The sequence below is a fragment of the Condylostylus longicornis genome, unplaced genomic scaffold, assembly GCF_029603195.1.
Source record: "Condylostylus longicornis isolate FDR11 unplaced genomic scaffold, ASM2960319v2 ptg000107l, whole genome shotgun sequence".
NCBI classification, from domain to species: Eukaryota; Metazoa; Arthropoda; class Insecta; order Diptera; family Dolichopodidae; genus Condylostylus; species Condylostylus longicornis.
Window position 1 is genome coordinate 1,931,454 of NW_026578075.1, and position 72,089 is coordinate 2,003,542.

Sequence of the window (72,089 nt, forward strand, 5' to 3'; positions counted from 1 at the left end):
ATCTAAAAATTTTCTGAACAATAATCAAACCTTCAGTCCTAGTTAATCATCATTGTTATATGAACATGCTATATTGTACTACGTATATATTTTTTTGGTTTTCAATCTAATTTTATAGGTGATTGCTGTTTAAAAAGGTAAAAATATAAGCTGTTTGCAAAAATTAACCTAATAGTGAACATAAGCTCTTCATAATACCCTTCATATATAATATGCATATATATACGTACATATGTACTTTTTATGTAAACACATCTTTTTATACGAATATGCATGCTATAATCTATGCAATATAAATTTAAAAGCGTAGCATAATAAATTCCCGTCAAAGTATAAAAAAAAGAACTTGTAATCTAATGAGAGAAAAAGTCCTTTATTTTTCTATAGAAATACACAGTTCATGTAAATCTGCGAGAATTTATAGATGTTGACAAGATATAGCTGTTATTATGCAGGAACCATACCCAACTAAAACTACTATCGTATGATCACGATATCTCCTCATCCAAATAATAAACAGAAATCGTATTATATTTTCATTAATAAAGTTTTTTTATGTTTTCCATAAACCTAAAAAGGAACAAGGATATTACAACTTCAGACTTCAGGCAACTTTAAGCTCAATTTGTTTTTATTAAATTAGAAAACGTAAATTTTGAATTTCTGTACAAGATCTTTGCAATTAGGCGCGGTATATTTACTTATATGTTTTAAAGCGAACAGCTATACAGAAATAATCAATTTCTTAACGATAACCAGTTTTAAATAAGTTGCATGATAGCTTAGTTTTTGAGTAGTTTAAATTAAAAATGGTTCGTACTTCAAAAATTTCAGGAGAAAGAAGTTCTCAAAAGAAGAAAGAATGCATGCTTTTAAAAAACTGAAATTAAAGTCAAAAGTAGCGCGTTATTGAAAATGTTGAATTAAAATAGCCGCATTTTGAAAACAAGTAAGTATTTTTGGAAATTTTATAAAATCTACTAAAATTTGAAAATTATAAGTTTTAATAAGTTTCTTCTTATCAAAATCTATTTTAGAAAACTTAAAATGGGAATACTTTTATACAAGAGTATTGAAAACATTGTTAAGGCTTAGAACTACATTTTTGAAAACAACTTATTTTAAGATCTATAAAAGTATATTGTCAAACTCTCCTACTGCAAAAACCTTTTCTACTGCATAAGCCCTGAAAATTATAAGTCAAACCAAATCGTTTATTTTAATTTTACGTAAGAAACGCATTATGGGCACTGCTTGAAACTTTTATAACTCGACTGGCTTTCTACATCTCGAACTTATTTCTGACATTTATAGTAATTCTCGTAAGTAATGTTAAAATTTTACTCCTACGGTAATACTCTGCTAGTAATAATTTTTTGATTTGTGCTATGAATGCCGAAATTTTAAATTTTATTCCAAATAATTTCTACTTTTAATCTTCAATATTTTAGTCCAATTCACTTCTATTCTGTATTTAGTTCAACGAACTAAATTATGTAGGTATTATGATTGGAAAAAAAATATTATTGGTAATTTTCAAAAATGTTCTTTATAAAAATTGTTATTTTTATTTTTTATATACCTGCGTATGTTTTGATAATGGAAATTGGTTCTTTTTTTCAATTTTCGTTATACATAATATGACAGCCTCGGGGCATAATTGAAATGAACCGGTTGGTTGGTTGATTCTTTTCAGTTTTCTTTTTTTCCTTTTGCTTTTTAGTTTTTCTATATGTACAGGATACTTCCATTTTTTTTTTATTTTTCACTTTTATGTATGTTGTGTGAAAATATGCACGTGTTCTGAGCATCTTTTGTGAACCTTTATCAGCGTCAGAGTTTAATTATTATACACAATTCTTCCTTTTTTTTCAATTTTCTGCTTGAAGTTTGAAATTAACTTCGCTTATTTTTTTGCATTAGTGTTTCTAGATCACAGAGATTCCCGGTTTTTTTTTTGTTGATAAATTATGGCCATGCTTCTAATCACAAAAGAATTTGAATATGCTTTTAAATTTGTGTTATTGTAAATCTTTGTTATTTTTATATACATATGTATATGTAGAATAGAAGTTGTCCTTAGTTTTTTAACAAATGAATTTTAAGATTAAAAAATAAAATTTATTCTGTTTTTGTTTTTTATATGTATACAAAATACTATAAACAATTTTCTTCAATTTTATTATTGAACTAAATAGGAAACTTGAAGCTTACGGCCACAATTTAAATTTAGTTTTGTTTTCGTCACAGCTTAAAAATTCATGAAAATGAGAGGATCAAAACTTAAAATGTGTAAAAGATAGAAAATTATTAAAACAGATGAAAAATTACGCAAAGCTTTCTTAAATGTAAAATTTCTACAACCATAGAAAAAGGAAAACATTAAAAATTTTAAGTTCGTTATTAAATTTGGCTCATAAAATCAAGCAAATTATATTGAAAAAAACTGATTCTACAATATAATTTTTTCTTGTTCAAATCAACGCTAATATTAGCCATGAACTGTCTTCCATATTAAACCACAATTTTACGAATTTTAAACCTTATATGTTTTTATTAATTTTTCATTTCGCACGCGCGGAAGTCCTCTGAAAAGCTTTTGTTAATATTATATTTTTAATACTTTTTTTCACTAAACACTTAAATAAAACAAAAAATTTGCACTAAAATCACATAACTAATTGGAAGTACTAAAATTTATATTAATAATAACTACCCACGGCCAACCACCCCTCCCCAACTGCACGCGCAGAAGTCCTTTTTAAACTTTAGTTATTATTATTATTTTCATAGTTTTTTCACTAAACACGTAAATAACACAAAATATTTGCACTAAAATCACATAACTAATAAGAAATACTAAAATTAATAATAATAATAACTACCCACGGCCAACCACCCCTCCCCATCATCACGAGGGGGGAGTCCTTTTTAAACTTTTGTTATTATCATTATTTTCATATTTTTTTTCACTGAACACGTAAATAACACAAAAAATTTGCACTAAAATCACATAACTAATTAGAAATACTAAAATTAATAATAATAATAACTACCCACGGCCAACCACCCCTCCCCATCCGCACGCGGGGGAGTCCTTTTTAAACTTTTGTTATTATTATTATTTTCATATTTTTTTTCATTAAACTCGTAAATAACACAAAAAATTTGCACTAAAATCACATAACTAATTAGAAATACTAAAATTGATAATAATAATAACTACCCACGGCCAACCACCCCTCCCCATCCGCACGAGGGGGAGTCCTTTTTAAACTTTTGTTATTATTATTATTATCATATTTTTTTTACTAAACACGTAAATAACACAAAAAATTTGCACTAAAATCACATAACTAATTAGAAATACTAAAATTAATAATAATAATAACTACCCACGGCCAACCACCCCTCCCCATCCGCACGCGGGGGAGTCCTTTTTAAACTTTTGTTATTATTATTATTTTCATATTTTTTTTCACTAAACACGTAAATAACACAAAAAATTTGCACTAAAATCACATAACTAATTAGAAATACTAAAATTAATAATAATAATAACTACCCACGGCCAAGCACCCCTCCCCATCCGCACGCGGGGGAGTCCTTTTTAAACTTTTGTTATTATTATTATTTTCATATTTTTTTCATTAAACACGTAAAAAACGCAAAAAATTTGCACTAAAATCACATAACTAATTAGAAAAACTAAAATTAATAATAATAATAACTACCCACGGCCAACCACCCCTCCCCATCCGCACGCGGGGGAGTCCTTTTTAAACTTTTGTTATTATTATTATTATCATATTTTTTTTACTAAACACGTAAATAACACAAAAAATTTGCACTAAAATCACATAACTAATTAGAAATACTAAAATTAATAATAATAATAACTACCCACGGCCAACCACCCCTCCCCATCCGCACGCGGGGGAGTCCTTTTTAAACTTTTGTTATTATTATTATTTTCATATTTTTTTCACTAAACACGTAAAAAACGCAAAAAATTTGCACTAAAATCACATAACTAATTAGAAAAACTAAAATTAATAATAATAATAACTACCCACGGCCAACCACCCCTCCCCATCCGCACGCGGGGGAGTCCTTTTTAAACTTTTGTTATTATTATTATTATCATATTTTTTTTACTAAACACGTAAATAACACAAAAAATTTGCACTAAAATCACATAACTAATTAGAAATACTAAAATTAATAATAATAACAACTACCCACGGCCAACCACCCCTCCCCATCCGCACGCGGGGGAGTCCTTTTTAAACTTTTGTTATTATTATTATTTTCATATTTTTTTCACTAAACACGTAAATAACACAAAAAATTTGCACTAAAATCACATAACTAATTAGAAATACTAAAATTAATAATAATAATAACTACCCACGGCCAACCACCCCTCCCCATCCGCACGCGGGGGAGTCCTTTTTAAACTTTTGTTATTATTATTATTTTCATATTTTTTTCACTAAACGCGTAAATAACACAAAAAATTTGCACTAAAAACACATCACCTAATCAACGAGAAATAAAACCGAACCAAAATTAAACATTTTTTTGTTTGTTTTTTTTTTTTGTTGTTTTTTTTTTTAGTTTAATCACAACACGTAAAAATGAAAATAGAGCGTTTTTTTTTCTTTTTTTTTTTTTTAAACTTTTTTTTTTAAAATTTTTGTTTTTATTAAACACAACACTTAAAATTTGAAACGACACTTGCACCAAAAACACAGAACTAAAGAAATACGTTTAAATTTATTAAAAGAAATTACTCTTTTTTTAAAAGAGAAAACAAGAAACAAACACAAAAGAAAAGGAATGCACAAAAAAAATTAATTAAACAAACAATCCATCCTTGAGACAACGAGAAGAAATTGTCAGCGGTACATTCCTGGCAACGTTTTCGTTTTTCTGTACAAAATGTGCTTTGGTCTGACCCGGGATCAATAATGTAAACCTGCAAATTCGCACAATCCATATCAATGGAAGGTTCTTTGACAAATCTATAGACTGATCTCCCCGATTCCTGTGTGCACTTATAGTTTGAACCTTCCTTCAAACTATAAGTGTCAGTTTGGGCCTTTTCATCTTTTAAGGAGAAAGTCGAACAGCTGATTAAATCCTCCATATTACTTCTTGGAAATGGTGAGCGGTAATTGAAAGTCTGACCATCCTTGAAATCAATATTATTTGACCCGCTCAGAGCTGTGTTACCGACAGGGTGTAAAGTGTGGTCTTCTTTTTGCAAAAGCGAGCACGAATAATTTACCGAATCCTTAATACATGGTTCCGGAAATAAAGGGGGATAGTCAATTGGGTCATAGTTTTCGAACGAAAAATAGTTACCGCGTCTAATAGCCAAGAATGGATTTTCATTATTTTGAGTCATATAGATATATGGCTCCTCTACGTCCCCGTTTTCAAGTAAGGGTATCTCGTCTATACGTCGGCCAGATAAGAATTTACGCACACGTTTATAAAATAAGTAAAATAAAACAAAAATAAATAATAAAATAAAAATGCTTACCAAAAAAAATGGTCCCATTTTCTATAAAAAAAAAAAAACAAAAATTTAGTTTATGGGAGCAATTTGAATTAAAAATTTCAATTAACAAAAATTTAAAAAAAAAATCTATCAAGTCATGAAAAAAATATTGTGTCAAAAAAAATTAATTTTGTATTTTTGTTCAATTCAATTGAACAATTTTCAATTCAATTAAAAAAAAACACATACGTAATGCGTAACAACAAAAAATGCATAAGTAATTTGCTGTTACACATACACGTGTATTATTATTATTATTTTTTATATTTTTAAAATTATTTTAATTTTTTTCTTTAAAATTGTTAAAGAAAAATAATTTTTTTCCAAGAAAAATTCTTGTATTCAAAGGATTTTACAAAAACAATATTAAATCCTTCAAATACACAAATTTTTCTAAACACAAATATTTGTTTTTACGATTTGTGCAATTACAAATCGTAAAAATAATTTTTAAAATTTTTTTTTGCATTAAAAATGAAAAACGATAAGAGAAAATTTTTACCTTCTGAATTCTTCAAAATATTTTCTCATAATAATTGAAGAGCAAATTCGAATTTATATTTATAGATATTTTGCTGTGAAAGACGTTCGAAAATTACCTATGATGGCTATGATCAAAAAATTTTTCTTACAAAAAAATTTTTTGTTTTTTCAATCAAAATTTGAAATTTGTAAAAAAATCATGTATTTTCAAAATTTTCAACAAATATTTTCATATTTTTTTACCAAAATGGCGTTCACATTTACTGAGCATAATATTTTTTAAAATTGCTAAATAATAATTTATTGTAATTGAATTTTTTTACTATTTTAGTGAATATGGGTTGGATTAATAGTTTTGAAAGCAGCAATAGAAAGAAAAAAGACGGAAACCATTAAACATTTTACTAAGATGTCACTAAGAATTTATTAATTAACATCAATAAAGAATTATAATAATCGAAATGGAAACAAATTGTATTTTTTAAATCAACTAAATCAAAGACTTTAATTCTATAAACTCGACTACAACCAATTTGCACAATACTTCAACAAAGCTTCTCGTATAATTCAATGAACATATATATGTATGTATGTATGTATGTACAGGAAAATTCTGGATTTTACTAAAATCTTAAGCAGTTTGGCTATTACGAAAAAACAATTTTAGTGACAAATTCAATTAATAAATTGGATACTTCAATTCAATATAGCAAATTTTTATCAGCTATAATTATCTAAAACAAGTTTAGAGTTCTGCAATCTCCTGTCCACTTGCTAAATTGAACAATGTAATATTATGGAACCGGCACAAAAGTGAAAATTCAAATGCATGTTCATTTATAAGCCCTAAAATCACTATTTAATTTTATCTAAAATCACTATCTAATTTTAATTTGCACTAAAATCACATAACTAATAAGAAATACTAAAATTAATAATAATAATAACTACCTTAATAATAATAATAACCTCCCCATAGGCACGCGGGGGAGTCCTATTAAAAGCTTTTGTTATTATTATTTTAATAATTTTTTTCACTAAACGCGTAAATAACACAAAAAATTTGCACTAAAATCACATAACTAATAAGAAATACTAAAATTAATAATAATAATAACTACCCACGGCCAACCACCCGTCCACATCCGCACGCGGGGGAATCCTTTTTAAACTTTTGTTATTATTATTATTTCAATAATTTTTTCACTAAACGAATAAATAACACAAAAAACTTGCACTAAAATCACATAACTCATCAGAAATACTAAAATTAATAATAATAATAACTACCCACGGCCAACCACGACTCCTCATCCGCACTCGGGCGAATTCTTTTTAAACTTTTGTTATTATTATTATTTTAATAATTTTTTCACTAAACGCGTAAATAACACAAAAAATTTGCACTAAAATCACATAACTAATTAGAAATACTAAAATTAAAAATAATAATAACTACCCACGGCCAACCACCCCTCCCCATCCGCTCGCGAGGGAGTCCTTTTTAAACTTTTGTTATTATTACTATTTTCATATTTTTTTCACTAAACGCGTAAATAACACAAAAAATTTTCACTAAAACCACATAACTAATTAGAAATACTAAAATTAATAATAATAATAATAACTACTTACGGCCAACCACGACTCTCCATCCGCACGCGGGGATCCTTTTAAAAATTTTATTATTATTATTATTTTAATAATTTTTTCACTAAACGCGTAAATAACACAAAAAATTGTGACTAAAATCACATAACTAATAAGAAATACTAAAACTAATAATAATAATAAATACCCACGGCCAACCACCCCTCCCCATCCGCACGCGGGGGAGTCCATTTTAAACTTTTGTTATTATTATTATTATTTTAATAATTTTTTTTCACTAAACGAATAAATAACACAAAAACTTGCACTAAAATCACATAACTAATTAGAAATACTAAAATTAAAAATAATAATAACTACCCACGGCCAACCACCCCTCCCCATCCGCACGCGGGGGAGTCCTTTTTAAACTTTTGTTATTATTATTATTTTCATATTTTTTTTCACTAAACGCGTAAATAACACAAAAAATTTGCACTAAGATCACATAACTAATTAGAAATACTAAAATTAATAATAATAATAACTACCCACGGCCAACCACCCCTCCCCATCCGCACGCGGGGGAGTCCTTTTTAAACTCTTGTTATTATTATTATTATCATATTTTTTTTACTAAACACGTAAATAACACAAAAAATTTGCACTAAAATCACATAACTAATTAGAAATACTAAAATTAATAATAATAATAACTACCCACGGCCAACCACCCCTCCCCATCCGCACGCGGGGGAGTCCTTTTTAAACTTTTGTTATTATTATTATTTTCATATTTTTTTTACTAAACACGTAAATAACACAAAAAATTTGCACTAAAATCACATAACTAATTAGAAATACTAAAATTAATAATAATAATAACTACCCACGGCCAACCACCCCTCCCCATCCGCACGCGGGGGAGTCCTTTTTAAACTCTTGTTATTATTATTATTATCATATTTTTTTTACTAAACACGTAAATAACACAAAAAATTTGCACTAAAATCACATAACTAATTAGAAATACTAAAATTAATAATAATAATAACTACCCACGGCCAACCACCCCTCCCCATCCGCACGCGGGGGAGTCCTTTTTAAACTTTTGTTATTATTATTATTTTCATATTTTTTTCACTAAACACGTAAATAACACAAAAAATTTGCACTAAAATCACATAACTCATCAGAAATACTAAAATTAATAATAATAATAACTACCCACGGCCAACCACGACTCCTCATCCGCACTCGGGCGAATTCTTTTTAAACTTTTGTTATTATTATTATTTTAATAATTTTTTCACTAAACGCGTAAATAACACAAAAAATTTGCACTAAAATCACATAACTAATTAGAAATACTAAAATTAAAAATAATAATAACTACCCACGGCCAACCACCCCTCCCCATCCGCTCGCGGGGGAGTCCTTTTTAAACTTTTGTTATTATTACTATTTTCATATTTTTTTCACTAAACGCGTAAATAACACAAAAAATTTTCACTAAAACCACATAACTAATTAGAAATACTAAAATTAATAATAATAATAATAATAATAACTACTTACGGCCAACCACGACTCTCCATCCGCACGCGGGGATCCTTTTAAAAATTTTATTATTATTATTATTTTAATAATTTTTTCACTAAACACGTAAATAACACAAAAAATTGTGACTAAAATCACATAACTAATAAGAAATACTAAAACTAATAATAATAATAAATACCCACGGCCAACCACCCCTCCCCATCCGCACGCGGGGGAGTCCTTTTTAAACTTTTGTTATTATTATTATTTTCATATTTTTTTCACTAAACGCGTAAATAACACAAAAAATTTGCACTAAGATCACATAACTATTTAGAAATACTAAAATTAATAATAATAATAACTACCCACGGCCAACCACCCCTCCCCATCCGCACGCGGGGGAGTCCTTTTTAAACTCTTGTTATTATTATTATTATCATATTTTTTTTACTAAACACGTAAATAACACAAAAAATTTGCACTAAAATCACATAACTAATTAGAAATACTAAAATTAATAATAATAATAACTACCCACGGCCAACCACCCCTCCCCATCCGCACGCGGGGGAGTCCTTTTTAAACTTTTGTTATTATTATTATTTTCATATTTTTTTCACTAAACACGTAAATAACACAAAAAATTTGCACTAAAATCACATAACTAATTAGAAATACTAAAATTAATAATAATAATAACTACCCACGGCCAACCACCCCTCCCCATCCGCACGCGGTGGAGTCCTTTTTAAACTTTTGTTATTATTATTATTTTCATATTTTTTTTTACTAAACACGTAAATAACACAAAAAATTTGCACTAAAATCACATAACTAATTAGAAATACTAAAATAATAATAATAATAACTACCCACGGCCAACCACCCCTCCCCATCCGCACGCGGGGGAGTCCTTTTTAAACTTTTGTTATTATTATTATTTTCATATTTTTTTTCACTAAACACGTAAATAACACAAAAAATTTGCACTAAAATCACATAACTAATTAGAAATACTAAAATTAATAATAATAATAACTACCCACGGCCAACCATCCGTCCCCATCCGCACGCGGGGGAATCCTTTCTAAACTTTTGTTATTAATATTATTTTAATAATTTTTTTCACTAAACGCGTAAATAACACAAAAAATTTGCACTAAGATCACATAACTAATTAGAAATACTAAAATTAATAATAATAATAACTACCCACGGCCAACCACCCCTCCCCATCCGCACGCGGGGGAGTCCTTTTTAAACTTTTGTTATTATTATTATTTTCATATTTTTTTTACTAAACACGTAAATAACACAAAAAATTTGCACTAAAATCACATAACTAATTAGAAATACTAAAATTAATAATAATAATAACTACCCACGGCCAACCACCCCTCCCCATCCGCACGCGGGGGAGTCCTTTTTAAACTTTTGTTATTATTATTATTTTGATATTTTTTTTCACTAAACACGTAAATAACACAAAAAATTTGCACTAAAATCACATAACTAATTAGAAATACTAAAATTAATAATAATAATAACTACCCACGGCCAACCACCCCTCCCAATCCGCACGCGGGGGAGTCCTTTTTAAACTTTTGTTATTATTATTATTTTCATATTTTTTTCACTAAACACGTAAAAAACACAAAAAATTTGCACTAAAATCACATAACTAAATAGAAAAACTAAAATTAATAATAATAATAACTACCCACGGCCAACCACCCCTCCCCATCCGCACGCGGGGGAGTCCTTTTTAAACTTTTGTTATTATTATTATTATCATATTTTTTTTACTAAACACGTAAATAACACAAAAAATTTGCACTAAAATCACATAACTAATTAGAAATACTAAAATTAATAATAATAATAATAACTACCCACGGCCAACCACCCCTCCCCATCCGCACGCGGGGGAGTCCTTTTTAAACTTTTGTTATTATTATTATTTTCATATTTTTTTCACTAAACACGTAAATAACACAAAAAATTTGCACTAAAATCACATAACTAATTAGAAATACTAAAATTAATAATAATAATAACTACCCACGGCCAACCACCCCTCCCCATCCGCACGCGGGGGAGTCCTTTTTAAACTTTTGTTATTATTATTATTTTCATATTTTTTTCACTAAACGCGTAAATAACACAAAAAATTTGCACTAAAATCACATAACTAATTAGAAATACTAAAATAATAATAATAATAACTACCCACGGCCAACCACCCCTCCCCATCCGCACGCAGGGGAGTCCTTTTTAAACTTTTGTTATTATTATTATTTTCATTTTTTTTTTCACTAAACACGTAAATAACACAAAAAATTTGCACTAAAATCACATAACTAATTAGAAATACTAAAATTAATAATAATAATAACTACCCACGGCCAACCATCCGTCCCCATCCGCACGCGGGGGAATCCTTTCTAAACTTTTGTTATTAATATTATTTTAATAATTTTTTTCACTAAACGCGTAAATAACACAAAAAATTTGCACTAAGATCACATAACTAATTAGAAATACTAAAATTAATAATAATAATAACTACCCACGGCCAACCACCCCTCCCCATCCGCACGCGGGGGAGTCCTTTTTAAGCTTTTGTTATTATTATTATTTTCATATTTTTTTTACTAAACACGTAAATAACACAAAAAATTTGCACTAAAATCACATAACTAATTAGAAATACTAAAATTAATAATAATAATAACTACCCACGGCCAACCACCCCTCCCCATCCGCACGCGGGGGAGTCCTTTTTAAACTTTTGTTATTATTATTATTTTGATATTTTTTTTCACTAAACACGTAAATAACACAAAAAATTTGCACTAAAATCACATAACTAATTAGAAATACTAAAATTAATAATAATAATAACTACCCACGGCCAACCACCCCTCCCAATCCGCACGCGGGGGAGTCCTTTTTAAACTTTTGTTATTATTATTATTATCATATTTTTTTTACTAAACACGTAAATAACACAAAAAATTTGCACTAAAATCACATAACTAATTAGAAATACTAAAATTAATAATAATAATAACTACCCACGGCCAACCACCCCTCCCCATCCGCACGCGGGGGAGTCCTTTTTAAACTTTTGTTATTATTATAATTTTCATATTATTTTTCACTAAACACGTAAATAACACAAAAAATTTGCACTAAAATCACATAACTAATTAGAAATACTAAAATTAATAATAATAATAACTATCCACGGCCAACCACCCCTCCCAATCCGCACGCGGGGGAGTCCTTTTTAAACTTTTGTTATTATTATTATTATCATATTTTTTTTACTAAACACGTAAATAACACAAAAAATTTGCACTAAAATCACATAACTAATTAGAAATACTAAAATTAATAATAATAATAACTACCCACGGCCAACCACCCCTCCCCATCCGCACGCGGGGGAGTCCTTTTTAAACTTTTGTTATTATTATTATTTTTATATTTTTTTCACTAAACACGTAAATAACACAAAAAATTTGCACTAAAATCACATAACTAATTAGAAATACTAAAATTAATAATAATAATAACTACCCACGGCCAACCATCCGTCCCCATCCGCACGCGGGGGAATCCTTTCTAAACTTTTGTTATTAATATTATTTTAATAATTTTTTCACTAAACGCGTAAATAACACAAAAAATTTGCACTAAGATCACATAACTAATTAGAAATACTAAAATTAATAATAATAATAACTACCCACGGCCAACCACCCCTCCCCATCCGCACGCGGGGGAGTCCTTTTTAAACTTTTGTTATTATTATTATTTTCATATTTTTTTTACTAAACACGTAAATAACACAAAAAATTTGCACTAAAATCACATAACTAATTAGAAATACTAAAATTAATAATAATAATAACTACCCACGGCCAACCACCCCTCCCCATCCGCACGCGGGGGAGTCCTTTTTAAACTTTTGTTATTATTATTATTTTCATATTTTTTTTCACTAAACGCGTAAATAACACAAAAAATTTGCACTAAGATCACATAACTAATTAGAAATACTAAAATTAATAATAATAATAACTACCCACGGCCAACCACCCCTCCCCATCCGCACGCGGGGGAGTCCTTTTTAAACTTTTGTTATTATTATTATTTTCATATTTTTTTTACTAAACACGTAAATAACACAAAAAATTTGCACTAAAATCACATAACTAATTAGAAATACTAAAATTAATAATAATAATAACTACCCACGGCCAACCATCCGTCCCCATCCGCACGCGGGGGAATCCTTTCTAAACTTTTGTTATTAATATTATTTTAATAATTTTTTTCACTAAACGCGTAAATAACACAAAAAATTTGCACTAAGATCACATAACTAATTAGAAATACTAAAATTAATAATAATAATAACTACCCACGGCCAACCACCCCTCCCCATCCGCACGCGGGGGAGTCCTTTTTAAGCTTTTGTTATTATTATTATTTTCATATTTTTTTTACTAAACACGTAAATAACACAAAAAATTTGCACTAAAATCACATAACTAATTAGAAATACTAAAATTAATAATAATAATAACTACCCACGGCCAACCACCCCTCCCCATCCGCACGCGGGGGAGTCCTTTTTAAACTTTTGTTATTATTATTATTTTGATATTTTTTTTCACTAAACACGTAAATAACACAAAAAATTTGCACTAAAATCATATAACTAATTAGAAATACTAAAATTAATAATAATAATAACTACCCACGGCCAACCACCCCTCCCAATCCGCACGCGGGGGAGTCCTTTTTAAACTTTTGTTATTATTATTATTATCATATTTTTTTTACTAAACACGTAAATAACACAAAAAATTTGCACTAAAATCACATAACTAATTAGAAATACTAAAATTAATAATAATAATAACTACCCACGGCCAACCACCCCTCCCCATCCGCACGCGGGGGAGTCCTTTTTAAACTTTTGTTATTATTATAATTTTCATATTTTTTTTCACTAAACACGTAAATAACACAAAAAATTTGCACTAAAATCACATAACTAATTAGAAATACTAAAATTAATAATAATAATAACTATCCACGGCCAACCACCCCTCCCAATCCGCACGCGGGGGAGTCCTTTTTAAACTTTTGTTATTATTATTATTATCATATTTTTTTTACTAAACACGTAAATAACACAAAAAATTTGCACTAAAATCACATAACTAATTAGAAATACTAAAATTAATAATAATAATAACTACCCACGGCCAACCACCCCTCCCCATCCGCACGCGGGGGAGTCCTTTTTAAACTTTTGTTATTATTATTATTTTCATATTTTTTTCACTAAACACGTAAATAACACAAAAAATTTGCACTAAAATCACATAACTAATTAGAAATACTAAAATTAATAATAATAATAACTACCCACGGCCAACCATCCGTCCCCATCCGCACGCGGGGGAATCCTTTCTAAACTTTTGTTATTAATATTATTTTAATAATTTTTTCACTAAACGCGTAAATAACACAAAAAATTTGCACTAAGATCACATAACTAATTAGAAATACTAAAATTAATAATAATAATAACTACCCACGGCCAACCACCCCTCCCCATCCGCACGCGGGGGAGTCCTTTTTAAACTTTTGTTATTATTATTATTTTCATATTTTTTTTACTAAACACGTAAATAACACAAAAAATTTGCACTAAAATCACATAACTAATTAGAAATACTAAAATTAATAATAATAATAACTACCCACGACCAACCACCCCTCCCCATCCGCACGCGGGGGAGTCCTTTTTAAACTTTTGTTATTATTATTATTTTCATATTTTTTTTCACTAAACGCGTAAATAACACAAAAAATTTGCACTAAAATCACATAACTAATTAGAAATACTAAAATTAATAATAATAATAACTACCCACGGCCAACCACCCCTCCCCATCCGCACGCGGGGGAGTCCTTTTTAAACTTTTGTTATTATTATAATTTTCATATTTTTTTTCACTAAACACGTAAATAACACAAAAAATTTGCACTAAAAACACATCACCTAATCAACGAGAAATAAAACCGAACCAAAATTAAACATTTTTTTGTTTGTTTTTTTTTTTTGTTGTTTTTTTTTTTAGTTTAATCACAACACGTAAAAATGAAAATAGAGCGTTTTTTTTTTTTTTTTTTTTTTTTAAACTTTTTTTTTTTAACTTTTTGTTTTTATTAAACACAACACTTAAAATTTGAAACGACAATTGCACCAAAAACACAGAACTAAAGAAATACGTTTAAATTTATTAAAAGAAATTACTCTTTTTTTAAAAGAGAAAACAAGAAACAAACACAAAAGAAAAGGAATGCACAAAAAAAATTAATTAAACAAACAATCCATCCTTGAGACAACGAGAAGAAATTGTCAGCGGTACGTTCCTGGCAACGTTTTCGTTTTTCTGTACAAAATGTGCTTTGGTCTGACCCGGGATCAATAATGTAAACCTGCAAATTCGCACAATCCATATTAATGGAAGGTTCTTTGACAAATCTATAGACTGATCTCCCCGATTCCTGTGTGCACTTATAGTTTGAACCTTCCTTCAAACTATAAGTGTCAGTTTGGGCCTTTTCATCTTTTAAGGAGAAAGTCGAACAGCTGATTAAATCCTCCATATTACTTCTTGGAAATGGTGAGCGGTAATTGAAAGTCTGACCATCCTTGAAATCAATATTATTTGACCCGCTCAGAGCTGTGTTACCGACAGGGTGTAAAGTGTGGTCTTCTTTTTGCAAAAGCGAGCACGAATAATTTACCGAATCTTTAATACATGGTTCCGGAAATAAAGGGGGATAGTCAATTGGGTCATAGTTTTCGAACGAAAAATAGTTACCGCGTCTAATAGCCAAGAATGGATTTTCATTATTTTGAGTCATATAGATATATGGCTCCTCTACGTCCCCGTTTTCAAGTAAGGGTATCTCGTCTATACGTCGGCAAGATAAGAATTTACGCGCACGTTTATAAAATAAGTAAAATAAAACAAAAATAAATAATAAAATAAAAATGCTTACCAAAAATAATGCTCCCATTTTCTATAAAAAAAAAAAAAACAAAAATTTAGTTTATGGGAGCAATTTGAATTAACAAAAATTTAAAAAAAAAATCTATCAAGTCATGAAAAAAAAATTTTGTGTCAAAAAAAAATTAATTTTGTATTTTTGTTCAATTCAATTGAACAATTTTCAATTCAATTAAAAAAAAACACATACGTAATGCGTAACAACAAAAAATGCATAAGTAATTTGCTGTTACACATACACGTGTATTATTATTATTATTTTTTATATTTTTAAAATTATTTTAATTTTTTTCTTTAAAATTGTTAAAGAAAAATAATTTTTTTCCAAGAAAAATTCTTGTATTCAAAGGATTTTACAAAAACAATATTAAATCCTTCAAATACACAAATTTTTCTAAACACAAATATTTGTTTTTACGATTTGTGCAATTACAAATCGTAAAAATAATTTTTAAAATTTTTTTTTGCATTAAAAATGGAAAACGATAAGAGAAAATTTTTACCTTCTGAATTCTTCAAAATATTTTCTCATAATAATTGAAGAGCAAATTCGAATTTATATTTATAGATATTTTGCTGTGAAAGACGTTCGAAAATTACCTATGATGGCTATGATCAAAAAATTTTTCTTACAAAAAAATTTTTTGTTTTTTCAATCAAAATTTGAAATTTGTAAAAAAATCATGTATTTTCAAAATTTTCAACAAATATTTTCATATTTTTTTACCAAAATGGCGTTCACATTTACTGAGCATAATATTTTTTAAAATTGCTAAATAATAATTTATTGTAATTGAATTTTTTTACTATTTTAGTGAATATGGGTTGGATTAATAGTTTTGAAAGCAGCAATAGAAAGAAAAAAGACGGAAACCATTAAACATTTTACTAAGATGTCACTAAGAATTTATTAATTAACATCAATAAAGAATTATAATAATCGAAATGGAAACAAATTGTATTTTTTAAATCAACTAAATCAAAGACTTTAATTCAACAAACTCGAGTACAACCATCTTGCACAATACTTCAACAAAGCTTCTCGTTTAATTCAATGTACATATTTATGTTTGTATGTACAGGAAAATTGTGGATTTTACTAAAATTTTAAGCAATTTGGCTATTACAAAAAAACAATTTTAGTGACAAATTCAATTAATAAATTGGATACTTCAATTCAATATAGCAAATTTTTATCAGCCATAATTATCTAAAACAAGCTTAGAGTTCTGCAATCTCCTGTCCACTTGCTAAATTGAACAATGTAATATTATGGAACCGGCACAAAAATGAAAATTCAAATGCATGTTCATTTATAAGCACCTCATCAATTGGAATCAATTAACACAACTTGAGGATTTCCAACTGGAGCTCTGCATCAGCATCATTACAGGATTTTAACAAGCGGCACTCAAACTAAAAAGTATTTACATTTTTAATAAATGAAATTAGTAAATGATAAAATACTTACTAAAATTAAACTACTTGCTATATGCAATTTACTTTAAAACTGTAATTGTCAAAGTTAATATAATCAGAGTCCGTGTGACAAGTAATAACGCAAAAAAATTATTTGATGAATAAACGTAAATTTAATTTTCACAGTAGATTCTATAGTGAATATTACCTTCAAATAACAGGTTGTTAAGAAGCGCACTTTGAATTCTTAAAGATATGATAAAGAATTTAAATAATTTATTTAAAAATTTGATTAATTTGCGAAGCAATAACTAAAAATGGCTTTATAAAAATTGCATACACTGCTCATCCTGAAAGTATGCAATTTTTGAAATAGTTTCGAATATGAATGAAATTAATTTTGATAAAGTGGTACACTCACCAGATTCGTTTTAAAAGCAATATTTTCACTTGTTGGAGGGAAAAGTGCTACAGTTGAACCATTGGTTTGGTCCAACTTTATTTAAAATAAAAATAATTTTATGAATATGAATATTGTTACAATAGATGAATTCACAAAAGCCTATATTAACTATCATAATAATTATATAATGTTCAAAATAATTTATTATTTTCATGCTAATTATAAAACTATTGTTTAAAACAATTTATTAATTGTTAAAACCAATTAAATAAAATAATGATAACAAAACAATCAAGAAAAAAAAATATAGAAGACTATATTGCATGAATTGATTCGTAAATTGCAAGTTTCTAAATGACTATATTAAAATTACATGTTTTGATTTTAAAATTTAAAATCATAAAACTAATTTAAATTCAAATTATAATCGCATTTTAAATATGATATTATTATTATTTCAAGTTAAATCCTAATAATAATTATATTCATACATTCATCTTGATTTCGATTATTATATAATAAGAATATATTTTATATTAAATTCAAATTTAATTATATTATTATATATGTATATAGTGTTATTATTGAAATAATGAAGAGTTATGGTAAAATTTAAGATTGTGTGAAATTTGAATAGGTTTATTAAAGCCTTAAAATCTGATCTGATTAAATTTATTTTATATACTTAACATTATGCCATTTCTATATATGTATATATTATGTTGAGTATATAAATTTAGATGTTCTTAAAGAGTATATTTTAAAATAAATAACTAATAAGTGAAATCCAATAATTGAATATAAATGCTATTGATTTTGTAACATTATAGTGTTTTAAATATTAAAATTTTGTGTATTATAGAAAATTTATTGAAAAATAATTCAATTATAATTTTTTTGTTAATAATGAATACGTTCTATAAATTTAAAATATGAATTGTAATTTAAAATTATTTTGAACATTAAAAATTTTTCAAATATTATTATAAAATACTTTATTTTATTATAATAAAAAATTATTTATGTCAAAAATATTAAATTGGATTAATATGCGAGTCATTGTTAGAATTGGTACTTAGCATACGTTAGAATTGGTACTTAGTATATTTTAATTTGTGCAGAAAAATTAAATTGAAATTAGAAAATAAATAATTTCTTATTTAATAATTTACAAAAATTTTATTTAATTATGTTTAATCCAATGGATTCTGTTTCAATATATTTCAATAGGAAACCCATTTCAGTGAAAGAAAATTTTTAGGAAACAAATGTTGCCTCTTTTTCTAAAAGTTACTACCTTGTAAAATTGAAAAAGCCTTATTTAGGGTGTACTTTTCGTACCCAAATCAAAAATTGTTCTTGAATTCCTCAAACGCAACTAAGAATGGGATTTTGTTTTTCTGCTGCGAAACAAACCTTACTATAATAATCATTCAATCTAACCATTATCTTTTTAGCAGTTTTAATGTTACTTTACTCTTACTAACTGCAAAAAGCCCGGAAATTTTAATAGCTTCCACATATAAAATTCATTTCGTAAACCAGTAAAATTTTCGACAACATTCTTGAATATTACTTAATAAAATTATCTAATTTTTTGCAATTCAATTAGCCACAAATTATAAGAGTAATATTGCTATGTACAATATTACTCTTATCAACAAAATTTAATGTCTGATTTATGCTACCATGTTGAAATGAATAAATAAAAAATAAATTTGCTATATCAACTTCTTTATTTTGATAACGATCCTATTAGTTATTGTCCGTCTATCTAAAATATGCAGTAAAATTACATTTAATTTTATTTTCCTTGGAAAATTATGTGATACAATTTATAACACTACAATTTGAGATGATAGAATCTAGATACTAATGCTTGGAGACGGTGCAAATAGAGTGTATATTGCGTTTAGAAGAAAAGTATTTTTATCTATGTACAGTAAATATTGTAGGTACTTTGAGAATTATATTGACTTGATCCTAATTTATTTTAAATTTTAATTAGATTCACATTTCAGAAAATTTTAAAACACCGTTATAAGAAATAGTTTCTTTAATAGAATTTTTTTTTTCTTTTTAATAACAACCAGTTTTTATACCCTGCATCCAATTTATACTTTCCATACATCCCGATCGTATCATAACTTAAAAACAAATAAATCAAACACCACCTCAAACTTTCACAAATTGTTTTTTTTATTTCAGGGACGGCTGCTATTTTAATTGAACCAATTAGGACAACGGGTTCAGATAGCTGCTATACAACTCAAAGAGATTATGTTTTAAATATTTCAAAAACTAATAAAGATATTTATATGGAATTTTGTAAATATACGTCTAATTACATTTTTATATTCTGGAAATTTTAATGGAATTCCTGCCTTACAACCCTAGAAGCTAATATTAAATATTACGAAAAATAATAAAGTTATATTAATGAAATTTGGCCATCACGTTTCCAACTATAATTCAGATATATCCTTGATGTTTTTATGGAATGCCTTGAAAGCTTCAGATATAGCGAAATTGAATTAAAACAAATTCACGAGATAAATTGAGTCAGTTTAGATTAACTAAAACATTTTTACTTGTTTTTGTTTTAATTTAAATCAATCATAGTAGAAAATTAGAGAAAATAATCTCTTTAATACAATTAATAGTATTATTTTAATAACATTTAATCATAAATGTATATTATTAATGTGCCTAAAGGATATGAAGACCCAAATACCACGTGTATTGTATGTACCTATTATGTAAATTCTTTTTTTTTTTTATTTGTATTAAATTTCAATGAAATTATTAAAAATTTCAACACTTATTATTATTATTCAACAGCTATAATTGTGGTTTAATAAAATAATAAGAGAACAATAATAAAAATAACATGTAAAAACCGCAATATGTTCATATTACCAATAATCAATTTGCATAATCATTGAGATTTTTATTTTATTGAATATTTATTGTAATCATTAATAGTATAAAATTTATAATACACAATATGCAATTAATATTTCAAGCGTCATTGTGTGCAATGAATAATTTATAAATGTGTTGTATGTGATTATTAAAATTTAAAACAAAAGGTATGAAAAAAACAAAAATTGTAGAAATTTTAAAATTTAATTATTTTAATAAACAAAATATAAATAGGAAAGAAGAACAACAAATACAAAGTAAATTATTTGGTTAATATAGGAAATTTTAATATAATATAAACTGGTTTGATACACCCGGTATGAGGGGATTCTATTTAATTAATTTTATTCATTAAATATTTAAGTACATAATATGTTTGATTATAATCTCTTTTTGAAACAAAATTCTAAATTTAATAATAAAATTAAATTACAACACAGAAATTATTAACCGCAATTTTACAAATTTGATTTTAGTTGGGAATATTTCAAATTTTCAAAAAAAAATACAACTTGATTTTCACAAAACAATTATTTCTGACTTACCATGTTTCTGAAAATTCAGTACAAACTTAGTACTACATTGTAAGTTTGTTAGAAAACTAAATGCATCTCAAGTTGTCGAAGTAGTACTATTGCGCCAGCATCTTACTTAAGTTAGAATTTAAATGGCAGCACTATCAAAAATGTAAACGAAATGGCAGTTTTATTTTGTTTTCTGCCGGGTATGTTGTGTGTTTACTGCAATTTTAGTGCAGGCTTTCATTATTTATTAAATTATCAATTCTAAATTAATAAATATTAATTGTGAGGGATTTAGAAAACCAGAATTTTTGGGATAAACATTTCAGATATAACGCCAAATCCAGGGATATGTTTTGTCTGCCAAGTATAAAGCTTTTCCACATTGGTTTTAAATCTGCGATCAACTTCTGAAAAAATAAAATATCGTCATTCTAGTTTGTATGTTCTGTATTATGTAATATATTTGTTATAAGAAAAATGCCGACCGTGAGGTAATCCTTTTCTCATTCTAAAATGATAATTGAAATTTGTGGTTTAGCATTAACTCATTATCTTACTCTTTTTCCTTCATTTTCAATAAATCGAATAATATTTCTACTTTCCAAGTTTTTGGAACCGCATCTAATAAATAATTTACTAAAACCTCCCTCGCGATATTCAATTTTTTAAACTAAATTTTCTGACACAAAATAATTGAAACAGCTTAAAACTTTTTTGACAGATGAAAAAGTGTTGCCAATTCTATATTTTTTTTGAATTGTTGCCGTTTCATATATCTTAGCTCAAACTTAAAACTACCAATATATAATTCTGAACTTTCAAAAACACCCTTAGTCAGTTTTACCTGACTCGCCTGATTTTTACTAATGAGCAGCATTTTATTGCATTTTATACAAACAAATTTGAGTTAAAGTCAATATTTTTCTTTTGTAGAAAAAATTCAAATTATTGTTAATTAAATTTTTACAAAGTTCAAATAATAAATTTATTTTTTCTTATACATATGTACATGTAATTAAAAATTATATTACAAACTCTTCATATATAGATTAAATAATTTTATAAATTTTCAAAATTATGCCAATTATACGAATTGACTTATTCATGTGTATATATTGTTAATTTAAGATTAATTTTTATAAAAAATAAATTTATAATTAATTTTGCATGAATATAAAATTAAGAAATAGAAAATTTACTACATAGGTTCAATTATATTAAAATATTTTAAAATATTTTATTCATAAATTTTATTATAAAACAATAATAATGCTTCAAGGTAATTAAATATCTTATACATAGATATGTAGGAAAATTTTTAAGATAAAATTTTAATATAGAATCGAAGACATCTTATTGTTGTCCTAATAATAAACGTGCTACATCATATAGTGCCTATAAATATAAATAAAATACAAATTTTTTGATCTTTGATTCGTTTTTATTACTTAGATAATTTTACGGAAAAGTAATTAAGGCTTATAATTTTCTTAGCCTACAACTATAATAAAATTTTACTAATATATAATTTAATTAATGCACATATACATATGTATGTATATAGAATAAAGATTAAACATTAATTTGTAATTATACTTTTGTAAAATATTTAGGTAGGTGTTTCAAATCTCTATAAATGTGTATAAAATTTAAATATTATTTTATTATAAATTTACTTAAGAATTACCCGTGTGGAAAATTTTCTAATATTCAAAAATAATTTTTGTATATATACATATATACAGATTGGATTAAGTTAACGTCATCAGTAAAGTATTAAATTAAACAATAATTGATTCACAGATGTCTTTCTTGAAATTATATTTTTGTTCAACACATAATGTATGTATATTGTAATTATATGAATTCATATATTTTTAGAACATTTCCAACAGAATTTTAATAAAAATGTGGTTAATAATTTTACTCTGCCCGTCATTGTGTCTGTTTAAGAAAATTTTAAAATGTTTATACAGAAAGTACTGCAACTTTATGAAACAAAAATGAATAGTGTTAACGAAACACGTATAATTCTCTAATAGAAAACTTTTTTGCCTCTCCTTATTTTTAATACCCAAGTATTACATTTTTAATACCCAAGTATTAAAAATAACTCCTAAATTATTGCCTTGAATATCGCAAGTATTTTTTAATTTTAAAAAGGTATAAAAAAGTAGAGACTCCCTTCTTCTATCGTACGGTTTTTTTTGTCAGAACAAAATTTTTTACTAAGAACTTTAAGCAAAACTACAATCCTCATTTGAATACAGTTGTTTTCATTTAAATAAATCCAAACAAGAGCTCGTAATTGTTTTATCATAAGAAATGCAATTAATATTCAAGTTGAATTTAAACCTTACTAATTTTAATTAGTTATCGAAACCGTCCGTAATGTCAATATTTCTTTTAATTCATTTTTTCATCAATTCATTCAATACGTAATTATTTTACATAATACTGTCGGTTATGTGATTATACAAAGGAGGTTATATCATGGCCCCAAATTTCACATATGGAGTTTTCGATTTTTTCGAATTTGTTTCTCCGTAATAGGGAAAATAATTTGTTAATCCGTAATCGGTAGATATCTGTCGGCTGAAGCAATTTTCTCAAAAATTTATGTCTGGGTTTTTATCGAGAATGGGACGGTTTGATAAACTTTCGGGATGTTCTAAGCTTCAAAAACTGCATCTTTTTCCGCACCGATTTTACATTTTTGCGCATATAAAGAAAAACAATCAACCGATTTCCTTAAAACTTAGTATATGATTTCAGGGGGTTAAAACAATGAAATTGTAATTTTTTTGGAAATATAAGGGACAACCGCACTAAAGGCCGAATTTGCATTTTTTACACATCTACAAAACTAATTGACGGAGTTTTTTAAAATTTAATATTTTAGTTATGATTTCTACTGGAAGCAACTGATGAACTTTTCAGGGAATTCTTATGGCATAAAGTGAAACTTTATTAAGAGCCATAATCACAATTTTCTAGTTATGTTAACCACTTACTTAACCACTTAGGGTCCTTAAAATTCGAAAAAAATATTAAAAGGACATTTTCACAATCTTATGGCATATTTTTATTTATTGGCAGTTCAATAGAAAATCTATTTTTCTGAAAAAATATTCCAACTTATTCAAGATAAATGTGCTACTTTGCAAACCTTTAATGCGAATTTATTAAAACTTATTACATGACAACATTATAACATGAGGTATAGATGCATAAATATAAATGCAAATATATAAAATTAAATATACATATATTATATTATTATAATAGATAAAATTCTAAAAATACCAATAAATAAATTCTGTAAATTTATTTTAAATATTCTTTTATAATTATTATTTTACTATAGTGCAGTATATATACATATATTATGTGTATATGCATTATCCTTTTGTCATATTATTGTATGAGAGACAAGTTTTGAATGAAGATGTTCTAGAAAATTTTAAAAGAATCAAAATAATTTATTTATATTAAGATAAAATAAAATAATGAAAAACTAAGAAAATTGCTAAAAATTAAACCATTTTAAAATAATATCGAATAATATGTAAAATTTACATTTATGTATATATATTTTATTCATATAGTGTTATATTTTATTATATAATGCGTTTATACATTGAAAATTTCTTAAATACTTTTCTTAAATATTTATACAAATCTATTTATTTTTATATTTTAGTAATAATTCTTACACACATACATTTTATGTGAATACATATATACATACATATTATTTATACATGTGCAAGTTTAATACTTTTTATATCTGTTCATATTGTTATTATGCATTAAAAATAAATGTTGTCAATAAAAGGTAAAATAAAATAATATTATACTCGTACACAGTATATAACCTTCAAGGAAAATGTACAATATTTGAATTAAATTCTGAAGGATATATGTAAGTATATATATATTAGGTGTTCAAGTACGAAAAATAATAAGTACACCGCCAGTGCCTCTTTCAAAAACAAAAGGCACTCCTTTTCAAGATCTAAAAAATTTTCATTAATATTGACCAAATTTGTTAATTTACTGCTACATTCAAAATCAGAATCATCATGATCGAACAATAACGAATTATTTCGGCATGTCTCCCGGACTTTAGTATTATTTGCTAAAATTATATCTTCTATTTGATAATAATATATTATGGAGCTATGTAAATATGGAAGGGAATATTTTGACGTATTGGTAAATATTCGATAAACTAATTCGGAATCATTTAGATGAATTAAAAATATAATGTTACAAACTAACTGTTACAATAATTATATAGCCATTTTAATAATATTCTAATATAACAATTTTTTATTATACAGGGTTTTTCGCATAAGATTGCAAAAAATTTCAGGGATGATTCTTTGATCAATTTCCAACAGAAATATAGTCACAGAAGGAGGTGCAGATATAATCATTTTCGAACTACAGCCTGTTGAAAAAGAATGTACCAGATTTTTCCTGCACATAAACAACTGCTTATAACTTCGGAACCATGCGACATAGAGTAACCGTTAGCGGCTGGTTTCACAGGCGATAGATTTTTTTTTATTTTCATTCTCACAAACAATTTGATTTGAGCCACAGTTTTCGGGATAAACCACGTGCTCATTGATAGTCAAAGTTAGTATTTTTTTTTTCAATTTTTTTGTAAGAAATCGAAATTTCTCGAAAATATGTGTTATTTTTGTTTTTTGTTTTTTGATTAAGAAACTAAATAATTTGGGGGATGATTCTTTAAAATTAATCAAAAAATCACGCATGAAATTTTTTGCCATCTTATGCGAAACACCCCGTATAATATAAGAATTTATAAAAGTATTTTTTAAGAAAAGGTTTAAAAATTCTGAAATTTACATTTTATAAGATTCATTTTACATAATATTATTATATGTACATAATGTATATGTATATTTGCATATACATTCTGGTTACTCTGTTATTTAAGATAACCATTAAGATATTATTAAATTTTCATGTCTGAACATGTACATATAAAAGAAAGATCTTTTTAGTAAATATCGGTATCTAGGTATGTAATTGTTAATGTCGCATGAAATGACTTTTCTTCTTTGTCTTTCTTTCTTTCTCTCTTTCTTTCTTTTTTATTTATTTATTTGTTTGTTTGCTTACTCATTATATTTTGTTTGTTCGTTTATTTTTGTTTGCTTACTTAAAATGGTTGACCGCAAGTCAGCTTTTATTTTATACATTTTTATTTAGAAAATAATTGTTCCTGAAAATGATAATAAAATAATTTTTAATGAAATGACAAAAAATTTAAACAAATTTTATATTTTTTTTTTTTAGTATTTTGAAATGAAGAAAATAATTTGTAAAATAATTTCTTTTGTATTTATTTTTTTCCTTCTCTTTCTTTCTTGGTTTTGATTTCATTTTAATTACTTATTTAATTTAAATTGACTTCTATTTGCATTTGTTTCCTAAATATGAGTTTGAATGTATGTTCTTATTTGCATATTGGTTAAAAAAAAAAAACAATGTAAATTTTTTAAATATTTTTATTTTTAATTTTTGTTTTTAAATTTACATTTATTTACCAATTAAATATAACCATAAATTAATTAAAGAAAAATAAATGATTATGGAATATATTGCAATCTCTTTTTTTGTTTGGAATTTCTCAAAACAGCATTAAATTTCAAAATAATTACCTATATATCAGGTATTGTTATTGTGTAAGATAATAAATTTATTGTATATGTGTGTATTGAAAACCCCTTATATGCCTTTCTTTAAATTCTCAAAATCTGCTTTAACTTTCATCAATAAAATTGTAATACATAGTGTCCAGACTAAAATATATATTTATAATTTATTAATTGGACGCTAAATTTTTTTAAAAACTTTAAATTAAAAAATTCGATCTCTACATGAAAAATCTTCGACTATATTACATAAGAATGCTAAATAAAGATATAAAATAATGAAAAGAGTCTATAGAAACAAAATTACAACTCTTCAGTTCTAATTACAATTATTTCACATAATATGAAATTGCTATTCGAATTGCAGTTAAATTTACAGCCACTTAAAGTTTCTTAACAAATTGCATTTTAAAAATTTACGAAATTTAATAGTAATATTGTTTTTCTTTTTATTTTAGTTATTATTGAGTGTCACCAATATTCCGACACAACTTCTGAATTTTGATTAATTATAGCTTATTTAATATACATATGCAAATATATACAGAAGCATCTCTATATTTTCTAGGTAATTAAATAATTTAAATTTTATTCTTTTATTTTGTATAATAATTACAATATAAAATCTATAATTATAATTGTTTAATAATAGCATTATAAAAAAAAAGAAATAAAATTAATATCAATTAAAATTTTTTAATTACAAATAGATTTAAAAATGTAATTATAATAAAATTACAATTTTAAGGATAATTATAGCCTTTTAATGTAAAAACTACCCATTTTGTTATTATTTAAAAAAAAAATGTAATTAAATTTCATCTTATTTTTCTATGTATATGCACATGTAAGCCTATCTAGTAATTAACAAATCTTTGAATTGGAAACTCTATTAATCAACCTTTAATCTGGGAGCAATTTTTAATTTTAGATAATTTTGTGAAATAAAAACAATATGTTACATAGCTAATTTCCTTAGTATGTATCAAAAATTATGAAGAAATTTTTATATGGCGAATTTTGTTGAAATTAACAATAATTAAAGCACCAATATTGAGGTCAGTGCATGTGGTATAGCACATATCTCTTAAGCAATCAAATTTCTTGTTTAAATTTTATCAAACTAACATTTCTAAAATCATTTATAAATTACTAAAAATTATTTTTCTTTAATTCGGTAATAAATAATTTGAAACACGAGAGTCGAGAGAGAGAGAGAGAGAAAGAAATCAAGAACACGAAATGGTAGAAAATAATGGTTAATTTGGAAAGTTATGGAGGCAGGCAAAAATTTGGTTCTGTGTACGAAATTTCATTTTTATATCTTAAAGGGTATACATGTTTTGTAAACAGAGACATGGACGGAGTAAAACTAGTTTATTATTTCAAAATCAGTTAAAATTAATTATTGTCATTTCTATGGTTTGAACACATTAAGTACTTTCAAGTTCGAAGGGAAAGAGAATAACTTCATTTGAACTTTAAAATAACTTTATATAATTAATTTTATAATGAATAATTTGCCCTATATTCGTAAAATTATTTCAAATGAAATACTCGTAAAGTATATTTATTAGCCAATTCGCATTCCAAAAATATAAGAACAAAAATTCATTTTAAATTATTAAAAATTTCACATTCTCACAATTAATGGCTAATAATTAAAATAATATCTAAATAGTTTTTAATATAGGAGAAACTCGATTATTTAAATTAAAATTTTTATATTGCTCCTAATTTTCTATATATACGTAAATACATACACATTAACATTTTTCAAAAATAATTGAAAACTGAGATGTGTACATAATGTCGATATCAAAAATTTCTTAGGGCATTTTAATTTAAAACAAAAAAAAATTGTCATACTTTGTAAGAGAAACAAATTTTTTTCCAAGATTATTTCAAAAATATTTTCTAGAATAATTTTCCGCAATCTGAAATAATGCAGATATCTTTTAAGATACAATTATTTTCATGCTTAAATAATTTTTAACAATAAATACAAAAATGGACCCATGCACATAATTTGATTTTAAACTATAATTATTATGTTTGGGAACTTTGAGTAAAGCAAAAAATAAAATTTGATACTTGAAAATCGTAAATATTTAAGCACTAAATCTAATTATAATTAAAAGGTAAAATTAGTAAAAAATTTTTATTATAACCTTTTGCGTATTTTTTACAAAATATACGCAGGATTTAAAAAAAAAAAAACAAAAAAAAATTAATGAAATTTGTCCTCCAATTAACAAAAAAATTTAAAGTCCTTAATACTATTTTTTATGATTATTGTTTTTTTTTTAAATCCTTGCACAATAATTACTAATTAAGAATGTCTGTTTAAATATTTTATCTTTTGGGAATAAAAACTACAAAAGAATGAATTTGTTTTTGTTGTTTTTTTGCTGTTTCTTTTTTTTTTTGTATTCATGAATATCCTTTGATTAAAAGAAACAGAAAAATAGTAAAAATAAAGTAAAACTATATAAAAAAAGAATTCTGTGATAAAATTAATTTGAGGCATTAAAAAAAAAATTTTTGTTTTTAATTTTATACGAAAATTTTACTCATTTGTTATGATTTTTTGTTTTTGTTTTTGTGGTGCAAAATCTCTTTTGTTTCCATTGTTCTTTCCCTTTAGTTCTCTCTACTATAATATTAAATATACAAAATACACAAATACATAAAAAGAAAACAAAAAAAATTACCGTATAATTTTGAACCACTTAATGACAATATAATAAAACAGGCCAAATTTACCTATCGTATAAAATGCCGTAATAACTACAATTATGTAGAGAATAAATTCCCTATATGTTATAATATACGAAACCAAATAATTTTTGTTAAAATTTAATTTCAGTTCTCTCTAAAATGTTAAAGAAAATATTAACAGTTTTTTATGTAATTATGAACTACACTTGTTTAACTGACTGATTTACGAAAATTGGGTCAAGTCTTGAAAAGTGGGCATTATTTTGAGGTCTTGAGATCTTTGTTTTTGGTGCATAATCATTAGATGACATTGAGAAGAAATTTACATTTACAAATTAAAATAAATTTTATATTACAAGAATTTAGCTCAAATATTTGACACCAACAACTCAAAGCCTTGACGATTATTAGTGACTTTAAGTAGTTGTCAGTAATTTCAGCTGTACCTAATTACTTCATATCATTCGTAATGATAATGAAAAGAAAGTGCATGATTATTTCTGAATATCATAAATGTTATAAATGTCAATAATCAATGAATGTTATACTTGCACGATAATATTTCCTAATATTCATTCTATAGCTAGCAGTTACTGTCATTGCTCAATAAGCTCAAACTATCATTATATAAAGTCTTTCTTTCTGAAGATTCAAATCAATTTTATATTATTGCTCCATGATAGAGTTCTAACTTCAAATATAAAAATCAGTATAATGGAAAATCAAAATTAAAACTCTCAAATTTAAGAGATTGACTCAAATTTAAAACCCGGGTACGAATTTTGTGCTTGGTAAATCTGCGAGCAATAATAATCATCTTCCAGGTGTACGCACTTTAACATATCAGCAAGTTACTAATTAAAATATAAAGTAATATTGGAAGATTATTATGGTTGCGGAGCAGTGATTTTATATTCGTGGAACTATGTAACCTATTTGGTTCCAGAACGAGAATTGCATTATATTGATTCTTCGACTAAAGCACCGCCATTTACTCAAAAATTTTCTGTATTTTACTTAGTGTATATGTACGTCTATAGTCTAGAAAAAGACTTGAAAATAAAAATAATTTTGAAATTTTTATGATAAAAAACTTAAAAATATGCAAATTAATAAACGATCATAACTTGATATTTTTAAATACCAAATTATTTTAATTTATACACTTTACATACACACATACACAAAAATATAATTTTATATAATTTACATAAATTTCCTGAAAAAAATTTAAATAATAAGAGAAGAATTAATTTTAGTATTTCCATACTTATATACTTAATTACGTTTTTATCTGAATAAAGAAAGTAAAAAAACAAAAAAAGGATATGCAATAATTTACAAAGAAGAGAAACAGAAATTTTTGATTAAGGAATAAAAAAAAAAAAAATTTTATTTTTTAGTATCTACAATTTTTTTTTTTTATTGTTATTGTAAGGATCAAAAGAACAATTTGAAATCAGAAAAACAAAAAAAAAAAGAGACAAAAAATTGTTTTTAATCTCGAGACTTTAAATAGGATGAACATAAACTGTATTAATAATTATTGTATTATATCTAGGCTCTCTAGGACATTATTTAATAATTATATTTTAAAAATGTATTAATTTACTCACCTAAAGAAACCTCATCCTCTTTAACTAAAACAAAAATTTTAAAATTTCCCTAAAGTAATTTTGTATTTTGCTCACACTTATTCAATGTTATACGCGAAGGTGAACAAATTTTTTCATATGTGGTGAATATTTATTCTCAAATTTATTTAATTCTAAGAGAATTAGGTTTGTAAAATAAGAAGATACAGATGAAGCCAGTATCATTTGAGCTTAATTAAAAATTGTTCTTAAAATATGAGAGATTTTTCTCGCAAAACTATTCATAATTCTTATTGTGTATACCCTTACAGCCTGCATAATGGCATATTAAGTTTTGTTTCAACATTATCAGAAATTTTAGAATGAAAAATCAATAAAATTTGTTTTTATTAAATTAATTGGAAAGCACTTTATTTGGAATTGCGAAACATATCTCTCTGGACTGCTTATTGTGCTTGTACAACTAATTATGTCAGGAATTTTTTGAAATGTTGCAGATTACCCACCGAATAAATGCAGGAAAGTTCTTTAAGTAAAATTGAATAATAATATTATTTCAATTATACTCATTAGTAATTACCTATTTATTCGATATTTTATGACATCCGTATTAAATTGTGAATCATTAGGCATTTTAACAATATTATTAGCATTTTTCCAAAAAAAAACTTGGCTCACACAATTAAATTTGTGTGTAATGTTAATGCCTCTCTCAATATTCCAGTTTTTTCTTGCCTCATCCTAAAAGTGTGCAATCTTTGAAATATTTTTTTATTTGAACGAAAGTAATTTTAATAATGTAGTGCAAGTGCTTCTTTGTAAACAATTGGTTAGACCCAACTTTATTTAAAAATAGAAAAGATTTCTTCGTTAAAATTTCTAATTACATAATATATTCAATAAGACCCTGAAGAAATTCAAGTGCATAAGTAAAGATTTATATATAAAATATTTTAAAGGCAAAAATTTAATTGTCTGAAAATTTTCAATTTTTTTTTTTATTAAAATATTCAAAAGTTTGAGCAATTGTTTATGATTAAAAAAAATAAGCATTTTGACTTCAGTCTCAAATTTTAAATATTTTTAATTAAATTTTAAGATTTTCTAATTTTTTGACTTGAAAGCTAAAAGATCTTTTATTCATTAAAAAGTTAAAAGAAAATTTTATATGTCGAAAAATAATGAAATTTTCTTAAAAGACCTTTATATTAAATTATATAAGAAAATTTAGAATTTTTAAGAGGATGGTTAAACGTGACTTAAACTGTCTAACCCAATTTAAATTTTAACTTATTTTCTGTATGTTAAAAGTTTTCTACCAAAAATAAAATAAAAAATAACAAAAATTCAAAATTTCTTGTTCAAAAACAATCAATCAAAATCATGAGTGAAAAAAAAAATTATGTATTGAAAAATAAATTAAAAGAATGGCCTATTAATAGCTTCATCTTAAAGGGAATTTTATTAAAACTTTTTTATTTTTCTTAATCCTTATTAATTTATACACATAAAATACCTTGACATAAAAGAAAAAACTTTTTTAAAATTTCTAATCAAAAACTCACCTTTTCAAAAATATTTTTAAGATGAAGAATTTTTCTGTTTTTGGGATGATGGCGGGGGGGGGGCGGAAGAATTCTTAAATTTCTATTTTAAAAAATATTTTCAAAAAAAAATATTTTATAATTTTTAATTAAATTAACGTGCTTATGCTTTCCTGTTTTATCCAAAAAAATTTAAACTTTGACACTGTTTGTTAAACAAAATTCTTACCGTCAATAATTGACTAGAATTTTATTATCCTGGTTCCGCTATTTTATTGGATTAATTATTTTTGTTTTTCATTTACCATCAATTTCAGGCAAAAAATTATTATTAATTTTTTTTTAAATTCAAGCCCATAATAATATCAAAGAATTCTTTTTCAGTTATGGCTTCTTAGCCCTTATGAAATTCATAACGTTTTAAAAGTAAAAATTTTACCTCTAAAAACTCTCAAAATTACACCCTTATCTTGCAGATTTTCGGAAATCCATTCATATGGTTCTGTTTTTACAAAATATTCATAAAAGTATTGTTATTATTTAATTTTGCAAATATCCAACATTTTCCATGACACAAACAACAAATTTTGAGGGTAAATATTAAATGCTTCCTTCCTATAATATCAAAAGGATATCTTTAATTTTAATGCCAGATACATATTATGCGTTTACTACATACATACATACTATTACGAGTATTTTTATTATTAGCATTCATTTCTGAGACCGTCCTTTTCATAAACAAAAAAAATTGACGAAAACCGTTTTTAAAAGAACATCTTTATGATTTATGACATGTGTGGGAACTTATTCTAAACTAAAATATTATATGTAAATATATATATATACAAATAAAATATATGTATATCTATATATGTATGTATAATAAAACCAAATTCTATTCTATTCATATTTAAAAGGTGCAATAAATCTTATAGCCAAACCATTATAACGATATTTTTAGAAAATCTTTTAGACAAAAACAATAAAAAGTTATTAAAGGAAAAAGAACGTGAACAAATTCCTCACTGATCCCTTTTTATTTTTCTATCTAAAAAAAAAAAGAGAAAAAGTTTTAAAAGCCGTTTAAAATTTCTTTCCTTATTTGATTTTGTCACTTTCTAAAAGAGACAAATTGACAGAACAAAAGAATGATTCTCCTACACATTATTTTGTCGGGAATAGTGTTTAGACTCTAGATAGAAAATTATACGGTTAAGTGAATTGATGTAAAAACAAATTTGTTTTTATTTCGCTTTGATTTTAGTGTTGCTGTTTTCTGATTTGAAGGTAGGAGCAAAATTTTGACATTGGTGGAAAAAAAGAGGATTTGGATTTGTTATTGATTATAATTTTTGAGCTAAACGGAAGATATTATGTAAAAGGCACATTTAAAATCATCCACATTTGAAATTCTCCTAAGACTATGCAGTGAAAACTACTAGTGCCAAAATAGTTTTAAAGAATGCTTTAGCTAGTTTTTAATTTTTCAGCTTTTCAATTTCTAGGAAGTGCTAGTTCAAGTAAATTTCAGTTCAAATCAGAACAATTCGAATATGGGGAAAACTCGTTTATTAGCAAAATAAAATTAGTTTTTTAGCTAATTCCTAACTTAAGCGTTTATAAATATATCTGACTATACGCTTACAAACACTTACGTTAGCAAACTTACTTACTATAAAATATAAATAAATTTGTCACATTTACCTTCCTTCCTTTATATGGAAGTCTTTCTATAAGTAAAAAAAAAATTTGCGACAAAAATTTTTGCTTTTCATTTAAAACTTGTTTTCATAAAAAATATTTTGACTTCCAAAATGCAGTAGCAAAGTATTAATACATAGTTCAGCATATAAGTGCGGATTGCTGAATGATTATGTATTAATAACATATTACTGCATTTTGGAAGTCAAAGGTGCTTCAATAATCTTAAGTAAAATAATTTACTCGAAACATCGTTCTTTTTAAAATTCTCTTTAAAATTGTCAAGCGTACATGTTAAATAGAATTTTTCTCTTACAAGCAGAATTTGTATTTATAACAGAACTCATTTATGAAAAATATCGGATTTTAAATCGGACCAAAGCAAATCGTGCAATTCTGTAATTATATGCTTATAATGAGGTCGGACTGCCCTCTACATAGCTGATAATGCAAAAATGAATTTAAATTATATAAGACTTTGAATTGAAAAAAAATTGCAGTAATATCTACTGCATTTAAATTACATGTTTTATTTAATAATTTTATTTATTAAGCGTATATAACAGTTAAAACCAATAACACTTAAAATTTCAATATTGCTTAAAGACAAAAATTCAACAAAAAAATGTATAAAAAATCATTTAAATAGAAAACGGTAACACTTAATGGCATTTTACTTTATTTTCTTTAAAAGCTATTTAAACAAATTATAATTTTTTTTTTTTTACAAAAAACAAACAAAAAAAATTTTCTAATAATTCATAAAAGTTGAGGTTTTCTTAAATCTCTGATGGTTGTAACGAACTACTTCTGTTTTAGATATGCATACTATATGTATGTATGTATATAATAAAAATAAATCGCTCATTTATTTATCATTTCTAAAATTCTAACCGAGAGAAGAATCTCTTCACCTCTCTCTTCGCAGTACACAGTCATGCTATACTTATATACGATTAGTAAGAAATTCTCATCTTTAAGAAGCTCTCATCTTTTCTGAAGGGATTTCAGCATATCTAAAGAAACTATACTTATTTATTTTTCTTCTTACTCTATTATAGTTTTTCTTTTTCATTTCTAACCTTTTCTTCATTATTATCAAGATTAACAACATTATTTATACATACACATACTTACATACCAGTAGTTATTACAATCTATTGTTTTCTAACAAAACATTATAAAATCTCATATATAATATGAAAAAATTTTAGTTGTACATACTTATAAAATAAATTTATCAAAAATATAGAAGACATGCAAACGACAACCCGTTTTTTCTAATATAAAACTAAAAACAATAATAAGAAGAAAAAATTTTAAAATAAAAAAAATAACAATAATACACTGAAAGAAAAAAAAAACTAAGAAAAGACAAAGAATAACCTTTTTGTATGAACAAAAAAGTGAAAAGACAACAGAACACAAAAAAAAAAACATACATGAAGAAAATGTCCTTAAAATAAGGATGTTTGTTCTTTTCTTTAAAATATTCTATAATATGCAAAGAGCGTGAAATTTTTATATACATAAATATTTGCTTTGACATACAAACATACAAACATGTAATGTGTGTGGATTGGTGTATGAGTACGAAAATTCTAATTCATATATGAGATCGTTTTTCCTAAAAGATGTTTTTGTTAAGATAATATGATAATATGAAGTAAAAAATAAAATCAAAAAACAAAAACAAAAGAACAGTGTAGATTTTTAGAACAAAAAGGTTGAAAAACAAGTTTTCTTCTATTCTTTGTTCTCGCTTTGTTCTTTTTATTTTTATTATTATTTTAAATGATTTTAATATCCTTGAATAGATTCTCACATGGTATACTGCTGTGTTATAATCTGCGCTATAATTTTCATTAAAATAATAATGAATAAAAACAAAACAAGAAAAAAACAATCTTCAAGGATATTTTTTTTTTTATTTTCTTTTTTTCTTTTATTTTGTTTTGTTTTTATTATTTTTAATTAATTAAAAGAAAATTGTATGTAATTATTTTAACCTGATATAATTATCCAATTTTTTTTTTCTCTCTGTGTATTTTTAATTTTTTGATCTCACACATGTAAACATATAAAATAAAAAAGTTCTATGCTACTACATATAAGAATAATCCTGTAAACATACACCTATACAAAGGTATTTTTCTATTTAATATAGAAATAGGGTTTCCATATTTAATTGTGTTGCAAATAAGGTAGGTAATTGAAAATTATTGAAAATTATTAATGCATTCTAATTAACAAATAAAAAAAAATTTCTTTAATAAAAGAAAAGAAAAACTATTTTTAGTAGCATCTTTATTAATTAATCCTTATTTTAATAAAAGTTATACAAAGAGAATTTTTTTTCCTTTCTAGATTGAGCTTATGTGCCCCCCCCCCCCCTTTTTATCAGGCAAAATCATTTATTTTTTAAATTTTTCTTTATGTTTTGTAAGAAAAGAATGTGCGTGTATGTAAAAATTGAGGGTAAATATTTTCTTTTATTTTTTATTTTTCTTTTATTTTTTATTTTCCTAATAATTATTAAATTTAAAAATTTGATATTCAATCAAATTTTTTAAGGGATGGGATTTCCATGGTTTCTTCCACATGAATGGTCAATATATTTTCTAGAAAAAGATTATTCTCGCCCTTATTTTTCATTCCCCGTGAAAGATTTAAGGTTTGTTGTATTGTGCACGAGCAATATTAATTCTAGTCTTTATTTTAGTCTTTGTATATAAACTATTTTTTCTTATTTTATTTGTAAATCATAATGCATAAATTATAAGTTTCGTTGTCTCCAATGTGAACTATACACAATATAATATTGTTGATTTTATCGCCTTTCAGAGAGCCATATCAGAACAGTATTGTTTTCCGCAAGATGCAATTGTGCATCTGTAGAACCCTCAAGTCATTGAGACTTATTGGTCAGCTTTGTGAGCTGCATACATATAATAATATATTAAAATATTGGCATTTAAATACAAGAATAGCACTAGAATAGAAATAAGAGCAAAGTACGCTAAAGTTTCAACATAACTTGGATTAAAATTAATTTGTTGTTTAAGTTTATTAAGTTTATTTGAAATAGTAAAATGAAATGAGAAAACGAAACTCACATGTTGCTATTGTAAAATTCTGAGAAATAAGACTTGAAAAATTTGGTTATATAATTCTTAAGATTTTTGCAACGTTATTGTGGTTAGTGAAGTGTAATTGGGAGTAAATAAGAGTTAAATGAAAATTTATTGGGAAAAATTTCTTAAAAATTTTTAACTTTGCACTTAAATATCTCTGAAAGTTGATTTTAGTTTTCACATTTCCTGTGTTATCAATTAGACAATTTTGAGAAATTCTAATTTTAATGTCTCATAACTAAAGGAACAGATCCCGAAAAGTTAAATATTAGAGTTATAATCTATAAACTAGGTTTCCTTTGTTCTGTTTAAACAACGTGCTCATATTCTCCTGCTCAATTTTTCGTTTTTTCTTCGTGATGAATTTGTTAATACATTCAACAGAATAACCGTTCTTGACAGATGTGTCCAAAATGAAGTTTACTTTCGATTTAAAGTCCTATTTATCTATCGGTGTGGTTAGCATTCTGTGAATCATAGAGTTGAACGCCTCCATTTTATTTTTCATTGAATGGTATGAGTCCTTGGGATCCATCTTTGTGTTGTATATCTGGAATCCAATTTTATATGATTTTATTTTCACCAGTATATATAAAAAAGGTAACACTCCATTTTCTTCAATTTCCAAGAATTCAATATTTCTATGTAATTTATTGATACATCTGTTGATATTCTCCAGTTCCACCTTGTCCACTATCGCGAATACATCGTCTACATACCGCATAACATAAAAAAATTTATATTTCGGAAAAATTATCAACCATTAAAGCTTTTTTTGAATTAAAACCATTTTCTCATAATAATATGTGCCCCTAAATATATGCAATAATTTTTTGCTAAAAAGAATTCTTTTAAGTACCTGTACAACATTATAATTTCTTTTCCGTTTCTAATCAATATTATTCATATACATACATATACTTTATTCTAATTAATTTTTAACACTTAATTCTTAAAAATTTCTTCTACTGCAAAACCAAATTAATTACTTACCATTTTCATATACAATTATTATAAATTGCTTGCAAAAAGAAATAATATACATTGAAATGGATTTCTTTTAATTAAAATTTGTATAATAGAGTAAGTAAATGCACACGTATATAAAAAAAAAAACATTGTATGTTTATAATCCGTATCATATAAATTTATAGGCACACACATATGTTCTTATTTTACTTACTATTTTGTTGTTGGTACATGATGAATAAATAATTATTTAATTTTCTTCTCGGTACAAAAATTTCATTTTCCTAATAATAAATTTTTTTTTTTTGGTATAATTAATAATAAACAAGAGAAAATGAGTAAAAAAAAAAAAATTATAATAAAATATTGTAATTCCCTTCAGCAATAATTCTAAATTATATCCTTAACTGAATGATTTAAAACAGACTTAAAATTATGTATTAGATTCTCGGTTTTATTAATATTATTTTTTTCCATTTACTTGTAATATACATTTTCCATGTTCTAATGCTACCAATTTCTTTTTTTTTTAAGGATAATTATACTTCTTATATTATTTTCACTTAATATCCTCTTGACATAAATTAATAATTGTTATTTTAATAAATTAATTTTCATATTATGTACGTATGTATAAGTATATACATACATAAAGAACATAGAATAATGTAGACGTAAAAAAATTTTTCAATTTTTCTTAATTTACACTTTTCTTTATAAAAAATACTACAAAAATAAAAATGTCCTAGATGTAAAACAAAACGAAACAAAAAAAAAAAACCACAAAGAAAATTAGTTTCTCTCATTTGCTCTACTGGTGTGTTTTTATTTTTTATTTTTATTTTATTATTATTCATATGTGTATGTATTTAGTTGATTAAAGTACACCTTACATATCTGTATATGCTGAATAATTATTGTTAAAAAAAGGGTGAATACTTAAAATAAAAAAACAGAAGTGTACACCTTGACATAAAACAGAAAAATATTGCAGACAATTTAACAATTAACCATAATAATGTATAATGACATTAAATGTTGCGATTCTAATATAATATAATGAAACAAATACAATAATAAAGAACAAGAATTAAATGAAATAAAAGAGAGCCCTAGCATAACACTTTTTTAATAATACATAATACAAGGTGTATTTATAAAAATATTAAAACTTATTGTGTGAATTATTGTGAACTATGACGGAGTCTCCGGAGAAAAACTCCGAACAACGCTTTTATTACGAACAAGAGAAAGTTGTGAACAAAACTTATTCCGATGATGTTATTCAAAATTTAAGAATTGTCTTTGATCCAAAAATGCTCTCTCCGAACATTGATTCCGAAAAATCTTGTTCGGAGTTTTTCCGAAAATATTCGGAGTTTTTTTCTGAAAATGTTTTGTCGAAATACTGCTAGTTTTAAAGGTAGAAAAAAAAACTAGTATATCTTTTAAATAGGTAAAGTTTCTACAATGCGTTCACGTGTGCTACACAGAATTATATTAAAATTATATGATACTCGTAGCATTATATCGAATACCTAATAAATCAAAAAGACTATATGTAGATTTTACGTTAAATAAAAATACACCAACATTTTAAGTTTAGTAAATTTGGTGTCAAATACAGATCTTTATTCGGATATAAGTTTGTGTTCTTTGGGCTTTGAGATAGGGTTGAACACTTTATTTCAGTTTCGATATTGAATTCAAATTTAAATATGGTTTTGAGGTTGATTTCGATTCAATATCAGCTCTGGATGCAAGATGAATATTTTGAAATTTACTACAAATTTATTTGATTATGAATTAGCCTCTTTCTTAGAATATATAAAAATGGAATATATTGTGAACACTCTGTATATATTTTGTACTTACTCATATAATATAAAGTATTTTGCAAATTAACCAAATAGTTGAAAAACTTAATTGCAATTTTCTATTTTAATAAAAGAACCTCTGTAAAATACTTGTGTATATACATATTATGTACATACAAATATGCATGTTTTTATTTATAATTTCTTGATCTTGAAGAATTTACAACATCTTTTTATTTCTGTTTTACATTATTTAGGTTCAGCTTTTTTTTTTTCCATATGCAGTTTTTATATGAATTAATTTAAGAACATAATAAAATAAATGTATTGTGAGTATAACATTTTTTATAAATATGCAAATAATATTTTAAACAGAAGATCAGTGTACCTAAACTTTTCTAAAACGTGACACATTTCAGGATTTGAGAAAATAAATATGGTTTTAAATTAATTGTCATGCTTGAAATCTAAGTTATGCTGAACCATTCCTAAAAGAAACAAAATAATTTTGAATAATAAGCAATTCCAATTTTGTGAGTTAAACACATTATTAATTTCGAAAAAAGTAAATTGAGGTTAAATTCCTTAAGTTGATTCTTTTCTTTAAGTTTTACATCACAAAATTAGTGAATGGATAACATTAAAAATTAATGTGAAGGTAAGATAAATGATTTTATTTTGAAACTTTCATTAAAAATAAAATTGTTTTTTTCTCCATCAGTTTAAGTCTTTCTAATACTTCTGTTAAGAAAGATTAATTAAGTGAAACACATTTAATTTCAGCTCCTCTTTTCCAATATGCAGAATTTGGTGTTATAATTTTTCTCTAATATTATAGGAAGCCGAATATTGTGCTGATTTCTGGGTAAACAACTTCGCTGTAATTTTGAATTACATCGAAGAATCTTGTTTGCCACTCTCTAATTCATATCACAGAAAATTTCTAGAGTTCAATTTCAGAAAAGTTAAGAGTTCAATGCAGTTTGTTATACGCATAAAATTACATCTCCCACAAACGCCCTTCGCCCTTCAAAAACTTCATATGCAATGTCAAAAATTTCATATTTGGAATTTTAAATCGACGTTTGGTCAAACGTATAGTAATGCTGCAGTTATGCACCATATGAAGGTATATAAGTGAAAATGTATACAGCATTACACCATACTTCATGTCATACAATTGAAGTCAAGTCCTAAATTCTAGTAATATTTCATAATATTTAAAAATTCTTTTATTCAATTAGCTAACATAATTTTCCTTCAGGAATGTGATGTTACAGAATAAACGAAGAGGAAACAAAAAAATACTAGACTACCTTCACAAATTCTATCCTTTCAGGTTATATTTCAAAAGTTTATATACAATATAGATTGGTATTGTTGCCACGTGAACGCAATATTTATATATTTCATATGTGCTTCTACACTTAATAGAATCATTTTCTATATATATGCCTATAGATGTAGTAGAAGCTTGTAGAAACTCATAAAATTTGAAAATTTTAATTTACCACAAATATTCTGCATAATCTTTTGTAGGTTGCCATATAAAATTTCTATTATGAAGCGCAAAAAAAATGAAAAAAAATAAAAAAAAACGTAAAAAATTAACCCAAAAATTATAAAAAAGAAAATTTATAATTGAAATTCTTAGGATTTTTCTGCTTTATTTGACGTGGAAAACTTCATTTTCAGTTCAGTTTTTTTCTCCTTCTTCTTCTGTTTTTTTTATTGTATTTTTGTGGCGTTTTCTTTTATCGTTCATTACCAACTTTAATTTGACTGTAACTTTTATTATACATACATGCATATGCTGCGTGCTAAGGAGTCATGAGCTAAAGAAAATAAAAATAAAAAGCATAATAACAAATTTGATGCTTAAAATAAATAAAAATAAATTTGTTTCTTATTCCTTTGTCTTTTTTCTTTTTGTTTGTTCTTTGTAATCTTTTGTTTTTTGTTCATTATCCTTCGAAAATTATTTTTTCTCCTTTAATATTTTTCTTATTTTTTCTGCCTTTATCCTATATACGTGTACAATTGTATGATTTGAATTCATCTCTGAAATTGTTGTTAACATTGCTATTTCAACTTTTTACTAGCGTTCTTTTTTTTTTCCCTCTCTTCTTTATTTTTGCTGTTTTATGAAAATTACTTGTTGACTTTCCACGCCGTTAATTACTTTGTGACACACGCTCACTATAATAGAATATAAAACCAAACAAAAAAAATTAAATACATAGAGAATTGAAATGTGGAACAAAAAATCAACAAGAAAAAAAATATCAAAAACAGTGCAAAAATATGGTTTCGGTTGGAAGAGCTAGTGTTAATTGCAAGTCTGTATGTGTGTTGTTCGTATATAAATAATAATTAGGTAAGGATTAACGTTTTGGTGATGCGATTCAAATGAATTGTTCCGAATATTTTATTATATTCTTGGTTTCTTTTCTATTTTTATTTTATTTTAGTATTTCTGCCTTAGTAATCACAAATTGCTTTTCTTAATTTTCAAAATATTTTCATGCACCTCTAATTTATTTAACAAAATATTAATTATTTGTATGACTATGTAATAAATAATTTATATTCAGTGATAGGACTAGAGGGTACAGTCTCAGCGATAGGACGCTTATTTAAAAAAAAAAATTAAACATTCTAGATATGACAACAGCATTGCGGGCTTTTCTATCACTCTCGCTATTAATGTTGTGTTGGCCGCTCTTTGTTTTCCAAATTAAAAATGGTGTACAACTAGGTATAAATATTTGCATAATTCAGGAAACCGTATTGTAAACTGAAAAATTGAAGAGAAAATTTCCTCAGAATTTAATGAGAAAATAACAGTTTTTTTAATATTATTACTAAAAAAATAACAGGAGAGACGTGCATGACAATATTCAGGTATACGAGAAGATTCCAACTGTAATTAAAACGAAAATAATTTTTTTTGTAATCTATGCTATGACAGAGAATCAGAAGAGGTCTCATAAATAAGTGAAATTAAAAATTTTTTAATTTTTAGTTTTTTATACACAAAATTTGTATATCCAAAAAATAAGCTCATCTGCCGAAAACGGTTTAGAAAACTTCTCACATCGTATTTACCATTTTAAAAGCTTGTTCGGATTTAACAAAATCCAAGTAAATATATTTAAAATGGGTAGCAATATCTACAAAACCGCTCTCACTTTTTTTTGTCAAAATTTTTCAACAGCACACATAGTGTTTCGCATAACCTAGCAAATGAATTCGGGGATGATTCATTGATTAATTTGCAGTAAAAAATTGTATGGGACCGGGGGTTTACACTTATTTTCGATAATAAAGATCCCAAATATTTCCTTCATATAAATAAATGCTAATAGGCTCGAAGCTGTGCAACGTAGAATAACCATTAAACGCTTACTTTATAATTGCATATTTATTTGCAAATAGAAAATATCATTTTTATGCAGTGCACCCTGTATATACCTATTGAATTATTGTCCTAGTGTCAACATCAAAATGAAATATTCCACAAATTTCAAGTTCACTTCAACATAATATTAAGTTTTATTTTAATTAAAGTCATTAAGAAAAATGTGTGCCACGTTTTATTTCTTAAATTTAATCTATGCACAAATAAATATATTTGTTATATACTATACAAGTGTGTGTGTGTACGAGAAAATTTATATCATGCTGAGAAAATGTCATTAATGTGAATGTTAATTAGTGTAACGAACATAATATGCTCGTCTAATAATAACAAGATGTATAATACCTCAAAACCAAATTAATGGAGAGAGAAAAAGAGAGAACAAAAAAAAAAGAGATTAACATAGAGATAAGGCTTAATAACCACAAGAGTAATTTTCATTTCGCTGTTGGAATTTGCGGTACAAATTTTTTTTTTCCCTTTTTTCGGCTACAAAAAGTAGTTTTTTCTCTTCCGTTAACTGAAACAAAAAAAAAACATCACCTCAATTAATTTTTTTTTATTCAACATCATTATTTGCTTATTGTCTTTCTGCTCCTTAAAATTGACTATATAAGGTTATTTTTATTTTCGAATGCAATAAAATTTAATTTTTGTTATAATAAAATTTAATTATTTTAGTAAACAAATTAACAAAATTCTCATTCATTTTAATTGATTGAAATTATTATTATTATGTGACAAAGTTCGTAAAACATAATTTTTTATTATAATTATAAAGATGACTCAAAACTCTTTGCTAATTTCTATATTAATTCCTTAATTAACTCTTAATAGAAATTTTAATTTTATGTATGTAATTTGTTGCTTCTGTAATTGTGCATTATTTACAATACATAAACATGTGCAAAATAAATTTACTTAAAAACAGCAGCGTTCAAAATATTTTCTAAATATGAAAATTAGTGTCATAAAAATGATAATTACAGTGTGAAAATAGAATTAATACATAAGTGTAATATCACACTAGTGTTTCAAATATTTTGATTTTTTTCGGTAGTCACTGCGGATATTTATATGTAAAGCTATATTTCTAATACTTTAATGTTAAAAACCATCGAAAAACAAAGATACGAGCACTCAAATGGCGGGCGACTTTAACCCAACCTAAAACGCATCAGGATAGACATAAACTGCCAAAACTAGTCAAACCTCCTAACCATTAATTTTGTTCTATCTTGTTTTTGTGCCTACATTCCGTGAAGAAAGGTACGGAAGTGCTGTCACAGCACTTTAGGGTTAATCGAGAAATCTCCTTCGCTGCAGCGTTTTTTTCTCCTTATTATACATAGAAAATACGGAAGATTCCAACTTACTACAGAAAATACGAAAGATGCACAACGACAATGAGTTAAAATTCTTATTACTGGAATTAGGCAATAAATGAATAACTTTTATTTACATTCGCTTCGAATAGTAGCACAATATTAGATATAAGATTTCCTAAAAGTTACGCTAATTATGCCTGAAAGATGATTAGTAAAAAGATGTTATAGTTTAACTTAATACTAAGGGAAATTATTTTTCATTATATTATCTGAAATACAAAGCGTGTAATTCTTTAGCTTGCAATTAAAGGCTGAATAAATTCATTAAAAACTTTGTAATTGCTTTTCCAACAATTTTTTCTATAAATAAACTGTAAAATTCCTACATTAATTTGTTAAGATTATCCAATGGAAAATATTCCATTTTAAAAAAAAAAAGTGATTCAGCCTAAGCATATGCAATATTTTTATGCTTTGCAAATTTTCTCTTAAATTCTTTCTTTTTTCTGTTATCCATCTTGTTTTTCTATTGTCCAAATAAAATTACTTCCTTCATTTTATAATAAGATTCTCTATTTTTTTGCAAGAAATAGAAATTAATAAAATTTTGTGTCACATAAGGATAACACTCCTGAAAACTCCACATTATGCAATATATTTTTCAAATAAAATTTATATTTAAATAACCATAATGTGCCTTTCTACACGAACAACTCCTGTTCAAATTACAGGAACAGAAGAAAAACAATCTAACAAATTGAATTAAGAAAATAAAATCACAATAGCTTTGATTTCATAATTTTTTTTTTTTTCAAATTGAAACGATTTTAAATTTTAAACATTTCATAAATATTATACAAATTTTATAAATTTATTTTTTAAATTATAAATTAATTATGTATGTATATTAAATCAAACACACGAAATGCAATCTTACAAGAAAATTTAAACGACTGCTATGGAAAATTCATTGTGCCGATTTCCAAAACAAAATAGAAAACAACATGGAAGGCTTGAATCAAAATGGCGATTATTTTTAAAGATATCCAGAAAAAATTGAAAAATTCTTTGATACTTCTAATACAACTCTATAATGTTGTAATTTAAATATACCAGCCGCTGTATTTTCAATTCAAAACATTGAAAAAGGCTAATGTTGGCATTACAAATGGAAGGATCATAGGAACGCAAAATATTGATATGAAATATGAAGTCAAACAAAATTTTACAGGTAAACTAAATTCAGGTAACTAATTTTTAAAATAATTCGAAATCGTTTTGCATTAATGTTAAATTAATTCTTTAATAATTTGAAGTATTATAAAAGTAATCTACTCTTCTCAACTAAGTTACTTCTTAATTCAGAGAATTATGTTATGTCAATTTTGTCGAAAAGTTTAATGAAAAATTTTAAATTTAATCTGTTATACGCAAGTTTTTTTAATTTCAACTGTACAATAATATAAATATTTAAATTAGATCAGTTAATTTAAGAAGGGCTAGCTAAATTCACATTGTACTTTTACAACTTGCTATTGAAAAAATATCTACTTGCAAATGTAATTTTAATTACGAAGCTCTGCGGAATTCACAAAATATTAGTATATTTTAATAGGTCTTTATATAACATTATTGTGCAGGTAAAGAACCCAAAATAATTATATAATTTTACAGTCATAATTCTTGATTCTACTTGCCCTTAATCTTAAAATCCCCAGCATAAAATCAATATTCTTTAAAGCTGTCATCAATATTTATAAATTTTGCAAATATCGCGACTCAATTGAAATCATTTAAAAATTGAAACATTTTGTTTAACTTTAAAATTTAAGATAAAAAAAAAAATTTTTTAGAAAATTCAAGAAAATTCAACTTCAATTTCATAAATTTTCAATATTGTTTTTCACAAGTACAAAAGGGAAAACAAGAAAATGAAATTTTTTTTTTTTTGTTAATTTCTCAAATATTTACAATATTTATTTTTCTTTTACCCCCTACCCTATATTTACGAAGCTTCTTATTTTATGATACGAGTATTCAAAGAGAAAATCTCAAGTAAAAATTATATTTCGATATTTTATTGTTATACAAAATAAGCATCCTAAGGAACTCTGATTTAAAAGTCATCATTTTATTTAATTTTAAAAATTTCATTTTGCAAATTGCTTTTCGGAAGAAATTGTTTTTTTTTTTTTAGTTTCTACTGTTCTTTTTTCACTCTCTCTCTTATTACCATTTTAAAAAAAAAAACTAAATTATAGTTTGAAAAAAAAAGGAAATATTCTTGCTTCGTCAGATTTTGATGTTGCATTAAAAAATACCTGAATTCAGACCTACACAATAAATACAATACAAAATAAAACACGATAATGAACGAATGTTTGAATTAAAATCGGTAGTACCGAATGTTCATCCATATTTTGAATGTTCAACTTCATTGAATCTAAACACTGAAGAGTGCTTGAGGCCATTCAAGGTCTTCGCAATTGAAGGTCCAAGTATTAGGTTTTACTTTGTGAAAAATATTAATAGCTTACGTTGTAGCCAAATACGCAGTTAATTGTGCGTAAATAGCAATTAAGGGAAAAATTGTAGGAAAAAGTTTTTGAAAATTTTGACTTTGCACTTAAATATTTCGCAAACTCAAAATGGTATTAACACCGATAATAAATTTGAGAGACAAAAGTGTTTCCTAAACATTTTAATAGCTGAAAATTGAGATTTTGACATGATCTGCCGCATCTAAATTTATTAGACTTATTCAAAGATTTGTTCATCATTTTTTTTTTTGATTTTTTGAGCCTTATTGCACCAGCTCCTTCTACTTATTAATTTTTTACAAAAGTAATTTTTAAGTAAAGTTCAGTAAATATTTTAGTAAAGTTCATTAGTCTCTTTTCACTCTTGGTGCAACAGAAACTTTTATTAAAATATAATATGTGCATAGGGCCGAGAACCTTGTAGTTTTTTGCAAATATATGTTATAAGTATAAAGAAATTAAAAAGAAATCATTTTAAATTATTAAAACAGTCTAAAATTTATGTTATTTTAAACAATTGTAGGAATACGAACACCATAGACCAGAGTCGAAATCAGTAATTCTTAACTTTATTACCAGCCCCATATCAGTTTGTTTTAACATTTTTAATATTTAAACTGGAAACATAAGTTTAACACGTTCCATGTCCGCTGAGCCACATATGGCTCAGGAAACGTGCGCTTGATAAGCACTGACACGTTCCTGAGCCATATGTGCGGCAGGGATTATATGAAACTTCTAAAGTAAATTATTCGACTGGACGTAACGGAACTGTACAGTTTCTGCACTGGACGTGCTGGTACGATAATAAAGTAAAGAAAAACCCAGATATTTTTAATAAATATTTTTAAAAAATATTTTTATTTTACACAGAAATCACAAATTATTATATATGGACCATATGTGTTTCAGGTAGAAATACTCTACATCCGTTTGTTTTTTTAAATTATTATTATTACTAAAGCTATTCTATGACTACAAAAAAAAAACAAATTATTCAAAAAACCCTGTTGGACTTGTCGGTCAATTTTGCATTTTTGTATTGGGACAGGGAACGTGTTAATTAAATAAGTAATACTTTAGTTTATTTAAATTGAACACTGTGAACACTGTACAAAATTACAATTTTTTATACAGAACTTGTTATACAGAAAATAATCGGTTTTATAATCGACTTAAGTAATTTTTCTACACAAATCCACACAGAGCTGTGAAACAACTTCTTTTTTATTTAAGAAAACATTTACCAAATACCAAAAGTATAACACATACTTTTTTGTTTTCCTTAAGAAAATTTTAAAAATTTTTTAGCTGCATTAAGAAACATTATCCAAAAATCATTCTTTCAACTAAATCAGTAAAACGATTACATTTGTACCATAAAAATTACTCACATATAAAAAAATTCTTAATATTTATACACCATTACTAAACGTTCATGTACCGAGAGAAGAAAGCAAAGAGTATATCAGCTATACTAAAATGTATAGATTGATGAAAAATATATAAGAGCATGCAGAGTATATTTGGTTCGGTACACGTATAAAATGTATAGTAACAGACAAAACCGTCTGCATTGCATTTATGGTTATACGCGCTGATTTAAGAATTACAAAACAAAGAAAAACCAAGTGAAAACCAAGATGAATTCTTGAATTGCTTATTTTATTCAGTTTGTGCTTTAGTTTTATTTTGTATTTTGGATTTTTTTTTTTTCATTTTCTCATTTTACCAATGTACTTAATATGTGAAATTGTTACCGTATGTACCCGGTTTTACTATTATGCTGAAAAATTATTCAAGACACGTAAATTCTTAAGGTACAATAATAAGCCAAACTCGTAGATTTTTTTCTTAAAACCAATTTTATAGTTTTTTTTCTTTGTTATTATTATTTTATTTTGGTTTTTTTTTTTTTGTTTGGCTTTAAAAATTGGTTCGGTTTGGTTTTTCTTTTCGTCTCATCCTTTAAAATGATTTTATCGCGTTAAGAAATTTTTAACTAAGGAATTGTAATGATTTTTTACCTATACGTACGTTACGTACATGTGTATATGCATTGTTCGCATATAATATGTAAGTTTGTTTGCAAATATGCAACTTGTAAAAAAAAAGAGGGAATTGTGGCCATTTTTTCTATTTTTATTTTATTTTATTTGCTTCTTATTTTTTTTGTAAGAAGAAGTGAACGTTAAGAAATTCGTTGTTCGGTTTTCCTTTTTATTTTTTTATTATTATTATTTTTTCCCTGTGATTAATATAATGTTAAGACTTAGAGGAAATAAAATCCTTTTTACACAATTGGAAAATATTTCACTCAAGGTTTTGTAAACAGTGGAAAACCGTAAAAATATTAAATAATTTTCTCCCACATTTCTTATTTTTCTTTTTTCTATTTTTACGTTTATCCGCAAAAGAAAAATTAGAAAATTACGATGATTAAGGAAATCTTTGAAAAGTTTTGATTTCCTTTTGCGTTTTTCGTTGTTTTTTATTTTTTTTTGTAACTATTATATTGAACAAAATATGGTTAAGGTGAATCGGTAATGTTTAAAAATTAATATTAAAGGTGTAAAAAAATTTTTAAGAAAAATTATAGAATATTAGGTTTAGAGAACAGGTGTAAACAATTGTTCGAAATTAGAAATGCACACAATATTTATATTGAGCTCTAGGTGTGCACGTATCTATGCAATTTTAAAATGTTTAATAATATTTCTTATACGTTCTTGCTCCCTCATATTGTTGCAGTTCAATAGAGAAATTGTGATTGATTTTCAATCCAATAATTTTTAATGAGTAAACATTTATTTGAAATAAAATAAAAATTTTTCAAAATTTCTAATAACATTTATAATATTATTGTAAATGAAAATGCTTTCACTTGTTCCGGTAAAACAAATTGTAATTATGAAAAATTTATTAAAAATATTTATTTACTTAATTAATTTTATTAAAAAAAATTAATAATGCAATTAATATTTACACACCCACGTGAAATTTTTAGATATTTTAGAAATTGCGATATTTAATTTATATCCTATGAATGGGAAGTTTTTTATTAAATTGATTATTTGCCTAGAAGTATGTTAAAACGTGTGAATTTAATAATATTTGCCGAGTTTTGACCACCATGATATATGCACTTAAGCACTAATACTATTGTCATATTTAATAGCATATTATATAGGGTATTTCCTTTTGTAGTGCATTGACATATACCAGGGTGTAGATCCTCTGTAGTGGGAAAAAAAATTTTTACACAATAGGCCACTAATAGACTTTGAGAGATTGAAAAAAAAAATTTGGCCAAATTTATTAAAAGTAAGTTGTAACTTTGGTATTCTTAGGTTTGACGGTACTCATATAGCATGCTGTTATATAACTGTACTTATATAACAATTTTAGTTCAGATACCACAACCATTTATTTAGGGTTGTTGGCTTTTCAAGTGAATTACTACATACCGTTCAATAAATCTTATAATGAATAGGACAAAAATTTTGTATGGAGTTGATGTTAGGAGTTTAATAGATTTCTAGTACCTTTACGTTATCTATTTTTTACTTGGGTCTTCTTGTACTAGAGCAAAAAGCCAACCATTTCTTTTTCTTTGTTCTTTTATTTGTGAAATAAACATAATCTCTTTGATCCTGTTTGCTTATCCTGTGTCTCCTTTTCTTTCCTTTTCTCTTTGACTTTATTTTTTTATTGTTAAATCTTGCCCCCTTTTTTGCAACATTTCCATGTTTGCTTGTACTTATTTATTTTAAAGAAACTAAAAAATACAATTATAGAAATAAAAATTACAACACGTAGAATACAATTGCATAAAATAAGGGAGGCATCGTGATGATACCGAATATCTCAAGTAAAGTTTTCAATGGAAATGCATTTCTTTATGTTAAGGGAATGTGTATGTAAACTAAAAAGTTTCCAGCTTCCTTAAAATTTGAAACAATTATTTTTAAAGAACTTCTTGATATCAGAATAATTTCGAAAAATTCGAAAATATTATTCGAAAAATTAATAATGCGGTTGTGTAAATGCTAATCACATTAAATTTTTTTCTCTCTCTATCTCTATTTGTCCATATTTTTTATGTTATTCATTCATCTATCTATTTATTTATTTATTAAATTTTATGTTTTATTATTCCGTTATAAATTTCTTTCCTTGTGTATTATTTTTTATTCACCTTTTTTGAAATATAAACTTATCTTAACAATTTTGAGTGGTTCACGAAAATAGCAACGAAACTTGAAGAAATTGAGGGAAAATTGAGAGAAAAAAAAGAGAATAAGCAACAATATTTTTACAATAATTTTCTATTCAAAATAAAATAAATACTTTAGAAAATTGAGAAAATATGAATAAAAAGAGCAAAAATTAACAATAAAAATACAAACGGCAGTGGTAAAGCAGGAACCGTAGAATAATAATAACGGCAACAACAGTAATTTGAGCACTCTCATAAAACAGCTATTTTGCATTGAGTGCCTCTTGTTCTGCTGCAATTGTTTTTAAAATGTATGCTGTAGGTAACTCTTATTGACTTTAAGAATACAATTATTTTAATATATTAAAATGTACGTACGAAGGAATTAGGAAAAATATTTTTTACGAAAAATCTCATCATTTAAAATCCTTTAAAAGAAAAGAAGTCACACCGGTTATTTTATTTTTCTAAGCTTCGCCATCAAGCAGTTCATTTTCTCATGAATAACACGATAATTGTTAGCTATTTTAATTCAAATCCATTTTTGATCTCATTTTTCTTTTCTTACATTTTACTGAGCGAATCAAATTCTTGAACTTTATTAATGTCACAATATCATTATGTGCCAGTTAATACGATCCTGCTCCCAGATCATAGTTTATATCAAGACTAGATCTTTTGCTTTTAAATTGCCACTGCGTCCAGTAAATTAAAAACTGCAAGCATAAATTCTTAATGCGCATTGAAAGGGTTAAAAATTCATATTTTATTTAAATAATTTTTTTTTAAATATTTCCGGGCTTGTTTCATATTGTAATTTGTTCCTGACCTTTATACGTTTTTATAAATAAATGAAAAATTTAAATTTCTTAATGCATAATTTAATAAAAAAAAATTTAAAGTCAAAATTGAAATTAAAAAAAAAAAATTCTTCTGATTTTTTTTTAATATTAAAATTTAAAAAAAAAAAAAATTAAAGTTTTTCCATAGTTTTTCTTATAAAATTGGAAATTTTTAAGTAGAATTTTGTTTGCAAGAACAGGAATAAATGAAGAGATACAAAAATAGTCCACCATCGTCCGTGCATAGTGTTATTGATATAATTTCTCTTCTGTCTGTTTGTCTGTCTGTCTGTCTTTCGGTATGTCTGTCGGACTGCATCTTCAAATCAGTATCTCAAGTTCGGCTGAACCGAATTTAATGAAAGTTACTTTGCATTAGCTGTATCATAGATTGATAAATTTTTGGTACATGTCAGTCCTCGAGTACTGGAATTTTACTACGAACCAAATTTTCGCATATAAAAAGAAATAATCAACATTTGAATTATAATATAAATGAATATAGGGTGTTAAAACAATGAACTTGCACAATTTTTGAGAATATCAGGGTTCGGAATTCGAGCTATGACAATTTTATATTTTTTACCATGATTTAATTGACGGAATTTGCTTAAATTTAAAATTTGAGTTTGGTTTACTACTATGGAACTAACTGACTAAAATAACTTTTCAGGGAATTATAATGGCATAAAATAAAACTCTACTTACTGCCAAATTCACATTTTTTAATCGAAAGCTTACTAGCGTCCTTAAAATACGAAAGTATAGTATTTAAGGGGCGTTTTCATAATGCTATGCAACATTTTCGCTCAACTGGAGAATAAATTTTGCGATCGGTTATAAAAGTTTAATGCACTGACCGCATTGAATTTAGGAAATTGGCTTGCACAAAATCTTAAATTTGTTACTACACTAGTTTTAAATTTATGCATATACTTTTAAAAATGTTTTCATAAGTTTAAAACATTGTTTTGCATTTCAATTTATATTTAAATTTTTTTAAATGAAAATTCCTATCAGTCATTTTATATAAGTTTATTAAAAATATTTAAAGATTTAATTATAAAATTAATTTAAAAAAAAAGAATTTATTTAAAACTTTTTAAGATTTCAATTTATTTTGCAGGCAATTTTTTTTGGGGTGTTCATGAAATTATTTTTGAATTTTTTGCACAATACCAAAATAGAATGAAAAATTTTCCGGTTTCATTTCTGAAAACATACAAAATAAAGGTAAGTACATAGATGCACTTATATCACTTATAAAGGAAAAGTAAAACAAGTAAAAACGTTTCTGTCGGTTTAAATCCACTGAATTATACCCTGCAGCTTGAGAATCTGAGTTTAAAAATTTGTTTTTGAATTATTTAGAATCAGTTTTTAAGGTTCCATGGCAATTGCTCGAACCTCTCAAGGCATTCCAGAACGACTTCAATAATGTGTGTGACCTATAGTTGGGCAAATAACTGCCAAATCTCATTAACCAAAATTTATTATTTTTTCGAATATTTAAAATTAGCTGTTAGAGTTGTATGGCAGCTACCAAAACCTGTTGGTCGAATTCGTACAATAGCAACAGGGTTCGTCCTTGGCACAAAAGAAGCCCGTAATGAAAGTATGGTCTTATTTACTTTATTCGCTTTTGAGTTATTGTGCGATCGGAAGGACTGATGGGCAGACATGTTTAAATTAACGCAGAACTTTACGCTGAGCATGAACATATACACATATCCACCCCGAAGACGACTTCATCAAGTGGTTATAAACTCCATATCTTCACGGCGGTTTACAACAATTTTTCCAAATTCCAACAATTTTTTTTAAAATTGAAGGAGTTTGTATTCCTTAAGCACAAAAAGTACAAATCATTGGCATTTGCAAAAATTATTTGGTTAAAGCTTCTATCTTTTTCTGAGCGGAAGTTATAATAAAACAAATTTGGACAAGTATTGAAATTTTGTGAAAATTATTCAAAATATGCATTTATCTCGAAAGCTTCTGAGATTTGGCACATAATTCAAAAAAAAAAAAGTTATGTATTTTTGATGGTTTAAACGCCGATATATGTTAAAGCACTGTTTTCTGAATCTTCTTGTATAAACAGAAATACGCATATTTTGAAAAATTTATTTTTAAAAAGATTTATTTTGTTGTTGATTTTAAATCTGCCCTATGTCCGTTTGCATTGCCATCAAAACCGTTTTGTTTCCCGATCAATAATATCGTCAATAGCTAGGTATTGAAAATTATTGTGGTTGAAAATAAAGAATAAATATACAACCTGCACAAAATGGTCTTCCAATCTGATGTCAATTGCATTCAAATTGGATTTATGCCAATTTCAAAATGAACCATGCAATTATTATTTTTCATATACGTACAACAATTATTTTTCCTACAATAATGTGTTTCCGTTTCATCAATTCCAACCCATATTTAATACATACCAAAATTTCTAATGAAAGTAGCACTCCTTCTTCTTGAATTTAAATATTTTTTATGTCATAATTAAGAAATTTTCATCATATTTTTCATAATAACGGTAATATTATAATCTTAATATAGTCAAGCATGCCTCAGGTAACATATAATTAGTATACAAAAATGCTATACTCTATATTCGAAATAAAAATTCACATCTTATCAAGAAAAATTTTTTACGATGCAGAATTTTAAATTCAGAAAAATATTTGAAAAACAAAAAAAAACAAAGAATAATATTTTTTTTTCCTGTTTTATAGAACTTTTTTCTACAATAAAGTGATTTAATCATATTAATCCTAATTATATTTTAAATATTTATAAAAAAACAGGAACAAAAATATTATGAAATTAAAATTATATTATGTGCACCCAAACCCAATTCATTCCAACACAAATACACCTAAACATTTTCTTTTATTTTTATTATTATTATTATAGCCTTAATTTTAAAATAAAATATTCCTTAAACATAAATTAAACAAAAACAAAAAAAGGAAAAAAAAAAAGAGTCAAAAAAAATTTTTTTTCCTTTTTCGCATTTTTATTGTATTTTTTTTTTATACTCTCCTATTTTACTTTTGTATTTTTTAAATATATGGTAATTTCATGTAATTATTTTCATATTAAGCACATCCTTAAAAATAAGTCCTTTTCTTTATCACTAACATAAAATGAACGAGTGTATAATAATATCGTTATACATATATACACGCACATTTAAATATACTTATAAAATTTAGTGAGTTTTTATACCATATTATACATAAACATATATAACAGTTTTATATATTTATTATAATATATTCAAATTGAATTCATTATCCTTTTTCTTATTAAGAAGCTAATTAAAACTCCATTTAAGAGTATTTTCTAAGAGTAAATCACTATAAAAACAGAAAAACAAAATAAAAGAAGAATATAAATGTATTCAGAAGAACCCGAAATAAATTCTTTTAATATTATTTAGGCTGACCAAACCTTAGGATACGAACAAATTAATTTTTTTTTATCAAAATAATTGAAATGCGTAATACGAGCACAAAATATTTATTCATAATTTTCTTTCATATTGCCTAGTCTACAACCTGAAATTTATATAATATGTATAACAGTTTAACAGTTAGTCGGAAAGTTGATTTTTATTTGACCAGAATGTTTAAGTGACTACAATATGGAACGAGTTAATATGTAACATTGACTCGTTCCATATTGAATATTGTCCATTAAATAAGTGCACTCGTACCATTGAATAAGTGCTGTGGTACAAAATATTCCTGGAGTGCAATGATTAATTTTTTTAATTGGAATGTGTCATTATATTGAGTTGTAATGAATATTATTGTTGATGAAAGTGAGTCATTTTTGAAATTGAATGAATCATTTTTGAAGTTGAATGAGTTATTCTTTAACTGAAATGAGTCGTTCTTCAAACGGAAAATATTATTAATGAAATTGATAAGTCATTTCTGAAATTGAATGAGTCATTCTTGAAATGGAGTTGAAACGTAGTGAGAAATATTGAAATTGAGTGAAATAAATCAATCATCAAGTGAAATGAGTGATGTTCTTAAAGCGAAATGAGCCATTATTAACTGATTATTGAAGCTCAATGAGTTATTATTGAAATAAGCCGTTCTTGTAGTGAAATCTATCATTTCCATTTATTTAACAGGCATTTCAACACACAAAATTAATCCGAGGTACTTCATAAATTTAAAATGTATTATACACAATGCATATTCAAAGTATTACAAATGGAGCGGTAAAAGTTAATTAGATAACGTTTAGCAATATGATTTAAGCGCGTAGTAAAACATAATCAAAGAAAAGTAAAATACTCAAAGGAAAATCAAAATGTTTTTATAGATGACTTATTTTTTTTTTCTACCCTTCTTAATTTTTTTTGTTTTTCTTATATTAGCAAGATGTCGCCACAATGTTACATCGCGCATTATTTTTTTTTTTTGCAAAATGGTTTATAGTCCATTGAATATAGCGCATTTTCTAAACGAATTAAAAAGTATTTTGAACTTTAAAATTAATTAGAAATTTTAATTATATATGAAAAAACTTTTTAAAATTGTCAAATTTAAAGTATATTTATTTTATCACACTTCATCATATTTTGATGCATGTGTGTGTTAGAGAAAGGTATCAAATTCATAAACATACACTTGTGTGCATACATAAATCATAATTTTTTCATGTATAAATCATAAAATTCATAAATTATAAAGTAACAAGTGCACCATAAAATTTGCACATTTTGTTATATAAAAAAGTTACCCAAAATAAGCGTGTGTAAATGTGTATGTATGTGTAGAAATATAACAGAGTTAATCAAATTTGGATATAATTGTTCGTGTTTTTATTGTTGTTCCTTGTGATTTGTAAAGTTTATAAAATATTCATAATACTCGTAATATTTGACTTTCGGAACTCACTGCATTCTATATGTAGTAAACAGAAGTGTTAGATTTCATAAAATTGCTAATTAAATTAATTTAAAAATGTAAATTGTTTTACTTTTTAAGTAATTTTAAGGTGGTTACGGAACATATTTTCTTTTATTTCTTAAAACTTGTGCGCTTTGAGTTAGTACTAAATGTAATTCGAAAAACCAAATTAGTTCAATTCGATTAAATGTACACTATAGGAATTACCGTCAACCTGCCCCAGATTCGATTTACCAATTACGGATGAAATTGAACAGAATTGAATGTTTTAGGCATAATCTCAGTATGTCTTGGAATTGAAAAAAAAAATTGTTTTTCCATAAATCAATTGACACAATACCGAATCTCAAATTTCAAATATTTTTAAATTTTTTTCTTTTCGTTAGTAAACTAAAAATATTCACATTTCCTAAAAATTAAAAAATATAAAAAATCCCATAGGTCTTTATTTGTAAATTTTTTAATATTTTGCTAAACAATTTTACTGTACACAGAGCGAAATAAATTAAAGAATGGTTAAGAATTGCCAAAAATTTAACCCGAAAGGCGGGAAATAATATTATACATGCATTTTAAATATCAATGATTTGATATTTAATTGCACAATAAGTCAGGTTTTTGCTTTTGTATATAATAAAATCAGCATTCCATTCAAGAGCTTTCTCCCATTACTTTATTTTAATGCAACCCCTATGAAATAAGAATATGTAAAAATATTAAAATTAAAATAAATTGGAAATAATTAAATTCCTTTTGCAAAAATGTTAATAAAAAAATAATTTTAATTCTAAATATAATAAATTCTACCATTTAATTAATTAATAAACATTACCAATAAGCGGACTTTTCTATTTTGATTAAATTAATCGCATGTACCTATGTATGTATGTATAATGTCTATGTATGAATGTGAAATTCCATATAAAACCACAAAACAATTTAAATTTTAATATTGCAAAAACATAAAGGCTAATTCAAAATTTTAAAATAAATGAAATTTAATATTAAATTTAGTTTTTAGGTGCTTTATTAATTTGATTTTAGAATAATGGCATAGAAACTTGTTAGAGCTATTTTTTTTGTTTCTATATTCGATCAAATTCTACAGAAAATAAAATATTTTAAAATTTTAAAGTTAATTTAATAATGGTCACACAGATTTAACAACCACACTTATGCAGATATTAAATGGGAAAATGAATACAATTCGAAATTTTAATTAGTAAATGAAATGTGATTAAATTTGAATACTAAAAAAATTTATAATTAATTTTATGATTGTACATGTGCCAAATTTTAAGTATTTTATAAAAAAAGTAAACGTCAATAAAAATGACGTGATGTGTTAAGCATGGGTAGCAAGGATAGCATGGATAAGAAGACGAAAACTGAAATATGAAGAAATTTTTAGAAAAAATGTACATAACATTTATGGTATTTGATAATTTTTTAATCTAAAAGGATCTACAAAAAAAGATCATATTGTTTATCTATCGAGAATCGTTTTTATGTATAGTTGTTTAGATTTTTAACTGATTAACTGAGTGATTTGTGATGAATTTAAAAATTTTTGCTGCAAATTTTTGCTTATGGCCAAAGGAACGAGTCAAAAAATAAATATCAAAAAGTTTTTCTCCTCAAACTGACTCGAATCAGACGGAAGTTCTACCAACTGAACTGCAAAAATTTGAAGAAATTATCGGGAAATTATATGCTTTTACTTCTATATTACTTATAGATTACTGAGTAATTATAGTTCTAGTGTAATTAAACATATTAGTTGACAAAAATATTGCCTATTTGTATTATTAATATATTATAAGAATATTGTTATATTTAAATACATCTACATAGCTAATTGAACAAACTCCATAAACAGTTAATTTTGATAGTTCACATTATAAAATTTATTGAATCTCACCTTCGTGTAATTACTAAAAATAAACACTTTTCAAAAAATACTGAAAATATTAACAACAGTTTTAAGAATTTCGCCCTACCAATTTGATATAGAATCATAATCAAAAATAATTGACTTGCAATATTATGAAAATTCACAAAACTTAAAAAAAAATTTTTGAAATTTTACCAAGAAAAATAATTTCATTTACACTTTTCATTCAACTTGAAAAATACACAAAAAATTTTTTTTTCTTGTTTTAAAAATATTCCCAAAAAAAAATTTTCATTTAGGAAAATTTTGTTTTCTTTCACTTGATTTTGCCAAATTCAAACACATACATACATATATACACAGGTACAGTTAGTGTTTACACTAAAATATTTTTAAAAAATTTTTCAATGTAAACTTATAAAACTCAGAAAAAAAAAAAACAAAAAAAACAAAAGATTGACATTACAAATTTACAATTTTAACCCTAAAGGAAATTTTCACTGAAAATGTCAGTATATGAAGGTACCACAAAAAAAAATGTGTACAAATGTATGTAATACAATTTTGTTTCAAAAGCAACATGACATTTTTCTTAAACAATGTAATTAAACTGAGTGCTATTATTGTAGTAAAATTTTTTCATGTGCTACATAATATTTTTCTAAGAAAAAAATTAAAAAAAAAAAATTTTTTTTTAATTAAATTCTTGTCTAGAGGTTGTACAAGTATAATTGATGTGTGAAATAATTAAAAGTTGATATCAATATTAATTATATACTTTGTATTTATAAACAAAATGAACTTGTTGAAACCTAATGGGAGAGCTCATTAGACCACTTGTATAATATTACTTAAAATTTTGTTTTATACCAAAGAAAATACAAACTGCTATCAAAAAAACAAATTTTTTTTCCTGAATACACAAGAAGATTGAAAGTTCAGTTTTTTTAATATTTAAATAAATACAAACATATTTTTAATTAATATTTAATAATTGCATACTTATTGGGGTTTAATGTAAAAATTGAGAATCCTAAAAAGTCAGATATTTTGAATAGCTTAAATTATCAGGCGTTAGAGGTGATCTTAATTTTTTTTAACGAAAAAATATTTTTTAATATTTATTTAGATTCGTAAATTTTAATAAGAAATGTTTTGTCCCATTACGAATATTTGCAGCATTAAGAATATTTTGGAATTTTTTTGTTTTTTTTTTTTTTAATTCTAAATCGCCACACATTCTTTTAAAATTTTTCTTATAATAAGAAATATAATAATTATTGCTTATTAGCTTGATTCTGTTGGTATACTCCTTTATTATTTTGTAGTATACTACCTTATTATCGTCTGTTGTAAGCTACAATCCTTAGATATTTACTAAAATACAGGTATACTAAAATAGTTACAGTTTTTTTTTTTAAGAATAAATTACTTTTATACTCTAAATTTAACTAACTCTGTTCTATTTTTATTTTAATAAAGCCTGAATGTCGCTTTCATTAAAAGTACCAAGTTTCAAATTTTTTTTCAAAGGAAATGTGCTTTATTTAAAAACGAGTAATTGTAAATGGTTTACATAGTTCAAATTGTTTTGTTTCTTTGTCATAATCTAAATTATCCGAAATAAAATGAGTTTTCATTATAGAAGAATTTTATATTCCGTATAAATTCAAATAAAAAATTTCTGTTCAGTTTTTGTTTTTTCCAAAAAATTTTATTCTTATTTCAAAAGTGTGAAATCATTGTATGTATGCGCGGAGCGCCAAAGGTATAATCCCACTTAAAATTATAAAAATAGTAAAATTATTTCCAAAAATAAAACTTTTTGTACTCAAAAACAGGAATTTTTATTTGATTACTTTATAAAAATTATACAGAAACATTTTTTACTTAAATAAAAGAATCTTATATTTTTCACTTTAGTTATTATTTTTGCCAAAAAGTATGCAATACAAAAAAAAAATTTTGTTTATGAATTTTCTCTACAGGAAAAAATCAAAAAAAGTAAAAAATTCAAAAAAATAAAAAACGTGAAAATTTTTTAGCTCTAAGAAAAGTAAATATTCTAAGTTTGATTAAAAATAAACACAACAAGAAAAACAAAAAGAAAAAAAAAAAATTGACTTTTTAGGAAACAAAAATAGCAAAAATCCATTCAGTTGAACTAATAGAAAGTTGCAATTTTTGTAAATATTTGATACGCTGCGGGTGATATACTGCAAAAATATTAGAGTATATGTGCGTATAAATGTACAAGCATGCATGTATATACAGATAATTTATATAGGTATAGGTGTATGTTATGTATATTTTGTGTTAATATTTTTATTAAGTTTTTTTCTTTTTTCTGGATAAAAAAGAAGAAATGCAAGGAAATTTTTTAAAATTTTTCTCTTTCTCTCTCTCGCTCTGTGCGTATAATAATTTTCTAAAAAAAGTTTTAATTAAAAATGCTAACAATTTTGAAACAAAAAATTTTCCTGCTCTTTTTTTTTTCTACTTTATTTTAATATTTTCTGATATTTTCATTTCTTTTTTTAAAAAATTATGAAATAATTTAGATTTTTATATAAAATACAAATACAGTCACATACTTTATGATTTTATTAAATTTCCCATTTTTTTTGTTCAAAAATTATTAAAATTTAATGTAAATATAAATTTTTTTTTTTAATATCAATAACATATTCGCATAAGGTGTTCCAATTAAGAATGGGCGAACTTCGGAATTATTCGGGATTATTTCGGTAGTATATGTTCGTATTAAGTTTATTCTTGTTTTGATATACCGGGTTACAATAATTTAGATTCAAAGGTTTTATAAAGCAGGAATCGTATAGTATAAATTTAAATGATAAAAATGGGGAAACACTTTGTATATTATTCAACACAGTATATTAAAAATTAAAATATTTAAAATTCAATATTACATTTGCAATAACAACATTCACCGTTCCATTTAACACAATATTATTTTTTTTAAATTATAAGCTATATATAATAGTTATATTATAAATATAATTTAAGAGAATTTATTTTTAATAACGCTCAATTAGGTTATTTATACCAAATAATTCTCATACTTAAATCCTAATTTTTTCTCCTCGTTCTCTTATTGCTTATGAAAGTAATATGCATGTGCACGTATTATGTCTCTTTCCTTTAAATAAAAACTTTTTTTTTTCTTCAATATTAGTGCGTATCAAATAAGAAAGTTTTAATTAAAATTACAAATAATTAAATTTTACTACAAATTTAAAGAATTTGTGTAAATTTTACATAAAAGCAGGGCAATACACTAGTGCTTTACTCTCAGCGGCGCGGTAACGGAGTGCATACAAGACTCTTATAGGTGGTTGCGGTGGACTATGCACATTTACAAATCTATAAATCTAGAAAATCGTAATAATATGTCATACATTTTTTACAAAGTCAATGTATATTAAAAACATTACATTTTAGAAACTTCTTGTCAATTTTATTTGAATTATTTGAATGTCACATAACATCCAAATAATAATCAGAAACAGTAATTCTCAAATATTTAATTGTGTTTCTTGTGTATATTTCAAATCTCAAATATCACAAATATATTAAGGAACTTGAGATTATCTCATATTATAGGAACTATTCATTCACTGTCTATTATAGGAACTATTCATTCATCTAACCATTGGTGCAGTGGTTATGGCACCGGCACTTTAAACGAAGGGTCTCGGGTTCAAACCCCGGCCAGGTCACGATAAAAAAAAAAAAAAAAATATATTCAATATTATATAACTTAACATGCAATACTAATAAATATTATACAAGTAATTTTCAAATATTCATAATATTCGATACTAAAGACTAAGAAAAAGTAAACAGTAAGATATTAATAAACTGAAATATTTAATATAAATAAAAACTACGGTAGGCTAGTCACCTACCTAGCTAACTCTCTATGACTATAGAAACTAGGGTATGATAGATATCATGCACTAGCCCTAGGAGTGAAGAAGGAAAAAAAAAAAAAAAATTCATTCATTAATTGAAAAGCACAGTTAAATACTATTGTGAACACTCTGTATATATTATTAAATATTGGTTAATTAAAAAATGAGCATTAACAACACATGTATATAAATATTTATGTATGTTATGTATGTAAGTATATTTCCTATTCACACAGGCATGTTCGCATTTATCTCATTTTAGTAAATAAATGATTGCAATGACATTTCTGTATTAATATTTTATTAATTAAAAAAAGAATAACAAAAAAGATTTATTAAAAACAAAAAATAAAACTTTGTCTCCATATTTTTTTTTTTCATTTATTTAATTAAAAACAAAAATATAAAATAAAAAATAAATTTTTTTAATTAAAATTTTATTTTACGAATAATTTAATTGCTAACAATTTATTATTATTTTTTATAATTATAAAATTAAGTTTAATTAAGTTTTAAATTATAGCAATAAAAATCCATAAATCGTGTACCTCCGACAAAAGTGTATTAAGTCAAAAAATACGATTTCTAACTGAATAGAAATGTTTCAATAGCCCCAATAAATTCATGTATTTCGTTTCATTTAAGATTTTCGTTTTTTTCTGGAAATCTAATATTTTTTGTTGTAATAATCATTCATTGAATTAAATATTTTATAATTTCTTTCATTATGATATTTTTTATACAATTATAAATGCCGTATAGTAAATAATTCTTTCATATTAAGATTATTTAGGCTTTCTATTGTACTTGCAGATTATTTTCTACATTAACAAAATTCACTGGAATTTTATTATTAAATTTAAATGAAAAATCAATTTTAATAATATGAAATTCTTAGATTTCTAATTAATTCCGTATTATCATTTAAAGAATTTATTACATCATGATAAAAAAAATTCTGGCAACAAATTAAAATTAAATAATTAAATAAAGTTGTGATAAACCAATGGTTTGTAAAAAAGCACTTTTCCTCTAAACAAGTGAAAATATTGCCTTTAAAAACAATCTATATACTACATTATTAAAATTAGTTTCATAAATATATCAAAATATTTCTAATGATTACATATATTTAGGATGAAAACAAAAAAGCGTTAACATGATTCGCGAAATAGATAATTATACTTTTTGATGGAATGGTATTTACCGTTAGCTTTTTGCATTTGTAGAAATTCAAATCGTCGGCAGAACTGAGATACCACTTAAGTGTAAATATTTCCAAAAGTACTTTATCAATTTTTCGTTTAGAAAACCTCAAACAGTCCATCTTTTAAATTTTTGATAGGGTAAAAACTAGTCAATATTTACATATTCTTTAAATAATTTTCATATTTTCATAATTTTAAAAGATGTAGTATTTGAAAATTTCTAAAAAGAAAATAAGCAAAATATTTTTGGAAATATTTGCACTTTCGTGGTATCACAGATTTGCCGTCGAAATTTAACAGAGTTTCGAGAGCCGATAACTTGAGAAGCCATGGAATTCAGAAAAATGAACGTAAACTTAAACATGTTTGTGGTTTCTTTAAAATAAATAATCAAAAACATAGGTTATTACTTTTCGAGAGAGATGGCAGATTGCTTTAACTAAAAATTTGCTTCTAATCCTCTAAATGCTTTATTAATTGATTATTTTATACAACCAAATTTTATTTAAAATTTTTTATTCATTTGCAAATGTAATTTAAATATACACGAATACACATATAACGGTTTACCATTCACAATCCGAAACTCTTTATAACTACATTAAAATTTAAAAAAAAAAAATTTAAATTAGAATTTAAAATCCGTAGAAAAAAATTGATTCTAAATAAAATAGATTAAGGTATATAATATGTATATAACGTGTATAAATAACTAACTACAAACAGATGAAAAAAAAAAAAAAATAATATTATTTTCCATTGCACCCATCCTCCTCTAGGACATTTTGTTTTTTTGTTTATTTTTATTTTCCTATATTTTCGAATTATATTTGGAGCGAACATTCAATTTTAGTCGTTAATTTCATATTTTTTTATATAATTTTTTTTAAATTTCTAGATTTCTATATGCGCGGATCAAAGAATTTTTCAGTTTATTCTTATTTTATATAAAATTTTAATTTATTTCCGTTTCAAAGAAAAATTCAATTTTTCTACAAAAATAATAAAAATTTTTAAAAAATATTATCAAAAAATGAAAAAACACAAAAAATAAATTCACGGAAATAATTTTGTTTTTTTGTTTTTCTTTTTCTCTTCTCTCAAAAATAATATTTAATATTTAATATCAAAAAAAAAAAAAAATAATAATAATAATATCCTTAAATTTCTAAAATTACTTCTTCAAGTTCATCACACCGGAATAGAACGAATTTAAGTCATACAAATTCGGTTAAAATACTTTAAACGGGTACTCATACACATTTCAACAAACACATGTTTGAATGCGTGTGCATTATAACATACGTAATACGAGTACAAAATCTAATACCTCTGTTTTCAGATTTAAGAATTACTTTTGTTAATCTTCTATTCTAGATTGCAAATACAATAATATTAGAAATTTTTTTTTTACTTAAACTTTAATAATTTTTATTATAAAGGTTTCACAATTCATATTATCAAAGTGATAACAAAAATAATTTCAACAATAAAACTCTAAATAGAATAATCTGCTTTAGAATAGCAAGAACATAAAATAGAGAAAATCTCTTTCCCATTCTTTAAAAGAAAAAAAATCAACATTAATATTTTTTGCTAACACTTGTTGTATTAAATCTACACACACACATATATACAATAATACTTTCAGACAATTTTCAATTTTATTATCAAACATTAATAAATTCGATTAGAGCCAAGACCTCAACTAAATCAAAATCAAAATAGAAAAAAAAGACTAAACCAAAAAATAAAAAAAATTGAAATGGATTTCGATGCTGACCTCTGCTGATTTTCAATCTCCAATATTTCATAATAGTCAGGATAGAAAAAAAATTATGTTCTTCTTCTCGGTTTATTTTTTTTTTTTTGTTTTTTAATAAATTGATTATATTTCACACATATCTTGGGGCAAAAATCGCATAACAACCAAGATGTACGACTCTATATATAATCTAATGTTTTTCTAGCATTTTCAAAAACAAAAAAAAAAATCTAGCATTCTTTGAGACATCGAAAATATTTGTATATAAAAATTTTTAAAATATATTTCATATTTTCATAATTCGTTTAGAATTCAAACCAAATATCCGATACAAGAAACAACTCAAGAGCTTGGAACATCTAACCAAGTCAAAATATAAATTGTGAATTTGAACTATGGAATTAAAATCTACTAACCATTTACGAGTATAATAATGTTGCCAATATAGCAAATTCATAAAGTTGAATGTTTGTTGCAAGTTGCAATATTATTATTATTGAATATTCCTTTAAAACAAAAAACATAGAAAACCAATTAATTCAAAATTGCAATATTGCCACAAAAATTAATTGATAATCATAAATAACAAGCTAAAATTTGCATAAATATTGTGTTACTGTAATTTTTGATTCTGAAATATTTTCATACATAATGTTTAGCATTTCAAACATTATGTTTGATTCATGAAAATCAAGTTTAATTATTTTTATACGAGTAATATTGTATGACGAACATGACACATACAAGAGTGACGCGTTTCACGTACGTACTATTTCGAATCAATGCTGCATTCTAGTCAATGTATTATGCTTGTTACCATTTGAAAAGAATTTTCTAGAAAATGTAAAATTGTTTTTTTTAGAAAATTCAATAATTACCTCAAACACAATTAATAGATACCATTTTCCAAATATTTTCATATTAATATTTCTTATTAATAATATTTTCCTATTAAGGATATAATGAAAATCTGGGTACATACAAAACCGATTTTTTAGAAATATATTTTTGATTTCATGAGAAAAATAGGATTTTCAAAACATTTTTAGCTTACTGGCCCAAAGATAATAATTACTGTCATAATACAAAAATTTATTTCACTTACTGTCGTTTTCTCTCTTATAAAAATATAAATATCTTAAAAACTTAAATATTTTCATCGAAAATCACACCTTTAATCAAAAATCCTATATATTTTGCCCTGAGTCCTTTCAGAATTCTTTTACCACAATACAACGAAAAAAAAAATTATTGTTTTTTTTGTTAATTTTTTCCTCAAGTTTTTATTAGTCTAGGATTTGATCTCTTTTTTTCCTCCTTTGCTTGTTACGTAGGATTTTCATTAAATATTAACAAAAAAATAAAAAGCAAAAAAAAAGCAGCTAAAAGAGAGAAAAAATTTCAATCATTTTTAAATTTAGTTTTCTTCTTTTCTAATGCATTGTTAAAATCGTTGTTTTATAAAGACAACTCTATATGGACATAATCATATACATACATACCTACATAAATATATATATATATATCTACATTAATGTTTGTAAATGTAAAAAGATCATTTTCCTTATCTTTTCTAATCTATAAAACTCTTCTTGTGTGTTTGATTTTTTTCCATTTATGGCTATAAAGGAACAAAATTTTTAAAATAACTTTGTGTTGCTGGACAAAAATCTAATATAAAAGTTAAAATTGTTTTGTTATTATTTTTTTTTTATTTATATTGAATTGTATCCCTCTCTTTTATTACCATTATACAATATTCCTGTTGCTCTACTACTTGGTTATAATATTTTCATTAAGATGCTATGATGGCTAGCATGATTTCATGTTCGTATATAATTTGGCAAACGCGTGCATTACAAAAATATAAATATGTATGCATAGAGATGTGTGTAATATAATGTTGGGAGCAAATAATACACACATGTCATACATGTATACTTAAGGGGTATATGTACATATTATATTTATGTTATTGTCATATTTGACCAAAATCAATTGTCACATGATAAAAGCTTTTTTGGCAAAAGATGATGAAAAAATTATTTTTGTTTTTTTTTTTTTTTGCCATCTTATATTGAGACATCCTTGAGGTTATATTTTTTTCCATTTTAATTTTTTATTTTTTTACTTTTCCATAAAAAGGACATAAGTAAGTGATTTAAAACGACTTGAGGTTATAGAGAATTATGTGTTGAAAAAAAAAATAACAATAAAAAGAAATATTTTAAGTATTTATCGAGTATTTTCATATTAAAAAAAAAAGAAAATAAGAAGGCAAACAAAAAAAAAAATAAAATCTATTTTTTATTAAGAAAATGTTGAATTTAGAAAAATAACGCGAATATTAAATTTTGTGTAAAAATATTCTTAAAATTTCTTTTTTAAGTTTTAAGATTTTTTTAATTTTTTTTTCCTGTGATTTCTTAAACGAAGGTTAATATACAATAAAAATTTCATTGTTACCGCAATTTTCAGAAATCTAGTCTAAGAAGACAATTTAACTTAATCTCAATCTATTTATACGAGAAAGCTCATAGTTACAACTTCAGAAGATAACGCAATTTACGAACTCAACGTCTTATGTCGCACTTAACGTCTTAATAAAAATTAGGTAGCTTATATAAATTTAGTTTATAAGAAAATTTTATATAGAAAATAAACCCCCTTATTGTACTCGTATGCCATAAATAAGGGGGGTTGGTAAAAATTGTAACCGATCAAATTCATTATTTTGTAAAATAACACATTTGACTTAAACATTTGTAAATTGTGGAACCCCTTATCATTACGTATTTCCTCCGTTCTCAAAGAAACAACTGTTTTTAATAATATTATAATTCTAAAGTATATTAATTTTAGGTCTAAGTAATTAACGTAATTTATTGAAAAATATATTTTTCTTATTACAAATACCATAGAATTTTGCATAATTTTAGGAAAAATCTTAAAGTGATAATTTTGAAGGAATTTTTGCTAGTGTATTTCAGCAAGGAAATAACAGTGACATGTTTTAAAAATGAAAGCGATTAATAATTCTTTCAAAGAACTTTGTAAAAGTTCGATGGAGCCTTTCGAACGTTGAACAAAGAGAGGAATCAAAAATTAAATTTTGCAAACTTTGAGAGTTAATGACTCTGAATGAATAAGGATTGTATAAAGAAATTGTAAAGAGAGAAAGTGTTTAAATTTAAAACGTATCTGAGTTGCCGTGTATATAGGACAGAAATTACTTCAATAATAATTACCGATAAATGGTTTGAGATATTATTTAAAGAGTTGATTCGACAACTTGATATTTCTTATAGTTTTATTTTTTTTTTAGTAATAGGGCAAATAGTTCCTGACCTTTTTGCGTTACAGAATTGGCGTTGATATGAACTCATTCGTTTATCAAAAACTTCGTTCATCACGATTTTCAGAATATCAATGAAAATTCAGAGAATGTGTATTTAAAAATTTGTCATAAGGATCCATACTAATAAAACATACTGAACCTGATCTAAATGCACATTATATTTTATAATAACATTATCTTAACAGTAAAATTGCAACATTGATATAGTTAACTTATTCAAAAAATTACCTATTGTTCATTATGAGACATTATTTAGGGTCCTTTACCTATTATTTTATCACCTGTGCAGAATAAATAAGAGATAAATTGTATAAGCCCTGAAAGCCGTGTTAAAAGTAGAAAAGAATTTCACTCAAACAATAAAATTATTCAAAGTTATAACCACGAGCTATTCCACATTTATTCATATTATATTTTAATTAAATATATCGTAGTAACGAAGTGGAAAAATATGTTATTTGTTTTATTGTTCGGCCAAAAAACTTAAATTTAAAAATATAAAATTTTTATAAAGAAATTATCATTTACACTTTACAATTATATTATACAGAGTGTGTCGCATAAGGTGGCAAAAATTTCAGTGATAATTCTTTGATCAATTTCCAGCATGATTTTAAACAAATTTCACAAGTTTTACTGGCAAAACTATAACTTTTAGATTCCACTGTAGCGCATCGAAAAAAAAAAACAAAAAAACAAAAAAATAATAAAACAAATTTTCGAAAAATTTCGAGTTTTTGAAAAAAAAATTCAAAAAAAAATTCTGACATTGAATAGTTTTGTCTCGAAAACTATGACTCGAATCAAATAATTGGTAAAACCGAACGTAAAAAAATAATCAAACCATCTATAAAACAAGCTCCTGATGATTACTCTATTTCACATAATTCGGAAGTTATAAGTAATTTTTTATATACAGGAAATCTGGTACCTTTTTTTTCAACAGGCTGTAGCTCGAAAACGGGTACATCTGCACCTCCCTCCGCCCGTCTTCCCACCCATACAATTTTTTGCTGTAAATTGATAACAGAATAGTCCCTGAAATTATTTGCCACCTTATGCGAAACACCCAGTATAGAAACATCATGCTATTATTTAAAATAATCAAGGAAGACATTTAAAACTTTCCGGTACATAATTGAAATTAAGAAATAAGAACTATGTAAGCTAACACTTAAAATTTTTAAATTGAAAATTTAAAAATCCAAATACATAAGTATAGGGCTAAAACAAATCTAGATAAATAAACTGCAAAAAACGCAAGCTATAGAATAGGTCTAAGTACAAAAGAATAATAAAATATTTATTTTTACATAATAGATTTCAAAAAGTCTTTGTGTACGGCTAGAAATAGGGAAGCCATTCAAATGAAACAATATTTTTTCTCTCTAAAGTGTCACTTATATTCCTATTTTTATTTATTTGCTAGGTACTTTAGAAACGCATTGTACGGTTATAATGTTGTTGTAACTACTAAATTTCTAAAATACATAACGTAGCATATTAAGTCGTACAACATATTGGTGTTACCATATTGAAGAAAAAATTGTTGATGTTTAAAAACTGATAAAACTAATTTTTCTTCTATTCTTTCGCCATTCATAGCTTTTTCTAAACTATAGAATAATATATTTAATTGGAACTTTCAATGAACCCAATAATAATTTACAACTTAATTAACCATATAAAATTTTCAATCAAAGTCATTACTCTGTACTCAATCTAGTCTACCTATATTTAGATTTCAAGAACCCATTTGCAACAAATAAGTTTTCCAATAAAATCACAAAATAATCAATTAAACTTACTATTAAAGTGTTATGTTATTCAAAACGTGACCGTGGTATTGCCATAATCTAATGTTTGCGATTTCTATATTTATGTATTTGTGTGTGTAT